Source organism: Mytilus galloprovincialis, chromosome 3 (genome assembly GCF_965363235.1).
Source record: "Mytilus galloprovincialis chromosome 3, xbMytGall1.hap1.1, whole genome shotgun sequence".
Taxonomy (NCBI): domain Eukaryota; kingdom Metazoa; phylum Mollusca; class Bivalvia; order Mytilida; family Mytilidae; genus Mytilus; species Mytilus galloprovincialis.
In genome coordinates, this window is record NC_134840.1 from 61746394 (window position 1) to 61813855 (window position 67462).

Sequence of the window (67462 nt, forward strand, 5' to 3'; positions counted from 1 at the left end):
CAAAGATCTTTTTGAGTACATAAATCTAAGACTCTCTCATCTTGCAATAGTATTAAAACATTGACTTTTCTGTACTGCTTATTCTAGAGCTGGCGTGAATCAGATGTGGATACTAAAGAATTCCAAAGATCTTTTTGAGTACATACAATCTAAGACTCTCTCTTCTTAAAATAGTATTAAAACATTTGGCTTTTCTGTGAAACTACCTATTCTAGAGCTTGCGTGAATCAGTTGTTGATACTAAAAAAAATCAAAAGATCTTTTTGAATAAATTCAATCTAAGACTCACTCATCTTGCAATAGTATTAAAACATTTGGCTTTTCTGTGAAACTGCCTATTCTAGAGCTGGCGTGAACCAGACGTGGATACTAAAAAAATCCAAAGATCTTTTTGAGTACATACAATCTAAGACTCTCTCATCTTGCAATAGTACAAAACATTTTACTTTTCTGTGAAACTGCCTATTCTAGAGCTGGCGTGAATCAGATGTGGATACTAAAAAATTCCAAAGATCTTTTAGAGTACATACAATCTAAGACTCTCTCATCTTAAAATAGTTTTAAAACATTTGGCTTTTCTGTGAAACTGCCTATTCTAGAGCTGGCGTGAACCAGACGTGGATACTAAAAAAATCCAAAGATCTTTTTGAGTACATAAATCTAAGACTCTCTCATCTTACAATAGTATTAAAACATTGACTTTTCTGTGAAACTGCCTATTCTAGAGCTGGCGTGAATCAGATGTGGATACTAAAAAATTCCAAAGATCTTTTAGAGTACATACAATCTAAGACTCTCTCATCTTAAAATAGTTTTAAAACATTTGACTTTTCTGTACTGCCTATTCTAGAGCTGGCGTGAATCAGATGTGGATACTAAAAAATTCAAAGATCTTTTTGAGTACATACAATCTAAGACTCTCTCATCTTAAAATAGTATTAAAACATTTGACTTTTCTGTGAAACTGCCTATTCTAGAGCTGGCGTGAACCAGATGTGGATACTAATAAAATCCAAAGATCTTTTTGAGTACATACAATCTAAGCCTCTCTCATCTTGCAATAGTATTAAAACATTTGACTTTTCTGTGAAACTGCCTATTCTAGAGCTGGCTTGAATCAGATGTGGATACTAAAAAATTCCAAAGATCTTTTTGAATACATACAATCCAAGACTCTCTCCTCTTGCAATAGTATTAAAACATTGACTTTTCTGTGAAACTACCTATTCTAGAGCTGGCGTGAATCAGATGTGGATACTAAAAAATTCCAAAGATCTTTTAGAGTACATACAATCTAAGACTCTATCATTTTGCAATAGTATTAAAACATTTGACTTTTTTACACTTTACACAATTATTCCCCATTCCAAACTAAAAGACAAATTGAATGAATTGGTGCATGTATAACTTTGTTTAATTAAAAAGAATGGCGAGTGTAGATACAAGTATCTTGTCTTAGAGAGGGACAAATCCTATTTTGTAAAGAATCACTCTGATTCAAACAAACAAAAATTTCTGAAACTGACAATATCAAGTTGCTTGATTTCTTGATTGACAACATATTTTTACGTTTGGAGGACCTGGTTTTTTAACAGACTGTCGGAATTCCAATAGGAACCAATTGTGTCCCTCTTCTTGCCAACTTTTTTCTTTAGTATTATGAGGCTGACTTCATAAAGGAAAAAAGATAAGAATTTAGCATCATCCTTTAACTTCACGTTCCACTATATAGATGATGTTCTCTCACTAAATAATACAAAATTTGGTGACTATGTTGAACGAATCTATCCAATCGAACTAGCGATAAATGATACTACAGATACAGTTAAGTCTACCTCATATCTTGACTTAAATCTAGAAACTGACAATGAGGGTCGGTTGAAAACAAAATGTTTACGACAAAAGAGATGATTTCAGCTTCCCAATTGTGAATTTTCCATTTCTATGTAGCAACATTTCAGCAGCGCCTGCATACGGAGTATGATACCTCCCAATTGATACGATATTCTCGGCCTGGTATTTCTTACCTTGATTTCCTTGATAGAGGATTGCTGCTCACAAGGAAGCTATTAAACCAAGAGTTCCAAATGGTGAAGTTGAAATCATCCCTTGGTAAATTTTACGGACGCCATCATGAGTTGGTTGACCGTTACGGAATAACCGTTTCACAGATGATATCGGATATGTTCCTTCTGTCGTAACTACAATAACCTTCCCTTTTCACGATTGTGACCTACCAAATTAGACTTTTTACCGGATTTTTAATAATATAAGCAACACGACGGGTGCAACATGTGAATCAGGAGCCTCTTACCCTTCCGGAGCACCTGAGATCACCCCCAGTTTTTGGTGGGGTTCGTTTTGCTTAGTCTTAGTGTTCTATGTTTTGACTTCTGTACTATTATGTGTCTGTTTGTCTTTTTATTTTTAGCCATGGTGTTGTTAGTTTATTTTCAATCCATGAGTTTGACTATGCCTCTGGTATCTTTCGTCCATCTTTTAAGATCAGTTAACAGAGACAAAGTATGTCAAAAACAGTGAACAGTTTAAGTGTTGAGTAACAGATAACAGAAATCCCATTTTCCTTAAACATTTAACAACATTGCAAATTTTAACAGAACAGATAACAGACAGTGGGATGAAAACAGTTAACAGTTGATTTTTTTCTCAAAAAACAGTTAACAACACCTTGAAAAAGGCCAAAACAGGTTAACATAAAAAGGTATTACCCCCCTAATTTTAGCATGAAATTATGATTTGATGACCTGCTTTTCGTATAATTGTATGCAAAGAATATATAGAGGGTCGTCATTTCATGGCTTCAGGTGGCTGATGATGTTGATGGAAGTTTTGAACATCCTTGACTGGCTGTACAGCCCTTGCACAGTCAGTCAGGTTAGCAAGAAAACGAGTCCCGTGACCTGATTTTTTTCTTTTTCTTATCTGAAAGCATATTAATAGAGCTATCTTCTCATATTTCATCTTAAAATTATGGTGTAGTTTTCGTTTTTTAAAGGTGGAAAATTGGGTTTTCCATGCATAATCTATACAAATTCTATCAATTTTGCACAACCTGTAGCGTGCAAATAAACCCTGTGACCCATTCTTTTTAACATTTTTTTTAATAAAGAATAATATTAAAACTACATTTTGACAAAATACAAAAATATTCTATGAATTTTAATTAAAGACACAGTCATACCCCATTTACCTTAACAAGAACTAGACAAGAGATTTAGTTAAAAATTGATGGATGTGAATAAATTGAATAAAAGACTTTTAATAAAAGCATACAGAATGACTTGCTTAAGTCTTATTTGTTGAACAAAATAAACAAATGCAGGGAAACACACAGTACTGAGCCATTCAGATTATTTCAAGCCAGAATATCCAATGCAACTGTGTACCAAACAAGAATGTGTCCAAAGTACACAGATGCCCCACTCGCGCTATCATTTTCATGCTCAATGGACCGTGAAATTGGGTATTAAAATTAAGAAGATCATATCCTAAGCAACATGTGTACTAAGTTTCAAGTTGATTGGACTTCAGCTTCATCAAAAACTACATTGACCAAAAACTTTAACCCGAAACTCGCACTTCCATTTTCTATGTTCAGTGGACCTTGAAATTGGGGTCAAAAGTCTAATTTGGTCTTAAAATTAGAAAGATCATATCATAAGCAACAAATGTACTTAGTTTCAAGTTGATTGGACTTCAGCTTCATCAAAAACTACCTTGACCAAAAACATTAACCTGAAGCGGGACAGACGAACGGACGCACAGACCAGAAAACATAATGCCGCTCTACTATCGTAGGTGGGGCATAAATTTAAGAGACAATCAGCACTAATCTGTACACAAGTGCTGCATCTTCCATAAACTGAACTAAAATATTTTACAAGTACTTATTGCATTAATCCATAATGAAAGCATAATTTTCATGTTTATATTTTATCACTATATGATTGCAGAATAATATATTATCCACATGCATTGTGGTGTATGCCATTTTACAGTTATTGGTTGTCTGAAAATGAGAGAGCTGTTCTCCTTCGGTCATTTTTTGACTATTGTCTCATTGGCAAGCATACAACATCTCTGAATTGTTATATTATTTTTCAGTTGTATATTCTCTGAAAATCTCAATTTTTCAGTTGATTAATTATTTGCATAAATTATAGATATATTGATCCAATATCCACCAATTTATAGTATGGATCACATTTCCAACCTATCATTGATTACGTGTTAGTGTGCATTGTGATGAGTTCTTTCAGAATTATATTCCAGGAAACTCTCTTCAGAGGTCGTCCTTATTGGTTTTTTTATTCTTTATCTGTTTATTATTGTACATTTTATTTATAATCCTACTTTTATCAAAGTATGGATAACTGATTTGTTTAATTGGATTAAGTTTAAAATACGTTTAAATATGCATTTTTCATTGTCAGTGCACCTTCCTTTGGTTTTAGTGTAACTGTCTAATTAATTTATATTGGGCGACATAGATTTATTTCAAGTGTTTCTTAACAATTTCTCCAATGCTCCTGTTTCTTTTGAATGCTTTTGTAGTTTTTTTTTTATGAAGGAGACTTTTAAGTCAAGCCATTAGTCTGATTTCATTTTAATGTAGCTGACATGTTTGTATAATTTTTTTCGTCAGAAGCAAAAGCTTTAAAAAGTGTTTTCATGCAAGCAGAGGAAATGGCCTATATTCAAACAGTACAATTAATAGAATTTTTTTTTATTAAACAATAAAATATCACAGTTTAGTTATCACAGCTATATCTGAGGTAATATTCTTACAATATAACCAGCATATTTTTGTTTATAACAAAGTTAAGTGAGCCTGTATTACTCATCAGACTAAAAACCAAACTTACTCATATATGCCTATATTAAAGTTTGGAAAATTCTAAATTAAGAGAAAAACTAAGTTTCAAGTTGATATGACAATGAATGGTTGAATATACTTTTCACCAAAACTTGGGACAGAAGGATTGAAAGCCCAGACCAGAAAACTTAATAATGCCCCTTAATCATCATAGGTGGGGCATAATATTTGTTAGAAAGTGTATATATTTCTATAATATTTACTATAAATGAAGGCATAAGATGTTTCTGTTAACATTTTACATGGTTAGTGTCATTTTAACTCTTTAAAAAATAGAAACTGTCATCTTAACTTATTATTGTCTAGCATTCATCTGTTATAACTATCCCAAAGATACAATGTTTCTGCAATCAAAAATATAAATAATTCTGAAAACAAAAGTGTTTCAGGTTAAATTTTGCTCATCAAAAAATATAGAAGTATTTTAATTTGTATTTTCTAAAGTTCTCAATCATTAATACACACATTCCTGATCACTCATTTTTACAAAATCAAAATGAATTAGAAATGCACAGTACCAATCACTACAAAACATTGATGAAAGACTCAAAACACATTAAAATATCAAATCTTATAGTAACTGCACATATGTAAGTTGTGAAAAATTATTTTTTAAATGGGCTTGTTAATAATATAAAAAAAAGGTTCCACAAAGAGTTGCTCTTCAAGTGCTCAATTTGATTTCTATACAGTTTTTCTTTATTTTATTGTTTCAACTGACATTTTAAAAGGGTTTTCATTGCTAACCTATTTTAATGATCAATCAAAAGTTTCTACTTGTAAGTTGTTGAGACTACAAATTTATCACAGCAACTTCATGAGGAAATTCCACGACCTACTAGTATAATCAAACCATACTTATAGCAAGGGTGCCGGTTTTTAATCATACATCCTAAGAATCATTACAAATTATTTAAGTCACTATTTTGTTTGAACTGTATCTGATTCAGTATGTGTACACTACAATATCACCACGAAGGAATATCAAGAAAATTCTGAATATGAATTTTATATTTCTGGAATTCAAGGTGAGTGTCTTGAAATTAGTAGAATGCAGAATTTTGCACCAATCATCCAAACCTCCCCTCCCATTTTTGAATTTACCTAAAAAGGGCCTTTAAACACTGATATATTCTATGTCTCATCGTTCACATAATATCTTAATAAATAAAGAAATGATCTTTTACAATACATTTACAGTTCGTTGGTTTTTTTTTCCATAGTTCCATAGTTTTAATAAAGAACACTTATTTATCAATATTCAAATTGCAAGTAAAAGGTTTTTTTGATAAGAATCTACATACACAGTTAGATTCGGCATATCAAAGAACCCCAATTATTAATTTTTTGATGAAATCAAACAAAGTTTAATTTTGGACCCTTTGGGCCCCTTATTCCTAAACTGTTGGGACCAAAACTCCCAAAATCAATCCCAACCTTCCTTTTATGGTAAAAAAACCTTGTGTTTAAATTTCATAGATTTCTATTTACTTATACTAAAGTTATGGTGCGAAAACCAAGAATAATGCTTATATGGGCCCTTTTTTGTCCCCTAATTCCTATACTGTTGGAACCAAAACTCCCAAAATCAATCCCAACCTTCCTTTTGTAGTCATAAACCTTGTGTCAAAATTTCATAGATTTCTATTTACTTAAACTAAAGTTATAGTTCGAAAACCAAGAAAATGCTTATTTGGGCCCCTTTTGGTCCCTAATTCCTAAACTGTTAGGATCAAAACTCCCAAAATCAATCCCAACCTTCCTTGTATGTTTATAAACCTTGTGTTTAAATTTCATACATTCCTATTTACTTAAACTAAAGTTATAGTGCGAAAATCAAAAGTATTCGGAACGACGACGACGACGACGTGACGCCAACGTGATACCAATATACGACCAAAAAATTTTCAATTTTTGTGGTTGTATAAAAATTGATCTTTACATAACTAAATTATAACAGCTAACAAGTCTACATTTTGGTCTCTTCTCATCTTGTGTCTGCAACATTTTCATCACTGCTGCAAATGCTTAGCAACCTTCCATAAATTTGGTCTTTTCTTTTCCTGAAATGATAAAATCTGGCACTGTTAACTTTTTAAATATTATTACAGATATAATGCTGCATCAATATCATAAAAAACAATTACAGAAAGTAATTGTAAAAACATTAAACAATTTAGCTATGTATGTAAGTGTTCAGGTCTTTTATTTTTGGTGTGATATATCCATCTATTATTTGTAAGAAACAAAATGAACAATATTTCACAACAGATTATATATACTGTGGATGCATTTACTTTTGTGGGTACTGTTTTTATTAGATTGAGAAAACTTTCATATTGTGTATTTTTGAATTCTTGGTTTTCCTGAAGTGAGCATATATTCCTATAGAACATTTGTAATATGTTGAATCTTTAAAATCTTGGTTTCCCTGTACTAACTAAATACCAACATTGATTAGTGTGTGCAGGCTTTTAAACTATGATCCTTTAATAATAAAGACAAACTACCACATAGGTAAGGACGTCCTTTATTACTGTCTATATTCTAAATAATGTCAAAACATATATATGCATTGAAGTATATCAATTATTATTTATCTTACAATTAAAATGATGTGGATAATTTTAACAGTCTTCACTGTTACCCCCTAGTCCTGATGCCTTAGACACTGTATTTGCAAAACAATAAGGAAAATGTCACTGGTCTTTATAGACTAGTAGAAGGAACAGATTTTTGTGCAAACTGTTATTTTAAGCTGAATCAGGATACCAGTATGTGAGCAGACCACCAGGTGTCAACCTGAACCTCAAGGAACAAATTCTTTCATGAGTATTTTAGAAAGAAACTATACATAATCAATGTAAAGGTATGTTTAAACAAACCTGATGTCTGTCTCCAAGCTGAATCAAAGGAACAACTGATGGTCTACCATGGGCACATTGGAATGGCAGTTTACATTTAGTCAATGACTTCAACAGTTCCTCACACTCATGTAACGTTAAAGGATCACCAAATTTAATGGCTCCTAAAATTATATTATTTTGAATCAATAAGCTGATTAGATACAAACCTGTCAAGCAAGCAACCCAATAACCACTTTTCCCAAAGAAAAAAATCCAAAGACACAGACCAAATGATGTACATCATCTTATAAACATATAAAATGTTCAATAAGCCATAAAGGAGAAGTTGCAATGACACGATGATTCATTAACTTAATACTTTGTTTGCAATGAAAGACTAGTAAAAAAAAGCAACTATTTGCATGTGAAAGTAATCCTGTAAGTTCATTCCAATGATGCCATACAACAATTGGTGTTGCCAAGATATTGCCAATGACACAGCAACTAAACGAGGCGAGCAAATGTAGAATTTTCTACTTTATTTACATTAAAGTAAAAAGGCATTTGATTTATTTCTAAAAAATAATGCCAGATCATATCCTGTCAAGTATTTACTGGTTTGATATAAAGAGAGAATTATACTTAATTTCTGATTTTTCTTTTGTTCAAGTTCTATCAATGAAAGAAAATTGTCTGTCTATTTCCAAAACTGAATAAAACAAAGCTACATTTTTTTTCTATAAAGAGATTACCATGACAAGCTTGTGAACAGAGTGCTTTATGTATAGTGTTTGGCATTCTTCCTCGTGAACCTCTGGTATCTTGTAAAACCTGAAACAGACAAATTTCTAATAATTATAACTATTAGAGTGGTGAAATAGCATTAATATACAAACTTTGGTTCTTAACATCATTTATGGAAAAAATTTCAAATACTTATTCCGAAAAACCCCAATTTAAATACTTGAATACAAGTATCTTCAAACTTTTTTCAAAGATTACCTAGTTTAAAGTGATAAAAGCATCAGGTTATATAATGAATGACTTACCTCAGCATATTCTTTTATTAAAACCTGCAAAATACATATAAATTAATAAATGTAAGGATATTAATAATAAAAACAAACAAAAAATATTCTACTCTATAAACAAGAAGCAGCAATATTTTTTAGTGCTAAAAAATAAAATCCCTATCTAAAATCTGATTCTGTTCAATTTCCAAATTAGTTACCTAAAATAGGCCACCAAAGACTATATCTTGTATTCATATTTTTTACTGAAGCTCTCAGTCAATAGTCTAAAAATAAAATCCCTATCTAAAATCTGATTCTGTTCAATTTCCAAATTAGTTACCTAAAATAGGCCACCAAAGACTATATCTTGTATCCATATTTTTTACTGAAGCTCTCAGTTAATAGTCTAAAATTTGTTTAAGGTAAAGTTTTAATAAAAACCAGATGCTCCGCAGGGCGCAGCTTTATACGACCCCAGAAGTTGAACCCTGAACGGTTGGGGCAAGTATGGACACAACATTCAAGCTGGATTTAGCTCTAAATTTGGATTGTGATTAAATAGTTGACACAGCATAGGTTTCTGACACGAATGAATGTGGTCTAATGGACTTAAAATTTTTGTTTTGCCTTTGAGCAATTCAATACTGTGCAATTGAAGATTTCTTGCTATTGCACAATACTGTGTAATGGAAAATTTCTTGCTATTGTACAATACTGTGCAATTGAAGATTTCTTGCTATTGCTGAATACTGTGCAATTTAAAATTTCTTGCTATTGCACAATACTTAATATAATAATTTTGGATCCTGATTTGGACCAATTTGAAAACTGGGCCCATAATCAAAAATCTAAGTACATGTTTAGATTCAGCATATCAAAGAAGCCCAAGAATTCAATTTTTGTTAAATTCAAACTTAGTTTAATTTTGGACCCTTTAGACTTTAATGTAGACCAATTTGAAAACGAAACCAAAAATGAAGAATCTACATACACAGTTAGATTTGGCATATCAAAGAACCCCAATTATTCAATTTTTGATGAAATCAAACAAAGTTTAATTTTGGACCCCGATTTGGACCAACTTGAAAACTGGGCCAATAATAAAAAATCTAAGTACATTTTTAGATTCAGCATATCAAAGAACCCCAAGGATTCAATTTTTGTTAAAATCAAACTAAGTGTAATTTTGGACCCTTTGGACCTTAATGTAGACCAATTTGAAAACGGGACCAAAAATTATGAATCTACATACACAGTTAGATTCGGCATATCAAAGAACCCCAATTATTCAATTTTTGATGAAATCAAACAAAGTTTAATTTTGGACCCTTTGGGCCCCTTATTCCTAAACTGTTGGGACCAAAACTCCCAAAATCAATCCCAACCTTCCTATTATGGTCATAAACCTTGTGTTGAAATTTCATAGATTTCTATTTACTTATACTAAAGTTATGGTGCAAAAACCAAGAAAAATGCTTATTTGGGCCCGTTTTTGGCCCCTTATTCCTTAACTGTTGGGACCAAAACTCCCAAAATCAATCCCAACCTTCCTTTTGTGGTTATAAACCTTGTGTTTAAATTTCATTGATTTCTATTTACTTATACTAAAGTTATTGTGCGAAAACCAAGAATAATGCTTATTTGGGCCCTTTTTTGGCCCCTAATTCCTAAACTGTTGGAAACAAAACTCCCAAAATCAATCCCAACCTTCCTTTTGTGGTTATAAACCTTGTGTCAAAATTTCATAGACTTCTATTTGCTTAAACTAAAGTTATAGTGCGAAAACCAAGAAAATGCTTATTTGGGCCCTTTTTGGCCCCTAATTCCCAAAATCTTGGGACCAAAACTCCCAAAATCAATCCCAACCTTCCTTTTGTGGTCATAAACCTTGTGTTAAAATTTCATAGATTTCTATTCACTTTTACTTAAGTTAGAGTGCGAAAACTAAAAGTATTCGGACGACAACGAGGACGACGACGACGCAAACGTGATACCAATATATGACCAAAAAATTTTCAATTTTTGCAGTCGTATAAAAATAATTGGAGGAAGAATACTTCACTTTATGATAGTTGTGATCAGTGTTAAGGATAAAATATGTAGTCTACTTGGTATGAGAAAGTATATATGGTACTTATCTAACAAAAGGAAAGCTTCAAAATTAGTTTTATTTTAGTTATTCAAACAGATTTAGTGTATTTTATCTGAAATCAATATCCGAGACCAGTGTATTTGTTACACTACATCTTTCTTTTATTAACAGAACATTTTCTATAATGAAACAAAATGAAGATATGGTCTTCAAACATAAAGCTACAATTCTAAACTAATAAAACTAACCTCTGCAGCTTTTATTGCTGATGTGTCTTTTCTGATCTTCCCACTGCTCTGATCTTTCTGTACAAAACATGAGGGAACTGTATGTAGCTTTATACTATCTCGGTTCTTCTTATCTGATGAAAATCTTATACCTATAAACCAAATAAACTTTTTAAATAAAATATTACAACTCAAAAGCAAAAAGAAGAAAAATATATAAGATACTTGTCATGCTCAACAATTGTAGACATTTTGTTTAAACAAAAACTTTATTTCTTGTATGTAAATAGTTTCACTATAAAAAACTTCTCTCACAGAATAAAAGATGACTATGAGACGTCATTGATTGAAATCAAAGCTGAGGGTGATACAAAATGAAACAACTCAGTGAAAGTTCTTATTCATGTGAACACATAGCTTAGGAAAACAATCAGGACTAAAAATCATACCTATTCTACTAAATTCTTCAGTAAAAGATGTGATTACTCTAATAACCTGTTCAGGAAAGGTCAGTTCTTCATCTGATACAAGTTCTGTATAACATATCGTCTTTTCACCATCCTGCACAACATAGGCCTCTACAAACATGTACAAAATTAAGATGTGTTATCGTCTTATGATAGATTTTCACATAGTGTATATTTGTCCAGTCAAACTAAGATTGAACCTCAAACTAATTGCAACAGAAAATGTTTTAGTTCTAATCTATAGCATTAAGCCCTTAATATACACAGGTAAAAGTCCCATTATATCTAACTTGAGGAAAACTCAAAATCAGCATTTCTAATTTCCTATGGAAATTAACATTGGAAGGGGAGATAACTCTGCAAAAATGAGTCTTTTTTTGGTCAGTTTTTGGTTGATTTTCTTGAAATTTATGTAAAGTATGATACTTTGATGGGGTAATAAGTTTGTATTTGACTAAATTATATAATCTTCTGCTCGTGAAATGTACAAAACCGAAGTGTTATGGGTAGTTTAATTTTTTAGTGCATTTTTCATTAAAGAAAATGCAAATTTGTGGCTTTGTGACCATTTTGAAAAAATAATGTGAAATTTGGTATTGTTTATATCGGTATATTATATTTTTTCAGCATCTTACTTGTCTAAGGAAACTTTAAACCACAAAAAGAAGAATACATGCTTAATTATTTTTATCAAATTTAAGATTCTTTACCTTGATATGTTGAAAAATTCAATAAATACATGCTTAATTAATTTTATTGAATTTGAGATTCTTTACCTTGACATGTTGAAAAATTCAATAAATTGTCAGCTATTGAATTACAAAATCTAGATTATAGCTTGATAAAAGATATGAAAACACCTTTAGAGTTGTTTGTTACACTCTAAAGACCGCTAAAAAAAACAAGAATCAAGACATTCTAATGAATAGAAGCGGTTAAGTTATAATTTTGTATCAATTTTTATTGATATTTCTGCATTTTTGCAAGAGTTATCTCCCTTTTCAATGCAAATCTCCATAGGAATTTTAAATGGTGATTTTCTTTAGTCTTCCTCAAGTAAGATTTTATGGGACTTTTTTCTGTATATATTTGGGGTATTATGTTAAAGATTAAAACTTTTAAATCTTCTGTTGCAATTACTTTCAGGTGAGGGTCAAATTAATGCTAGATTGACTGGACTATCTATTCATTCCCAAGTTAGGTGTTTAAAAAACAACCATCTTTAATGTCTAATGGTCAATAAATCATGTCTCCAAAGTAAAATATAATTTGCCAGTTTAATACTGTGGATTCATTTTTGTGTATTTCGATTTCGCAGACTGAGGAAATCTGGCATTTTTTAGGATACATAATTTCGTGGTTTTGTCAAAGTCTGCATACTAAGCAATAGAACATTTTTAAATTGTTGGAAATTTCCATTCATGTCTAACCTGTACCCACAAAATCCACTAAAATTGGTATCCAACGAATAAAAATGAATCCATAGTAGGTAATTAGTAGTTTTGATTCAACCATCAGTGTGTCCATTCACTTTACAAGAGATTCAAAAATACTCCCTGTTCATAAACTGGCTAATTATCAAGAGAACCAATAGATGGATCTCTGCCAAGTCTTGAAAAGCTTTCAACAAGAAATTCTACCCCACTTGTAAATAAAAGTATTGGAAAATGAAAAAGGAGATGTTGAAAAAAAAAAAAATGTTTATACTTTATAAGTAATCAGTCCAGCTGCTGATCTTATATGTATTCATACCCAACAAATAGTACTCAAGAAATGTGTAATGAAGATTTAAAATTTATTCAATGTATTGAAAATCTCAAATATTAAAAAAAAACAGGTAGAAAATGTCTGACTGAACACAAACAAATGCTAAAAAATTAACAACTAAATAACTGTTAAACAGCTGATCAATTATGAAGTCATTATGTTCAGTAGTTCCTGAGAAGTGTGAGTAAAATAATTATTGGAAGAACAGGCAAGATGGATTGCAATTTAGCCATAATTAAGTATTACTGTATAACTTTCTGAAACTGATTTTTACCTTTGGTGAAAGTTTCAAGTCGGACCCTTTCATGAGCTGCATGTTGATCAATCAAACACAGCATTTCTTTATCACTGGAGCTGCTTTCTGTAGATATAAACCATTTTAAATTAATTTATCAATAAGTTTAACTATCTGTTTTATAATATACAGTACATTTAGTCTTTTTTCTTACAAGGATCTTGATATTCTAAGTTATAAACTGATTATTTCAACTGACCAAACAAAACACTTTTAAGGTGGCTGGGGTGTCTTCCTCAATCTTGGATTTTGAAGTAGCAGATAATAATTGGTCAAGATCTTTAATGAAATGTGCAAATTTTGAGAGTAGTATGTAATTCATGTGAAAGAATTTTCATGTTAATGTTAATATTCATGAAAATTACATGTTTTATCATATTTACGACTGTATTTTCACAAAAACACAACAATTTTGTTTGATTCCATTTTTTTCAACTTTGATACATAAGGGGAGATAAATCAGTTAAAGTATTTTTTATAATAGAGAATTTCAAATTGTTTTCCTTGTTCTGCTTCTCTATATTCATGGTAAAATTTGCATGCAAACAAGGCATTGTAAAGATAATATTAAAACAATATGCTGTCATTTAAAAAAGTCTTACATTTTCTTCATTGCTCTTTACATGCATATGCTTTAATGTTATAACATACCTCCTATTTGCAATGAACATGCAATAAACTTGTTATCAACCTGTCCAAGTACCTGCAATACATGTTAAATTAGTATAACTGAGTTAAATTGTACATACTTAATAACTGTTTATGAGCTCAATACATATCTATCAAATACTTACTTACAACTGTGATTTAATTCAATATTTGATTTGATTAATTTCCATCAAATAAATTAATAATGATTAAATTTTATAACTAAATTAGATTTTAATATACATTTGGTTAATACAACATTTAAATAAAGTAAAACATTATATTTATATTGGTTCCCATACATCAAAGGCCTCATCAGTCATATTTGTCAGTCAGGATCAATTTTGGGACATTCATAACATAGACAAATGTTTTCCAGATCCTAGGTTATATAAACTTTCTTTATCTTTCATTTATATACATTTGTTTTCTTTTTGAAATCAGAGATTCAAGGTTTTTTGTTGAACAACAATTTGAAAACTTATTTGGGCAAATATCATGAAAAATAATAAATGTGTTTACAATTACGGTTGAAGAAAAAAGGTATTTATCCCTCTCTGTGGATTTTTCAGGTAAATTACATTTTCATGTTGAAGTGCATTGTTGTTTGAAATCTTAGGTTGTTTTTTTATTATCCAATTTTGTTATTTGAATATTTTCTTGGTTATAAGTTGTTACAAACATAATTATTATAAAAATTACAAATAAGAATGAATTCTAAAGATAAATAAATGTCACATAACATAAATTGGCAATTTTTAAGGAATTGGGACTCATAAAACTCTGTCTCTAAATAGTAATTTAGAAGTTATTTGATAATCAAACTAATTTACCTTAAAATTCTGTAACATATCCTTATCAAAGACATATGGATTCAATGCTTGATGAGCTTTGGTACTTGCTCTGGTCATGTGACTTATCTGTGTTGTTGGCATGCTCTGTAATATAGAATTAACAAAATAGAGAGGAAACAAAATAAAAACAGCCAGCTTATAAAATAAAAAGCAGTCTCAAGGGCTGGAAGCAACATTCTCCTCAGTAGGTTTATATACCCTAATATACTGGACTATTTAGGAAAGAGGAAGTCTCTGTATTAAATCAGATATAGGGCTTTTATGTGTTGAGATAGTCTCAGATCTCAGATTTGGATTTTTCTGCAGATTGTTCAGAAATGAAGTCTACAGCTTTTACAAAATAGGGAGATATCGATAACTCACTACATTTTCAAACTACTGACCCTGTTTTAAACCACTTCTGAAACTGCATAGCTCCCTTTTCAGATTTCGCAAGTGCTAAAACCAAAATAAATTATAAATTTTTCAAATCGAATACTCAAATGTGTTTGAAAAAATTTAGATCATCCTTCAATGTATCATCTGCATAAAAAAGATAAAATCAACATTTAATGGTACCAGTGAAGCTGAAAGTAAACTACCGCTTAAGAAATTCTAGGGTGCCCCTAAATAAAATTGTGTTCTAGTTTAGTGAAAATGGACACTTTATTTAACTTTTCAACCTTATGATTCAAGTGTCTCTGGTGAATCTTTTGTAGATGTAACTGGCATCTGGTGTACAATATTATAAGCCTGGTACCTTTGATCAGTTTGATTTTTAGTGTATATAAAGACAATGTAGAAGTGTTTAAAAAAACACATTCATGCTAAAAAAAAATTACCTTTGCTGGCATATTAAAAACAGGATTTTCCCATTCTTTAAACAGATCCTCTACTTTACGTGTTTCTGAAAAGAAAAGAAAAAACACGTGTTAAATTCACATATTTTTAAGTTGTATGACATCAATAGAAAAACTAAATTTAGTTCCTTCCCATGGGTTAAAACATTTGCAAAATAAAATCAACTGAAATGAATAAGAAGTCTTTGTTTTTCAAATAGCTGACAAATTATGAATTTTATAACAATAATGTGTGTTCAATGGACACCTTATCCTGATAGCATTATCACAATTCCTTGTTTATTGGTAAAAACCCTAATTTGCACAAATTATCAAATTTAACACACCATTATGAGCATGTGTACTTAGTTTCAAATTGATATGGGTAAACTATCTTTACCAAAAACTTAAACATTATACATGACAATCTTATGAACAGATAGGTGCACACATCTAAAAAAGGTGCAATCAATGGTAATCTTAGTAATTAAATCATTGAAGAGAACGTCAGAATTTTATGCAGTTTTAACCCTTTCCTCCATGGATTTTTTTTTTCACATACTTAATTTGCATAGGATTTTTGAAATAAAAAAAAATCATCAGGTTTAAAGTATTAATGCATTGTGAAAAACGAATATTTCATCAATGAAATTCAAGTCAGATATTCTCATGAATATCCTTTTCATATTGGTTACTGACTTTTTTAAGTCTGATGCAGACATTTTGTAGTCAAAGCTTTTCAACTGAGGTACTACACAGGCGTCAAAAGGCGTCATTATGGAGTTAAGGGGGTGGTGTCAAAAAGCGTCATTATGGAGGAAAGGGTTAAGTCGAAATATGTATGTTAACATCAAATTGGCATATATCTATACTTCGTAGAAATATTTTAGCTAAAAAGTAATTCCAATTCCAAAGTTAAGTTCACCATGTAAGTTTAATGTGTTAATAATAAATTAAACAATTTTATATACTATCACTTAATCAAAGCTTACCACCATTAATCTGATCTGTATTCTTCCACTTAATAGAACCTAGATCATCATCATCCTTAGATAAATGTTGATCCATCAAGCTCTTTAATGATTTACTGGATTTAGGAGATAAAGCTGGAATATTTCTTCCCGTATGAACAGGTGTGTATTGATTACCTGCAAAGAACATCATGACCATTTTTACAAGATCTTGTTTTCTTTCAAGATTTTCTCTCTCCCATTTATGTGTTTTTACTACTGTTAATTAATTTTCGTTGGATACCAAATTTCGTGGATACAGGTAAACAACAAATTCAAATGTCCAAAAAATTGCAAATTTTCTATAGATTTGTGTGCAGACTTTGACAAAATCTCGAAATCAAATATCCACCAAAATACAGTGATTCCTCAATCCACAAAATAACTTAATTCACAGTATATGATATTTTGGTTAATCCATGTACCTGTTTGATGTTGAATGCTGTCCTCTGGAGGTGTCCATTCTGTTGATTTAACACTGTGTCCACTTCTTGTATTGACATACAATTTAGTCCCTGAAAAAAAGAAACATGTTTCTTTTTTCTGCAATAAACATACATTTATGTAAACAAAATTAAATATTTGGAATATATTTATAAATAATGTGGAAACCTACTTGCTATTCATTGATAATATCATTAAGTTGACTGGAATATTTTTTTTTAAAAGAAAAACAACATTTCATTTATAAGCAGTAATTGTTAAATATAAAAAAAAACACCACTCGAGTCATTCTGAAGAATTGTCCTGAATTTACCAATTCAAAAGATCAAATAGTGACTAATGAACTAAAGAAAAGCATTATAGAAATTTCAGGTCCTGTTTTCTTGCTTTTCATGATCAGTATTACAGACCTCATTCCGGTCATTTAAAGCTATATTTTATATGAACCTACATTTATTCTACTTTAATCTAATCATACAAGTGAGAGGTAAGGCCAGCTATAAAACCATGTTCAATCTGCAATTTTCTACATAAGAAAATGTCTGTACCAAGTCAGGAACATGAAAGTTGTTGTCCATTCATTTGATGTGTTTGAGCTTTTGATATAGCCATTTGATTAAGGACTTTCTGTTTTGAATTTTACTTTTTATCATTTTTCCTGTAATCATTATATCACATGCTTACCAGAGACAGGATCTGTCATTTCTATCCAAGTTTTACAATCCAATTGTACATTTCTGAGTTCTGAATCACCATCAGGAGAAAAACAATCTTCAGTGGTGATAATTTTTCCTTTGGAACATGGTGTAGTAACTAAATTTGTTGAATCACTGTCATTTTTTGTTACTTGGGTTTGAACTTCTTTCAATTCACTGTCTCCTTCAGGAGAGAACAGTTCTGCATCTGATCTCACTGTTGATGATGGAGGCGATGAATGGCCTACTTGTCTTTCACCAATATCAACATCTTTACAGACATTATCTGTATCTGACACTTCTAGTAACTCATAAGTTTCTGACATACTAATACCATGAGAATCAGTTTCGTTGCAATGCTGGTTTGGAATTTGTTGGCTGTTTTTAGAATTAAAATCTAACATTTCATCAGAACTCTGAGCGACCCAATAAGTATTTGATGTGATAGAATTTGAATTAAATGAACTGTGTTTGGGTTTGTAGTTAGTACTTGTGGAGTTTGAACTTGACAATATTTCATTAGGTAAATCACAACTGTCTTCAAAATTTGTTGCTGAATATTCCTTAGAAATGTTATCATTGTCTAAGAAAGGGTTGTTTTCACTTTTAACACTGTCTAATGCAAACAATTTCTTTGGCATATAAATGGATGGCATTTCATGTTGATCTTCCATCAAATCTTCTGATTTTTCATTAAGTCTACTATCTACTGCCACAGTTATGTTTTTACTAAAAGTTTGATCTATTTTCATGAAGTAGTTACTTGAAGAAGAATTTGTCTGACTTTTTTGTTCTATTATTGCCTGAATTTTTTCAAAATGTGGTCCACTGTTGTTTTGAGAGTCTTCATCTGAGAGTGAAAATTCTTCTGTGTCTATTATAGGTGAAAATCCTTCTGATAAACATGGTGAAACTGATGTCTTTCTCTCAAAATGAGGAACAGATTTCTGGAAGTTAATGTCAATTCCAATCTCTTCATCATCAGATATTTCCATTTCTTTGTAATTGTTGTCAATGCCACTATCTTCTAACACAACAAATTCCTGCGTTTGTCTGTAGAAGGGTTGAGATTCATCCACATCAGGCATGGTTTCATTGCATACTAATGAACTGTCTATTTCATTATCATACGTTATTTTTGCTTTTTTACACATAAATTGCATATAAACATCAAATGGCACGTCATTTTTATCACAGATATATTGATTATCACATGTTTGAGGAACTGCCTGAGTTTCTGATTCTGTAACATCAAAATACGACAAAAAACTGAGATCTTGATTTTTGGAGGCAAATTTGGAAACTGAATATATTTCATTGGTTTTTCTATTTGTTTCATAAATATCCTGTTTTTCTACATCCAATTCAATTCCTTTCTTTACAATATCCCTGTCAAAGCACATTGACTCAAATCTGCTTTTATTTTTCAAAGAAATGTTAGTATCTGATAAATCATCTACACAGTTTGGTTTATGAATAGTTGCTATATGTGATGATGATGGTCTATGGATACTGTCTTGATTATGAGTGAAAGATGATATTTGTTTGACTGACTGTTGCGGTGATAAAGTTGTATAAAATAAATCAGCATCAGTGGATTTTTGCTTAGTTTCTGTGGTATAAACTCCTTGTTTGACAGTATCACCACAAGGTGTTAGTATAACTGGTGGAGATTGTGTCGTATTGTAACTTTGACTACCTTCTGATGGTAAAAATGAATGGACAGTTTGTATGAATCTATCAGAACTCATGAAAGACTTGGGTTTGCTCTTTTTCTCCTCTGTTATGGTTGTAAATTTTTCATATTCCCTTGATGGTGAACATTTATATGTCTCTTGTAAATTATTCATTGAATTACTTCTATTATTTGATTTTGAAATTATATTTTCAATTTCTGCAACACAGTTTTCAATGGACTCACATGCCTCTTCAATGTCAATTGGACTGGACTTTGAGAAATCTGTACTAGTTGATGGTTGAAGTTCATGTTGCATTTCATATTTTGTATTGGTATACTTCAAATAATTTGCCTGATCATTTAATCTATCATCTTCAACCCCTTCTCCATGAACAGGTTGGCAAAGGAATTTTTCATGAGGTTTCAAAGATGTCAAGTTAAAAACAGAAACTGATGCGTTGCTTTTGTCATCTTCAACCAAGTGTTCACTGTCATGAAGAGTTTGTTTAATATGTTTAATAGGTGAATTTTCCATCAAATGACAAGGAGCAGGTTCAGTGATAGTGACAATTCTTTCACTTTTGTCTTCACAATTACTTGACAAGGTTCTTGACATATCATTACCTTGTTGTGCATTATTTATTGGTTGGTTAGTAACTTGATCCATTTTTGTTGCCCGACTTTGTGACCTATATTTTCGTAGAGCTTGAAGAGAATGTTCAGATATCTGACCTTTCATACTACCAGGTTCTTTACTTCTAAGCTTCCTTAGTCCTTGAAGTGAAGAGGTGAAAACAGGTACATCAGTTTGTATTTCTCCAAACTCAGTACTACAATTGTCGCTTTTGAAGTCTGGGTTTTCTAAAGTATCAGCTGCAGTGTCTCTCTGTTGTTCTTTTAACTTTGTAAATTTCTTTTGTTTTTCTAGAATGCTCTTTGTTAATAAAGTACTATTTCCTGAACTTTTTCTTTTTCTGAGTTTAGATAAAGATGACACGTTAATTTTAGTTTCCCTTACTATAGGTGTATCAATACAAATAATGTTTTTCTTGACCGACATTTTGACTCTTTCTTGGGTTGGTATTGGATCTTCACTTAAATCACCATCACTGCAGCTATCTTTTCTTTTAGAAATTGTGTTGTCCTTACTGGTTTCTTTATCCAAACGTATGCTTCCATTTCTATTTGATTTTATTTCTGTAGTTGGATTCATAACAACAGGTCTGGGAGAACCTGGAGTTGTTACCTTCATTTGCTGATCTAAAGGAGTAAAAAGTTCATCCTTTTTTAACATATCAATGGTATCGTTTTTATCATTTGTATTTGATTCTTTTTCATCACTAGTTAAACCAGTGTCAGGACTTTCACTTAATGTACTAGATGATGATATGTCAGATATTACTTTTCTTTTCACAATTTTCGAAAACAATCCATTTCTATCTTTTGTACTTATTTCTGGTTTAAATTTCAGCCCAACAAAGTCTGTCTTCCATGTTTCTTCTTTTCCATTTTTGTCCTCGATAAAATCCTTAGGATCTTTCTTCACAAAATTTTCTGCAAGAATCCCTAAGTGAAGACTGTGCTTCTTTAGAAAATCAGTCACAGTTTTTTCTAAGCAATGTTGAAGCTTATCAAAGTTTTTGAATTCAACAAGGGTTTTGGCTGGTTCAAATGTTATGTCATATTCTTTGTAAGGACAGGTAACATTCAATACATAAATACCATGTTGATCAGTAGTCTTAGTTGGGCTTGTATTCATAATGTGACCCCTGAATTTGTCAGTCATTAGCTCAAGTTTTCTTCTCAATATCAATGACTTTGATAGTTGATGATTGACAACTTTATGTAATTTTGTTTTCAGAACATTTCTCCCATTTATGTAAATAAACTGATAATCCTTTTTATTGGCACCTTTTTTCCCTATGTAACCCTCTATAGCAAAATCAGCCTCTTTCCCATAAACCTCTGTCAGACTTTTGGATTTACCAGGTCCAAACAGATAAGTAAATGTATTCAAAATACTATTTGTTTTATGAGTTTGTAAAACCACATGACCAGACACGTCATTTCGCAATGACAATGAAATCAATGGTTTTATAAGAGCAATACTCTCAACTTTCTGACGAATCTTTTCCAGGTCCAAAGTTGGATTACAGCATTTCTTCCTGACTGGTAAGTTGTAGAACAGATCATGTACTGTAACAGTGGTCCCTGCACTTGATCTGGGAACAGTAGAATCAGAGATTGGCAGTGCTCTCCCTTGTTGGAATATTTTACAAAAAGTCTGAGTACTGGTTTGTGAGCGAGAGTTGATCTCTAATATACTAGTAATATCTCGCAGACTGGCCAAAGCTTCCCCTCTGTACCCAAAGTAATGTAAATTTTCTAAATCACTTACTTCATGGCATTTACTGGTCGAATACCTGAAAGGATTTTAAAACTTAATATAACCCCAAAAAAAAATCATTTTCTCATGTTCAAATCAAGCAGTAAATATATATATACATCTTAATGGAGCAAAATATTTGTTTACATTTCAATGAATACACGTGTATCTTAATAAAATTGTAACTTTAAACTTGCCACCCTACTTCAGTACTTGTTGTCTACAAGAAGAAAATCCAGGATATCAATCAACTTTATAACAGAATTTTAAAATCAGTCATCTGATGAATTCTATGAATATTTGCTGTCTTAAGTTGGGACCTTTCCACTGTTATCAATAATTTGCCAATGAAGAATATTTTTTCAGACTCCCATGATTATTTATTAAGTCTCATTTCCACACACATCAAATTTATGAATTTCAAAAATTTGCACTAAATTGTAGTGGTGAACACATTTTATCATGAAAATAGACTTATCATTCACTGTGTTCACTGATAAATGAAAATTTTAAATATTAATTTTAAAGAATGTGTAGTATACATCTACGAGACAGCAAACTAGTATCAAAAATATCTTTCACTAAAGAGGGTACCCCTGTACAGAAATTGCTAACAAAAGCACATAAGTTTCACATGTGAAGCACATGAGATGCAAGTAAGAATTGTATGCAAATCAGGTTGCTCATATGTGCAGTTTGGTAGTTCATATGTGCCCACAAAAATCTAACATAATGCTCACATGTGCAATTCAAACCTCAGGTGAGCTTTTATCATCCATGTTAGTTTTATGTTAGTTTTGTACTTTGAAAAGTTTTTCCATTCTTCTAACCATTCAAAACTAACCTACATCATTGCTCATATGAGCTTTTTCAAAATGACATGCCCAGTCATGTACTTCCTGTAAATTCAAATTCATGAAAAGCATGCAATAAATGAAGGTAGATGGATATGGAAAATGTTAAGTCCTATATTGTGCTATTTGAAGAAAGGCATTGTTGAAATCTGATAAAACCAGTGTGGCTGTGGTTAATTATTTGTAAGTTATCATTTCTATTTCATTATTTTCATTTTTGTGTCAGATTTTGAAATATATTACAATTTTAAGTCCTTTATGGGAATATATATACAGGTTGTTTCAAAATAAGTACTACATGTATAAAGATTTTTCCTTTTAAACTTTTTGAAATACAGTACTTATTAATCAAAGACATTCATTGTGTACTAAACTTGCAAGTCCCTCTATTAGTTTTATAATGTAATGTTATGTTTTTAGTCATGATCATGATTATTGTTTAAATAAAAAAAAAAAAAATGATATGAAAATCAATAATTAAAGAATAACTCTTTTAACATGATGTATCAGTTATTTTATTTTCAACTGAATTATTTAAGATTTTCATTTAAATTTGAAAAATATTCATTTTTTAAAGCAGCCATTTTGTTTTGGTCAACTATAATATTCACGTGTGCAACATGTTAGCAACTGCTCATATGAGCAATCTAATAAAATGCACATGTGAAACAAAAGCTCATATGAGCAGTTGCACGTGAGGTTTTTAACATGCAAATTAGGTTAGTTTCATATGTGCAATTTTTTTGCTCACAAAATGCTCACCTAATTTGCATGTTAAAAAACTCGTGTGCAATCATGTTAGTTTCTAACGTGAGCATCTTATGTGCAACTTATGTGCAACATGTTAGCACTTTTTGGTAAGGGGTAAAAATCTTATTTCAATTTTATCTATTCTTTTCTTCTTACATATATATTATGAGGTGGATGTCTCATTGATTGCACAACATCTATTTTTATTCATATACATGTATAAAAAAAATTATAATGCAGAATTCTTCCATATTTATGTATATAAGAGCTAGTATTGATGATTTATTTTTCTGAGATATCAATAATACTTTATAGTTTAATGAATTATTTAATATGATCACTACCTTTCACCAACAACCTGCAGATCATCTTGTTGTATTCCTTTACCATTATCTACCACTTGAATTTTAAAGCATGGTAGGTCTACTCTAATGGCCACACAAGTGGCACCTGCATCTAAAGCATTGACCACTAACTCCTCAACGCACTGGGCAACATTTGTAATTGCCACTCCTGTCCTCAGTAATGACCTAACATCAGCTGGTAAACTTGCTATTCTATCCCCCATACATCTACTGGAACAACTGAAAATATAGAAGAAGCAAATAATAAAAAACAAGAATGTGTCCCCAGTACACGGATGCCCCACTCGCACTATCATTTTCTATGTTCTGTGGACCGTGAAATTGGGGTCAGAACTCTAATTTGACATTAAAATTAGAAAGATCATATAATAAGGAACATATATACTAAGTTTCAAGTTGATTGGACTTCAACTTCATCAAAAACTACCTCGACCAAAAACTTTAACCTGAAGCCGGACGAACGAACGAACGAACGAACGGAGCCACAGACCAGAAAACATAATGCCCCTCTACTATCGTAGGTGGGGCATAAAAATGTTAATATTTTTAGCCTTAAGGATGTTTAGTAAAATATATTACCGGTAATTCCAATGGTTATTTTACCAGCAGCAGCAATGTTAGTGAATTTGTTATTTTGGAGGTTCTTTGTAAAGAGAATTTACAACATAAAACCATTTATACTGCACTCATTCTATTTGAGCAGTCAAAATGCGTTAACTGTATATTTCTATGTCATATACAGTCACTGATCCGATATCACTTTTCCTCATGAATATTTAAATAGAAGTTGCCAAAATAATATCTGATTATTCATACAACCTCTTCAACCTGTTCTTGTTTCCAATGCATACAACGATGCATGGAACGACTCAACCTTGTTTCTTTTGCAATTATTGGAAAAACATATTTCATTTAATAATATTTTTTTGTTTGCAACCTATAAATCATTATGTTTTATGCTTATGGTTGATATTTTAGTCCATACTCAAACAATTTCGTTCACCATTGAGTGTGGGTTTCAACAGGTAAATGTACATTTCATTGTGTTGCATATTTCTCCACAAGCATGATATGAGGCCTTTCTAAAGGGGATTTCCCCCAATATTTAAATCAAATAAATAACCTTAACGCATTAAACAACAATTAAAAATGTTTTCTTCTAGATTGCAGTATAAAGGCAATAATAGTGCATTGACTTGAAATATCAAGGATATAAGGATTCGGCCCGAAAAGGGAAATAGCTCGGCACAGCCTCGCATTTCCCTGTTTCTAAAGCCTCATCCTTATATCGTTGATATGTCAAGTCAATGCCCTATTATTGTCTACGTAGTGGCAGGACAAATAGCAACAAAGTCACCCAACAAAGATTTCAATCCAGTATTCCTGAACACTCGTTCTCTATTAGAATCACTAAAACCTTGAACAAGCTACCAGATAAATAACTAAAGCCCCTTCAATAAATACCTTCAAAAACCAACTAGACAAAATTAATATTGGTCTGACGAAGAGATGTATTAAAATGACTTATTACTATGGAGCAGAAATAAGAAGGAAAAAATAGTAATAGAAATAACTAAAATTTAGATCAAGTCTGGTGAAGAAAAACCTCAAAGAAACTAAATATTACAAGTAAGTAATCAATGTAGTTGAATTTATTTCTAAAATCAGTCAAAGTCTAATGCTTCACTAAGATTCAGATTCCTTATTAAGAGAACTTATAGAACATAAGTGTTCACCATTACAAATTATATGGTAATATACATAACAACATTTCAAAGTTTTAAATGTAGTATACCAGAGACATATATATAATAAATTAACAAGTTGTTGTGTTGTTGTAACAAATTCTCACTTCCTGTTATCTAAATTGTCCCATATACACTGATTTAAGACATGAACTATAAGCTTCTGTTTCAGTTCTTCCTGTCCAAGATGACACAAAAATTTTGCTTTTTGGATCAACGGTACTGACAGATGAGCAAAATAGTCATTTATTTAGTTTGGGGCAGAAATATATCATCAAAAGCAAACGTTTTAACCCTTGATGTTAATGCTGCACCATTCAATTTCACACTCAGTATACATTACAAAAATTCATATTTATTTTTGCATGTCTTTTTTCTTCTTCTCTACTGTATTTACCACCTTTATCATAATTATTATATTTATAACAGAGCATTCCAGGATTTATAGTGGCACACCCAGGCCCAGGGGCATGTTTTTTTTGCCGATCAATGCATTTGAATGGGGACATATGGTTGGAGACCCCCTTTCCCATGCATTGGGAACCCACCTTTTTCAAAATGACTGAATCCGCCTGTGATATTTATGTATCATTCAATAAGTGCATTATTTGAATATAAGGAGACAGATTTGTAAAAGCAAATTTGCTTGTTTCTGAATCTTTAATATTTATTTCATTTGTAGCACATCGTTTTGTGAAGAAATTTATCTGAATAAATCAAAATATAGTTTAAACTAAATTTATAATATGTATACATTTATTATATGTCTCTACAGGGTTTTCCATTCATTTTGGCCTAACAGGCCAAAATGAATAAGTAGGCGGTCACCGGAAAGAAGGGGGGGGTCAGGGGGTTTGCCCCCCCGAAATTTTTTTGAAATCTAGATTCAAAATCCTGGCATCTGGTGAATTTTAAGACAATATTTCATGCTTGTCAAATTGACATACTACCAGCAGAACTTTTTTCTTAAAAAATTTTGTCTGCACAATTTTAAGAGTTTGAATACTGCTATAATTTAAACGTTGACAAAATTGAGCATACTGTTCAAATTCTGTATTGGATACAGCAATTTTATTTATTAGAAATTTTAATTATAGATAGGATGCACACTTTCTGTCTGACAGCAAATTTGATTTGTAAATATTCCTTTATCGTAGGAAATTTTCCGTATTTGCTTGAAGTATTCAGGCATGTTGGATCATATCAAATCAGGAGACAAATAATGTATTCCATGTCTCCCAATTTAGGGACATCTCTAGATCTGGAGGCTGTCTCCCGATCGGGGAATATTGACTAGCTGTCGAATCTTCGATCCAGCGTAGTGCATTTGAACCAAATTGACAATTATGTCATCGATTCATTCGCGACTGTTAATAAAACACAACAGAACAAATTGAAAAATAATGCATGCAAACGTTATTGTTTTATCATAAAAATCCACACCTTTGTGTCGCTTAGTAGGGAAAAAATCTGTGATGGAACGTTTCATCGTCAACAGTTCAACAACAAATGAAAGTTTTTAACGACCTTGACATTGCATTGCATGACTTGCATATATACTCGATATCTCTCGGGATTTTTCTAATAAGTCTCTTTCGATGGATAACGGCCATGTGTCCGATAGAAATACAAACCGGAACTCTCAAACGTAAATAAAACCTCTAGATAATAATAAAGTTACGACGTATAGAATAGTCGTATAAGTAAAATCTGCACCTATTTTTTTTTGACTGATGACGATTGAACCGGCCAAATAACTGTTTGAAACGGTCAATTTGGCCGGCGGCCGGTTCTTATGGAAAACACTGCTCTAGATATACAACTTATCGCTATTTGGAAATCAGTCCAAGTTGACCCGAGAACATGCCCAGCTTGATCTATTGATGTCATACAACAATCACTTTTCCATTGTGGCGTCAGATATTTTGTATTATGATGTCAAAATTTAACAGGAACCTTTGTTTTGCCAGTAATGGCTGGCACAGGCACTTGTCTCAGATTTTTTTTTCTATATACCTTAATATAACACAGGGTACTTAACCTGCATTTTAAAAAAATGTCAGCCGGTGGCGAAATTCCATTATATGCCAATTTCTCGGTTGTCAACCCCAGTAAAACTTGTTAATTTGAAAATTTAAATTGATTTATCTTCACAATGGTGTATAACACGCCTACTTTTTTTGCATGGGACTGGGAGGGAGTTCACCAATGGCCTATGCTCCCCGGAGGAGCCAAGGGCCTAAGTTAAGTAAGTAAGTACTTTTGTTGTAGGAATCATCCGTAGCAATCCTAACCAAGTATGTCAATTGTTATTATTTCTTCTACCCACGATGGATTGGAAATAAAGGTCTCGCAGTAAAAGGTATCATGCCACTCTTTTTTATATATCTCGGTTTCCAATAGGTCAATTTTATGGGAAAGTCTAAAAGAGGGACGAAAGATACCAAAGGGACAGTCAAACTCATAAATCTAAAACAAACTGACAAATGATTCTTGGAGTTATCTGATCTTATTTCATTTCATATAAAAATACAAATATACAAATATTTTATTGGCACAAACACAATTACAATAATTGGCAATGGCCCATACAACTGGTATACAAATAGTAATAATGCATAGAATATCAATAGGCATATTTAGAACAATATCATCGAACGATATCAATATCATCAACAGTAAATGCGTAGAGTCAAAAGAGAGTCTGAATGACATTGACGAAATGGGAAAATGTGTCTTAAGTAAACTAGAGGCTCTGAAGAGCCTGTATCGCTCACCTGACTCTACTTGGGTTTTTAAAATCATATAAAACTAGAGGCTCTAAAGAGCCTGTGTCGCTCACCTTGGTCTATGTGAATATTAAACAAAAGAAGCAGATGGATTCATGACAAAATTGTGTTTTGGTGATGGTGATATGTTTGTACGTCTTACTTTACTGAACATTCTTGCTGCTTACAGTTATCTCTATCTATAATGAACTTGGCCCAGTAGTTTCACATGTTTCAGTGGAAAATGTTAGTGAAAATTTACAAATTTTATAAAAATTGTTAAAAATTGACTATAAAGGACAATAACTCCTTAGGGGGTCAATTGACCATTTCAGTCATGTTGACTTATTTGTAAATCTTACTTTGCTGTACATTATTGCTGTTTAAAGTTTATCTCTATCTATAATAATATTCAAGATAATAACCAAAAACAGTAAAATTTCCTTAAAATTACCAATTTAGGGGCAGCAACCCAACAACAGGTTGTCCAATTCATCTGAAAATTTCAGGGCAGATAGATTTTGACCTTATAAACAGTTTTACCATGTGTCAGATTTGCTCTAAATGCTTTGGTTTTTGAGTTATAAGCCAAAAACTGCATTTTACCCCTATGTTCTATTTTTAGCCATGGCGGCCATCTTGGTTGGATGGCTGGGTCACCGGACACATTTTTTAAACTAGATACCCCAATGATGATTGTGGCCAAGTTTGGTTTAATTTGGCCCAGTAGTTTTAGAGGAGAAGATTTTTCTAAAAGATTACTAAGATTTACGAAAAATGGTTAAAAATTGACTATAAAGGGCAATAACTCCTAAAGTGGTCAACTGACCATTTTGGTCATGTTGACTTATTTCTAGATCTTACTTTGCTGAACATTATTTCTGTATACAGTTTATCTCTATCTATAATAATATTCAAGATAATAACCAACCAGATGCTCCGCAGGGCGCAGCTTTATACGACCGCAGAGGTTGAACCCTGAACGGTTGGGGCAAGTATGGACACAACATTCAAGCTGGATTCAGCTCTAAATTTGGATTGTGATTAAATAGTTGACACAGCATAGGTTTCTGACACAGAATGAATGTGGTCTAATGAACTTAAAAAAAAAAGTTTGCCTTTGAGCAATTCACTATGCTGTTGAATATTAATCCTCTCAAAAAAATGTTTGAAGAAATTTTCTTTTTATTTATGAAATCTGAAATGAAAAAAATTGACCCTCCAACTTTTTTTTCACATCCCCCTTTCCCTTATTTCAAAACTGATCTCAATTCAAATTTCTAATGAAGTTTGCAACAATAACTACTCATTTAAATACATCATAAAATATTAAAATGTAAAAAAAAGTGCTTGTTATCACTGAATGGTAAAGATTGTTTTAATCTATCAGTTGGTAGTAAAAGTGAATATACATTGTATATTGTATAAAACAATGATTTAAGTTGATTCAACTACTATTCTGGACAAAGAAAGATAACTCCAATTGAAATCCAATTGGAATTTCTTGCTATTGCACAATATTGTGCAATTAGATATTTCTTGCTATTGTGCAATACTGTGCAATTGAAAATATTTGCTATTGCACAATACTGTGCAATTGAAGATTTCTTGCTATTGCACAATACTGTGCAATTGAAGATTTCTTGCTATTGCTGAATACTGTGCAATTGAAAATTTCTTGCTATTGCACAATACTTAATATAATAATTTTGGATCCCGATTTGGACCAACTTGAAAACTGGGCCCATAATCAAAAATCTAAGTACATGTTTAGATTCAGCATATCAAAGAGGCCCAAGAATTCAATTTTTGTTAAAATCAAACTTAGTTTAATTTTGGACCCTTTGGACGTTAATGTAAACCAATTTTAAAACGGGACCAAAAATTAAGAATCTACATACACAGTTAGATTTGGCATATCAAAGAACCCCAATTATTCAATTTTTGATGAAATCAAACAAAGTTTAATTTTGGACCCCGATTTGGACCAACTTGAAAACTGGGCCAATAATAAAAAATCTAAGTACATTTTTAGATTCAGCATATCAAAGAACCCCAAGGATTCAATTTTTGTTAAAATCAAACTAAGTTTAATTTTGGACCCTTTGGACCTTAATGTAGACCAATTTGAAAACGGGACCAAAAATTAAGGATCTACATACACAGTTAGATTCGGCATATCAAAGAACCCCAATTATTCAATTTTTGATAAAATCAAACAAAGTTTAAATCTGGACCCTTTGGGCCCTTTATTCCTAAACTATTGGGACCAAAACTCCCAAAATCAATACCAACCTTCCTTTTATGGTCATAAACCTTGTGTTTAAATTTCATAGATTTCTATTTACTTATACTAAAGTTATGGTGCGAAAACCAAGAAAAATGCTTATTTGGGTCCCTTTTTGGCCCCTAATTCCTAAACTGTTGGGACCTAAACTCCCAAAATCAATACCAACCTTCCTTTTGTGGTCATAAACATTGTGTTTAAATTTCATTGATTTCTATTTACTTAAACTAAAGTTATTGTGCGAAAACCAAGAATAATGCTTATTTGGGCCCTTTTTTGGCCCCTAATTCCTATACTGTTGGAACCAAAACTCCCAAAATCAATCCCAACCTTTCTTTTGTGGTCATAAACCTTATGTCAAAATTTCATAGATTTCTATTTACTTAAACTAAAGTTATAGTGCGAAAACCAAGAAAATGCTTATTTGGGCCCTTTTTGGCCCCTAATTCCTAAAATGTTGGGACTAAAACTCCCAAAATCAATCCCAACCTTCCTTTTGTGGTCATAAACCTTGTGTTAAAATTTCATAGATTTCTATTCACTTTTACTAAAGTTAGAGTGCGAAAACTAAAAGTATTCGGACGACGACGACGACGACGACGCCGACGCCGACGACGCAGATGACGACGCCAACGTGATAGCAATATACGACGAAAATTTTTCAAATTTTGCGGTCGTATAAAAACAGCAAAATTTCCTTAAAATTACCATTTCAGGGGCAGCAACCCAACAACGAAATGTGCGATTCATCTGAAAATTTCAGGGCAGATAGATCTTGACCTGATGAACAATATTATCCCATGTCAGATTTGCTCTAAATGCTTTCATTTTTGAGTTATAAGCCAAAAACTGCATTTTACCCCTATGTTCTATTTTTAGCCATGGCCGGGTCACCGGACACATTTTTTAAACTAGATACCCCAATGATGATTGTGGCCAAGTTTGGTTTAATTTGGCCCAGTAGTTTTAGAGGAGAAGATTTTTCTAAAAGATTACTAAGATTTACGAAAAATGGTTAAAAATTGACTATAAAGGGCAATAACTCCTAAAAGTGGTCAACTGACCATTTTGGTCATGTTGACTTATTTCTAGATCTTACTTTGCTGAACATTATTTCTGTTTACAGTTTATCTCTATCTATAATAATATTCAAGATAATAACCAAAAACAGCAAAATTTCCTTAAAATTACCATTTCAGGGGCAGCAACCCAACAACGAAATGTGCGATTCATCTGAAAATTTCAGGGCAGATAGATCTTGACCTGATGAACAATATTACCACTGTCAGATTTGCTCTAAATGCTTTCATTTTTGAGTTATAAGCCAAAAACTGCATTTTACCCCTATGTTCTATTTTTAGCCATGGCCGGGTCACCGGACACATTTTTTAAACTAGATACCCCAATGATGATTGTGGCCAAGTTTGGTTTAATTTGGCCCAGTAGTTTTAGAGGAGAAGATTTTTCTAAATGATTACTAAGATTTACGAAAAATGGTTAAAAATTGACTATAAAGGGCAATAACTCCTAAAAGTGGTCAACTGACCATTTTGGTCATGTTGACTTATTTCTAGATCTTACTTTGCTGAACATTATTTCTGTTTACAGTTTATCTCTATCTATAATAATATTCAAGATAATAACCAAAAACAGCAAAATTTCCTTAAAATTACCATTTCAGGGGCAGCAACCCAACAACGAAATGTGCGATTCATCTGAAAATTTCAGGGCAGATAGATCTTGACCTGATGAACAATATTACCCCTGTCAGATTTGCTCTATTTTTAGCCATGGCGGCCATCTTGGTTGGTTGGCCGGGTAACCGAACACATTTTTTTAAACTAGATACCCCAATGATGATTGTGACCAAGTTTGGTTAAATTTGGCCCAGTAGTTTCAGAGGAGAAGATTTTTGTAAAAGTTAACGACGCCGGACGACGCCGGACGACGCCGGACGCCAAGTGATGAGAAAAGCTCACTTGGCCCTTCGGGCCAGGTGAGCTAAAAAGATAAAATTTGGCTACAAAGTAACAACACTTGGCCACCACCTCATAATAGGAAAGGAACAAATGCAATTCAGTGGTTCTCTAGAAGAAGACTTTTGTATGCATTTCCCATAGGGTCCTATGTTAAACTATGTCCCCCGCTGGCAGCCATATTATTGGATGATGGATCGGCTACAAAGTAACAACACTTGGTCAACACCTCATATGAAACATTCATACTATGTTTGGTTTCATTCCATTTAGTGGTTCTCTAAAAGAAGTCATTTGTATGCATTTCCAATAGGGTCCTATGTTAAACTAAGTCCCCCGCTGGCAGCCATCTTGGATGATGGATCGGCTACAAAGTAACAACTCTTGGTCAGCACCTCATAAGGAACATTCATGCCATGTTTGGTTTCATTCCATTTAATGGTTATCTAGAAGAAGTTCAAAATTAAAAAGTTAACAACAACGACAATGGACAACGACGACGAACGCCAAGTGATATCAGAGAAAAGCTCACTTGGCCCTTTGTGCCAGGTTAGCTAAAAAGGAAACTTGTAACTTATTAGACATTCCATTAATAAAACTTGCTGGATTTTTTTTCACAGTATCTTATACAATTTTACTAACTGGGTGATGAGTTCTATTCAGACAAAAACAATTTTTATAATTAATTATTTCCTGCGACTTTTGTGTTTCCAATCCATCCTTGGTAGACAAAATAATTACGATTAAAATTCTTGGTTAGGGTTGCTAGGGAAGATTCCGACAATAAAGGTAGGCCTGTTATACACCATTGTGAAGATAAATCAATTTAGATTTAACATTTGTTTAAGTTTTAGTGGCTGTGGTGGCTGGTCATAAAAAGGTCTAATAGCTATAAGGTGTATATATAACCATAGTCCAAGATTACTCTGGCATCATCATGTACCAGCATTAATAGGAATCAATATTTTAGATCAGCTTATATTGGAACTTCAAGAACAACATGGGGCCAGATATTTACAGAACACAGCATTGACAACGCCATGGAACATGATATTTTGTTGCATATCAAAAAATTCAATGAGAAGAATTGTCCAAGAATTACAACCAAGTAATTAGTTTATGATGATGCCCTTTTTCATCCGGTTTCATATAATTTTTTAGAATAGGCCAGTTCCGGGGTACGGTTTTCAGATGAATCTGTCATGCGACTTTCATCACCACATGACAAAAATTTATTAATAGAAATTTCAAATACATGTTGAGCAAGTGAGTGAAAAAGTTTTATTACATACTGCACAAAATATTTGGGAAATTAAAATCTAAGAGGATGGTCACCTTCCCTCAGTCATATGGCCATCACGGTTATGTACTAACAGAACATTAATTATTTCTATACTACCCTAAAGAATGAAGATTAAATGAAAGTCCTGGAATCTCTTTCCTGGAAAGAGCAGGGATACAGGCGCGCCTTTTATCTGGTACATGACGTCATAAAGGTGTGTGAAATCGATCTTTTCCGGTGAAAGACATGATTCCAGAAATGACCTATTGTTAATATGTTTTTAATGAATAAAAATCAAATCTCAGATTATTAACTGTGCTTTGTATTTTTTCACATGTAATATCTTTTTCGCATTATCAATGTTTATGTAATTAGGTATTTCACTCGTTTTTAATAAGATTATTCTGTATTCTATTTCTGTAGTGGACTTAAATTCGTGTTTGCAACTGTGAACTAGGCCCTATTTCTTTTTTTTTTATATAAATAATTTCATTGTAAATGTAATATTAGTTGTTGACATGCCATTAAATGACCAGTGAATTGATTTTCATAAACGTGTTTAAATATAACTTTAGAGAAAGGAGACAGTTAGAAATTATTTACACACATTCAATAAATAGCATTAGGCAGCATATTTGAGTTCATTTATGCTGATTCAAATGTTTTGCTGTCTGCTAGAAAAACCGGAAGTAGTGCGTCTCTCGCTAACGAGATTATACTTTTATCAATAATTTCCATATATCTATATATGTTATCTTGGTCTTCTTTTATTTACAAAAAGGTATTTTTTAACATGTCATATAATATTCAATGCTTTTAAAGAAAAAAAATAAATACATTTGACCTTTGACATTGCAGTTGCCTAGGACTTGTAAACAATATGGCGACCACCATATGATCTCATTCTTGCAGATCATAGATTTCTGTGGTGTCACATAAAAAAAAAAAACGCAGGTGAGTATTATGACACCTCAAATTTATGACTAATCAATTGCTAATTTAATTTACCAACTGTATTAATTATGGTTCCTGTGTTCTATTTACAATGAAGTTCAGAACATCTTTTTCATTTTATTGTGTTATTCTATTTTTTTACACTACTCACTAGTAGTAGTATCCTGATTAAACTGCCGACTTTCATTAACACTAAGGGACCTGGACCATGCAGGGTTCCGCTAAACTATTCCTTGCTCTAAACATAACATCTTAACCATACCTATCCCTAAATCATAAACTCCTTATCATAAGTTAACCCTCTTTCTGCCAAAGGGACGTTTATGGCTTCTACACACAAATCTTGTTGATTGTGTTGAACGTAAAAGGTCCATTGTAAGGTCACAATACCCAGGGGCACTAACAACATTTAAAGACGGCTCCAAAAGGATGAATTTGGCAGGAATGAAGCAAACTGAATAAAATGCATTATAAGTATACTTAAAACGGTTGTCAAAAAATATACAGGATTATAAGCTTGTTAGTAATAAAATAAAAAATTATTTAACGTGTTTACTAATTATCTAGTTCTTCATTTTCTTGAAAAATGTTGCATACTTTCAAAAAATTTGTTAAACTATTTTTCATAAATCTTTCAATCAATTAAATTATCTCATATATAGTAATCACATTCCGAATAATTAGACAAATAAAAATCACCTATACTGCTCGACGTAGCAGTTGTTATATTATTTTCACTTTTTTAAAGACAACAAAGATAAAAAAAATACTTTATTTTATGGTTAAAAGTAATATTTTTAAATGATGCTGTATAAAAAAAAACATCGTTTATAATAATCTTTGAGAGCAGTAACCCTCATAGTGGGTCTCATTGTGGTCTAAGCATGATGCGGGATTGCTGATTTTTCGTAAGCGTGAAACGTGAAAGTCAAATTATTGTGTCGTGAAAATGGGAAATGAGGTCTTGCGGGACCCGGGAAATGACAAAAAAATGAGAATTGCTTACGCACATAGTGTAAGCAGGATACGGGAATCTAACAAAACAATAAGCGGGATCCAGGATTGGAACCCCCCAATGAGACCCCCTTCATAAAATTACATTTACAACGCTTCCCATAATTACGGCTACATTGAAGCGAGAAAAATTAGGGACGGCGGGAAAGCGATGTTTTACAGAGAGGCACAAGTTTTGCAACGTCACAGACAAGGATTGTCAAGATGCTTTTGGTGCGACAAAGCAAGAAAAAAACTCAGCAGCAAGAGGGTTAACCAGGGACTTTCTATTCTACATGTATATAGAAAGTCCCTGTCTAAACCTGACATTAAAGAATATATTATAGTGTCCACCAAGGATATGCATTTATAGTTAATCCTTGGCCTTTGGTCCACTACAGCAGAAGTCTCTGACTAAAGTAAATGGAGCTAAACAGGTCATATTCGTCCTGGGTACAGTAACATTATTGTTACATTTGTCATTAAATGGCTCCTTATCAATCCTACCCATTACTATTAGTGTCCAACATAACATTTTTTTCTATAAAAGTATCATAAGCTTTTGTAATTTATAATTTTCTATAAATTCCTGGTAAGCTGTTCAATCATTTTTGTCAGATTACTTTTGTTACAACCACCATAATGATGAAGAAAATGAAGATGCTAGTGAAGGTACATGTAGTGTGGATTCAGAGTCATCAACATGTCAAAAGACAATGAAAACAAAAGCTTCATTTTTAATCTGGGTATTTTAGGATTAAAATTGTGGATGGACTTGGATACCCTTAAACAAATATTCAGTATGGGTACTTTTCCTAATTAATATAAAATGTATGTAAAAAAGATATATCTTATAGTACACAATACAGAAGCCATTTAAAACTTCTTGTTCCACTGAATGAGAGACTAAGATATGAAAAATCATTGGCAATTTCTAGTTCAATGTTGTTACATTTTAACTGTAGACATACTAATGTGCACATGATGTTGTTATTTTTGTTTTCATATATTCATATGTACTAGATGAACAAATATATAACACAAAAATACAGTTGTTTTAATCTGTCAACATTTTTGTTATCTGCTAAAACAATCTCGCACCATGTTGGATCTCGTTTAATTTTCAAAGTGTAAACATTCTGATCTCTATCTATTAAATATAAGTTGAATTCAATTTATTGTCTTACTATAACAACACAATTTGTATAGATTAATTGTGAAGTGTTTTAAATGTTGTTTGTGTCACTTCATCACTAATTTAATTACACATAATTTTTGTTGTGATGTTTCAACATGATTGGAATATTTTGAAGGCTTAATTTGGAAGTATGAATATGAGTTATTTGACACTTAATCAAGCATCAAAAATCAGTTTGGTGATGAACATGCACATATTATAATTTTTAGAGTAATAAGATTTCAAAATGGCACTGTTGATGCCACTTGGACTAAACTATCCAAATGGATTAATTAATAGTAAGTCATTTTGTTTATAATTATTTAAAGAACCAGTGTATATTGACTCATATATAACTACCAAAATCACCTCAAGCTTTTGAAAACGATTTTTATATTATGACTCATAATTACTTAAGCAGTTTTATTCCTCATGACCAAACATTTTTAAAGTTGTTGAGTAAACATGTTTCAAAACATTACAGTTACTATTTTGATTCTTTTTTACTGAATGAAATGAGGACCAGGTATTTGTAATGATATGAATGATAAAAGTTAGCTATTCAACAACTGTCATATTGTTACATTGTTTGTCTATTTAAACTGAGAAAATATATATTTGCAGTGTGTTCTCATTTCGCCTGAACTGGAAATTCCAGGTAAAAATGGTATAAAATATACTAAGGCCAGATGGGAATTGAATTAAGGCGAAATGTGAATTTAGATGAAAATATTAAATAAACAAATTAAACCTCTGTGTTTTTATTGGAATTTAAACAACTAGATAAAAATATTAAATAAACAAATTAAACCTCTGTGTTTTTATTGCAATTTAAACAACATGCAATTAGGAAATTGTTTCTCTTGAATTATTATTTTTAATTAAAGTGACCATTTTTATGATTTTAAAAGTTGTGAAATCAGGAAAAATCTAAAATAAAACATTTTTAAGTAGGAAAGTTGCTTCTCTTGAAATATTGTTTTTTTCATATTTAATAAAAGTTGAAACTTTTTTTTTATTTTATGCAGTTAGAAAATCGAAATAATCTAGTTATCCTCAGAATTATCCTTTTACATTATGCAACACACAAAAAAGTTTAAAAGAACAAAAAAACATGTTTTCCAACAGACTTTTATAACAGAAACTCTAATAATAATAAGATTGAATTAAAAAAAACTGTGTTTATTGTATATTAAATTTGTAAGGATTCCGTTGAACCTGGCCTACTTTTGATGTTAATCGCAGCCTCATCAAAAATGAGAAAAAAATAAAGATATTCCTCTCTATACTAACTTTGATTGTCCAAGTTTAACCACAGAGGGAATGTAATGGTTCCTTGCAGAAAAACTAAGTCCATTTATAAGTAAAATACTATCATTATATTAATATTTATTTATATTTATGTAAACAAATCTTTTGCCTTAGGTATTAGTGCTTTTCTCTCAAGAGATTCTTTATTACATGTACATTATTAGTTTGCTAATTTAAAAAAAACATTGTAAAAACAATGAGCCACTGTAAAGTCTTAAAAGAATTATTCAAAAAGAGAGATATTGGAAAGACACACACACAAAAAAAACTGTGCTTTACATTTCCACCAATTGGCATTTCATTTGCGCCAATAAAATCTTTCATTTGCGCCACAAACAATATTTCATTTGCGCCAAAATAAAACCTTTCAATTGCGCCAAAAATCGACATTAAACCACACAAGAAATGTTAAAACCTTAATGAAACACAGTTCTGTTATAAATAAACGTGATCATAACACCTAATGTAAATAGTGAAAGAAAACAGTTTACACTGGAGTTATTCTATGAATTATACACTATTGTAAAGTTATACGTCTACCCTGACACCAAACTTGTGAGCAACGGCCCTGATGTATTCATGTCTGGAAAATTCCTCCTCTTCAGTGCATACCGTATTAATAAAAAGCATAGTCCGTTTTTCATGAACTGTAGTCCATTTCATGCAGTTGTTATACTGGCTTTGAAAGGTTTTATTTATTTGGGGTATCAATAAAGGGGGGGAGCAAGGGGTTTAACTGTTATGCTGTTATGGGGCAATTTAATTCTTTGTTATCTGTTATTTTGAAAATATATTTGCTGTTAGCTGTTATTGTCTTATTCTTTGTTAGCTGTTATTGGGCTTTTAGTTTTTTTGTTATCTGTTATTGTGATAATGTATTTGCTGTTAACTGTTATTGAAAACTGGAATGTTAGCATTTTTTTTTGACAGTCAATAGTCGGTATAAATTGAAGATCATTGGCCATTGGGGTCTACCACTACTAATATGTTTGTCCCGTATTCAGAGAAGGATTCCATTAACATATACCCATCACAGAAGTGAGGTCCAGGACAATTCAAGTATATCTTATGATTATCCTTTGTAATAAATTCCATTTTTTTTATGAATGTGTATTTAGAATTATCTTAATTTTTTGTATGAGAATAATGTTCCTTGTTTTCCGTACGAACATATTAAATTAAAACAATTCTTAATATGACAAAAAGGAAAACATATGGCCAGGAATATCTGACAAGGATCTCAATTAAGGACTAGGTCCTAACAACCACTTAACCTTTTATATAATATGGTACATAGACTCAGCTCTGTGATTCTTTTCAAAGCAGAACCAAATGCATTGTACAATGAAAGTTCCAACCATGTATTTGGGTCCGAAGCTGCACATAACTCATTACAAACAAAGATTTATTTCGTTTCAAGCCATTGTTTCCCTACTAAACTATGTATTCTACTTACTAGTACACTTGGTACAATCAAAAACCTCAGATGATAAAAAATTGTTCAAATTAGGCCTTTGAAAATAGTGGAATAAATTGCTTTTAGAGTGTCAAAATTCGTTCGAAGTACTTGATAAATTGCATGCTTATAATTGGTGCTTTTGATTTTTCTACCCTATATACCACTTTGCCTCAAAGTTTTATTAAGAAAAATTCACACACCTCATTAAATGGTCATTTAGAAAAAGTCAGAATATTCAAACTCTTTTAGGTCACTTTTTTTATTAGCAACAAAGGGAGCTTCAGTCAATATATATAAACAATACACCAACGTTTCATGAGAACTGCTGAAAACATTTTTGTGTTAATGTCTGAAAACTGGAAAATCACCCCTTTTTAATTAATAAAACCCGTTAACTCGGAAACGTAAAATCTAAAATTTATAAAAATTGAAAGTTACCTCATGTTTATAGATATAAACAATTCACCAAAATGCCTTGCTTTGTGAAAGCATTTTTGAGATATTATCAGAAAACTGAAAAAAAACACCAATTTTATTGAATAAAAACCCATTACCCAGAAACTTAAAATCTAAAATTTATAAAAAAAAAAAAAAAAAAAAAAAAAAACGGGAGCTCACGTCAATAGATATAACCAATTTCCCAAAGTTTAATGCAAATGGTTAAAGAGTTTTTGAGTTAATGTCCGACATGTTGACAACAGACGGACAACAGTATACCATAATACGTTCCGTAAACGAGCGTATAAAAAATATTATAATATATTGAGTAGTAATTTAAACACATTCTAGATACATAAATTAATACTAAAAACATAGTCATAAAAAATGGAATGCATTACAAAGGATTATATCCGTAATAAGAAATACTGATTTGTCAAAGACCGAATTATTTTAATATTTCATTTACTGTTATCTGTTTTTGTCCATTTTAATTCCTTGTTATCTGTTATGAGCCAAATCAATTTGCTGTTTTGCTGTTATTGGGACCCCCCTTGCCCCCCGCAATAAACTTCGGGTTTCTAAAAAAGTGTGGTCATGAAATATTACACGCTTAATTATCCTGTTTTATGTCTAAATTGAAAATGTCCATCTTGACACCTCGAACATGTGACACTATATATAATTATAAACCTTAGTGATTCTGTGTCTCAGCTTCAGAAATGAGTGTGACATTGAACTCATCCCATTAATCAGAGAAGTACTGTAGAGACGATCAGAGACAAACCTTTTAGACCAATGAATATTTAACGCTTTCGTTATTGCTTACCTAAATTACATGTAAAATGGCGCAAATGAAGTTTTTATTTTTTGGCGCAAATGAAATCTCGGGGGGGCCACTTCCTATGTAATGACTGGTAGGGATGAGCCGCTGGAATAGGTCACTATTTTATGCTTCATGATATATGAAAAGGGTGAGAAATTCAGATTAAATATATCAATAGGTTGATATTATCACTTGCTGGATTATATCATAAGTATCTGAAACTAATCAAATGTTCGTATTTATTTTCGATGCGGTTAAACCACAGTCGTAAATGCATCAGCTATTTGTCAAACCAATTAAACTCTATTTATTCAATGTGGTATTTCCACTGAGGTTAGTTATAGATGCAATAAATCCAATCATTTTGACATTTCCACCTAATTAACATTGAAAGGTTTGTATACATGAAACATTTAAAGAAATTCCATAGCATAGTGTCAGCGTCCTTCAAGAGGGAACGGCAAATCAGTTTTTAATTAATGTTAAACTCAGTAAAAGTGATACTATCTGAAGTATTACTACATTTATCTGACAAAACATATGTTATTGTCTTTTGAAATTGAAATTTCTTCATAATTAAAGATATAAAAGGGGCAAATAGCACTGGCAAATAGAGGAGTGAAGAATTTATTGGAAAAGCAAGGTGTGATTATTGCGACTGCGTTGCTTCTAAACAAGAACGTAAAATGAGCGGGACCGCAAAAATTTTTGTAAATACCCACAAAACACAAAAACGTTCAGGAAATGTTCCAGGAACGTTTCTGTTTCGTTGTGAGAACGTTGTGATTTAACATTGTAGGAACGTAAAAGTGTGGACTACCAGTTACGTTGTAAGAACGTTATGATATAACGTTATGAAAAACCAACCTGGAACCTAAATAGAACCTTGTGTAACCAAACTGGAACCTTGATAGAACCTTGTATAACCAATCTGGAACCTTCATAGAACCTTGTGTAACCAATCAGAAACCTTTATAGAACCTTGTGTAACCAATCTGGAACCTAAATATAATCATTTGCTACCAATCTGGAACCCAAATTTAGCCTAGTCCAAGACAACATTTGTATGTTGGCACAACAATAGCCCAACTTCTACATTCATTGGCTCAACGTTGTTTTCATCTACATCTTCCTGAACATGCATGAACATTTTGCCACTGGACGTTTTAGCAAACAACAATCAATTAATTTTTCTCTTCAGGAATAGTACCCATAATTGAATGAATTAAATCAACACATCCATGTTACCTATTTTTCTTAAATAATGAATACAAAGATATGAATACAAATACATAATTTATTTTAGCTAGACAAAGAGCAAATTCTTAAAAGTTTTTATTTTATGTTTCTACACGTTACAACATCAGATCTAGAATGAAAATTATAAAGTATATTCATGATGTTTCATTTCTGTAAATGTAGTTCACTTTTGACATCAGGTTCATACAGTTATTTCCAAGTTCTATAATTTCACTTCATCATGTTCATACAATTACTTCCTAGTTCTGTAATTCACTTCATCAGATTCATACAATTATTTCCTTGTTCTGTAATTCACTTCATCAGGTTCATACAGTTATTTCCTAGTTCTATAATTTCACTTCATCAGGTTCATACAGTTATTATCTAGTTCTGTAAATCACTTCATCAGGTTCATTCAGTTATTTCCTAGTTGTATAATTTCACTTCATAAGCTTCATACAATTACTTCCTAGTTCTGTAATTTCACTTCATCAGATTCATACAATTATTTCCTTGTTCTGTAATTTCACTTCATCAGGTTCATACAGTTATTTCCTAGTTCTGTAATTTCACTTCATTAGGTTCGTACAGTTATTTCCTAGTTCTGTAATTTCACTTCATTCGGTAATTCATACAATTATTTCCTAGTTTTGTAAGTCACTTCATCATGTTCATACACTTACTTCCTGAATATGTCTTTTGTTTAATTCTTATCCAGTGTAGCAAATCTTCCTTAAAAATTATTTTACTGTCCCTGTAATAAAGAAATGAACAAATGAGTGCTCAATGTATACTTCTTGTGAATATAATAAATCCTAAAAGACTCTTGTTTAAAACTAGACTATACAAGGCGATGCAATAGGGATAAGGCACTCATACCATATCTTCCAACATCTATTTAGATTGTTAGACTTTACTGTGCTATCTAAGTTTAGCCGGAAAATTGAGGGTAGATATGGGTACAGGAAACAGATCCATGTAAAAAATGTTCTAACTAAATGATTAATTCTAGTGAAAAAAATACAAAGTCAAATCTAAATACAACAGCATTATCGGTATTATAATATTTAACATTTTAATTATGCATATATATTTCCAAATTTCGAATCCGATGTGGCATTAAGGATTGCTATTATGTTACTAACTTAAAGTAATTTATTGTGCATTTTGTCCAATTCTTTTAAATTTGTATGACCTAAAAATAATTAAATAACATTCTGAAATAGTATGTAACAAGGAAAATTCAAAAATACACGTTTCCATTGATAAGGGTTATAAATGCAATGTTCACATTTAACAAAGATTTCATAAATAAATTAAGTTTTATTTGTGGTAAAAAAACGTATTATTTGTCATTCATAATCATATACGTATATCAGAATGTTTAAAGTAACAATCAACTTACATGTTTCTTTCTCTTTAGATGATGCGATTTTCTCTTTTGTTTTCTTTGTTATCACTGCTTTCTTACAAATACACGACAGGAAATAGTCTCAAAAGTGACTATCCCATTACACTTAGATTTCCTATAACCTTAATTACCATAGCAACTATAAATTTGTCTAACATCTGGTCATCATCATTCTATAGGTCAACCTTATCAGATTATGCTTGATTAACATAATGGCTGTATCAAATATCATTATGTATATAATTGCTAATTATGTTTATAGAGAACACAAATTAAAGTTGAATGAAAAAAGTTATAATAAATGATGAGAATAATGAATTTTTAATTAATCGAGCAATCTATATGTTTAAGGAATAAAAAGTTATTTTGTTCTTAATACAGTGTCGGTTTTTTAGTTTTAAAAACTATCAGAATTCAATTTCTGGAACAAAATAAAGGTTTGATTAACATGCAAGACGGCAAGCATCTTACTTGCATTTTTGCTACTAATTTGATATTTTTTTAAAAGATTATTTTTTCAAAAAAAAAAGAGGAACATTATTCGAACGTTTTAAGAATGTTAGTAAAGTAACGTTAAAAAGTAACTAATATTAAACGTTTCTACAACGTATTATTTGTAACATAACCAAACTGAAACTTCCACACAACGTTAAAACAAAACGTTCCTAGAACGTTGCATTGTAACGTTTCATGTTAACGTTCTCACAACGTTCGTGTAACGTTAAGGTCCGAAATAACCTTACAGGAACCAATCCACAACGTTCTTTGAACGTTATGTGTTTAGTGGGTACTAATGTACAAGAAGATGAAAAATATCCAAATATATCTATAGGTCTGTTTTTTTGTTCATTAATATATGACAAGGTATATATTTTTGATAAACAAAATATATGAAAAGGGTGGGGTACTTGATGTCTCAGCTGCTCACCCCTACCAAAAAAAGTTTGAAGTGGCCCCCCCGAGAATGAAATATAACCTTGTGGCGCAAATGAAAGATTGTAATTTTCAAAAATTGGCGCAAATGCAATGCGCCAAAAAAACCCATCTTTTAAAAAGTATTTCAAGACTGATTTTGACATTAAAATAACACATATCAAACATAATTGCAATACAAACAAAGAATAAGTTAATTCCATTGTTTACACAAGTTCCCATTTCGCCTTAGTTAATTCTTTTAACCTGAAAATTTGTACTAAGGCAAACTGAGATTAATTTTATATAATAATTTTGACAGCTAAGGCGAAATGAGAATAAGCAATATTTGTTTGACATAGATCTTGCCATTTATTAATATATTTTGAAGTCCATTATACATTGTTCAAGACTTATCGAAAATACAAGAGGACAGAAGAGTTTCGTTTTATCGATTCAAATTTATTGTCCCACTATTCAAAAAAAAAATTATAATGTTTACAAATTAGTTCAGGGAATTAGGGATGACAAATGTACTAAACTTTAAGGCAACACTACAGACACTGAAAAGTATGAGTTATCTTTATAAGACCTTTTTGGGCACAAAGTATGAAGAAAACTGGTTCATCAGATATTCTCGTTGATACAAGTATTATTAGTTGAATAGACAAAGTTGTATTATGATTATTAAGTAAGAAACTAAACTTGACATAGAAATATCGAATTGTCTCTCTAAATACACCGAAAATCTTCCCAATCGTGTCTTTGTATAGGCATCATCATGTATTATATTTATGAAATGAAATTTATGATGAACGCTTCCAAGTTCCGTTACAAGACACAGCCCTAAGGAACCAAAAATCGTTTTTAAACAGTAGATGAATTCAACTTTTTGTAGATAAACAAATAAAATAAGGTACTGATCTGTTGTTTAATATTGAAATGTTCACAAGAGAGGGATCATCAATGATATTCTCAATATTTATACAAAAAACATTTTAACCCGATCATTGTGGCATATGCATTCATTCCCAAAATTAAAAAAAAAGATACACAAAGGAGCAATACCAAATTCTATGTTCAATCAAGTCGTGATGGAGTCCTCTAAATTTTCGAAGAGGACACTCTCAGTGTCGTAAGAAACCCTTGATCCTCCAGCATCATACGTAAATCCCTGACAGGAAACACAAACCAATTATGATAAATAACATTGAAGCAACTGACAACTATATGAAGTCCAAATGTAAAATCGAGCAAATTTGTTGTTCCCACCGAATCCCAGTTTAAAATGTGAACTCACCATACAAGGCTACCGGTAGATTTAAAGCAAAAGTTGTATTCACCCACTTTCAATTTGATTTATGCAATTAACATTATTATAATTCTTCCTATTGGCGGATCCAGGGAGGGGGGGGTCCGGGGGTTATAACCCCCCTCTTTTTTGCCGATCAATGCATTTGAATGGGGACATATAGTTGGACTCCCCCTTTTGTCCTGGGTTGGGAACCCCCTTTTTTAAATGGCTGGATCCGCCCCTGCTTCCTTTGTAGATATATATTCATTTAGGATTTTCTCTTTCTACGAATAAAGAATCAAATTAGAGCAAAGAGTAACAATCGGATCACATTATAAGCCTAAGAAAGTTGACCTCTGTTAAAAATCGCGTCACCAAGACTTAGTGTCAATACAAAATACAATAATATTTCTTCTTTTGAAATCTGTTTTCAAAGGTAAGATTTATCCTTTCCTGAAGCAATTCTTTTACATCTCTATTAGCCTTACTTTTTTATGAAACACAATTGAACCAATACGTTTAAATCATAAACTTTAATTACTCTCTAAGGCAGCAACCATTTGATTTTATGGGGGGGGGGGGGGGGGGCTATGGTTTTTTTTGGAAAAAAAAGTTTGTTTCCAGTTTTTGGAGAAAAAAATAATTTGTTTTTGATTCTGAGAAAAAAAAAAATGTTTGTTTCACCCTCAGCTGCCACTATATGTAATGCTAAAATTGAAAGAAAAAAAATTGTTTTCGACTTGTCGCGAAAAAAATTTGTCCAGAAAAAAAACCATAGCCCCCCCCCCTCAGAAAATCAAATGGTTGCTGCCTAAGAGGTTATAATTAGGAAGTGTTATGCGGAGAAAAGTTGTGCTCTAAATTTTAAATATATTGCCTCCGATATTTTTCTACAGTTGTTCGTATACTAGCAGTCTCACAATGGATGTGTACTTTCGCGACAGTTCTCCACTTATAAAGATATTTTTCGCTCGTATTCACTGTAATATATTATTGATTATGTCAAAGTTATATGATTCGCTACGGTGGAGTTGACAAGTACGTCGAAAAAAAAACGTCACTCAGTCATTTTGAAATTCAGATAAATACAGTAAGTTACACATGTGTAGGCTAAGAATGACGCCTTCAAAGTATTGAGCTAGGACGTATTGACTTCTTTATCACAATTCCACCCAACAGAAAACTATACTCTATTACACTCTAAAAAAAAACGGGCGTATTTATTTTTTGTGGGGGGGGGGGGGGTGAGGGGGATTGCATGTGAATCCCATATCTGACCGGAAGGTCTGTTCCGCCGAACTGATATACTGAATATTTTTTTCAAAGCTCGACTGCAACCGGCCTGCTGGGTGTGGCCTATTGTTGGGTGAAACATTTCAATACATTTTCCTCTGAAATATCTGGAATGACCCCTCATCCCAATGCTCACTGTTCCATCAATTTAGTTGGTAGTTAAAAGACGTATTCAATGTTCATTTACGCCCTCATAAAACTGCAATATTAAAGCAAAGTTATATTTATAAGGAGTTTGGGAAAAGTATCATCGATTTTCATGCAATCTAAAGACCTCAAAGCAACGTACATGTGTGGTTGCTCTCTTATGCTTTACATTGATTGTTGCTTCCTTCTATGTGTTTAGTATGTAGTAATGAGGTAACCATGAACCTGATGTTTTTTACTAGTAAATGTAGCAAAACAACACGAAGTTATCTAACCAAGGCAACAGTTACATTTGACCATTAGTAGTAAGACGGCGATCTTCTTCAGATAACATGAGAATTGCATATATGCCCACAACGGAGCGTGCTGAAGTGATTTACGAAGTAGTAGCCAACATGAGGATTCCCAATTAAGGCAAAACGAGGATTTTATCCTTTATAGCAAGGCAACACGATGTTATCTTATAAAGACAACATGAGTATTTTATATTAGATAGACAATATGATGATCTCGGACACAACATGCTGATTTTTAAACTAGAGTTAGGCCCACAAGAGAATCTCTAATGATGACAATGCGCATTTTATATCTAGTGGTAGGCACACAAGACAATCCCCAATGAAAGCAACGTGATAAGTTTATAATTTGAAGTACTAGTAAGGCAATACATTACACGGATATCTAATAAAGGCAACATGCTGATGATTTTATTATTGGAAGAAAGACAACTCGAGAATATCATATAAGGGTAATGCTTCCCTTCATTCTTCTATTGTTATTTTATTGGATTGTTTTTATGTTTACATTAAATATAAGATTATTTACTACCGATTACCCGTACTGTATATATAGCAACTGGATTATGCACATATTTAATCGCCAATAATATAAATCACGGGATTTCATGTATATAAGTAACAGTGCACTTTATAAGTGACACATAAGATTTAGACTAATCCATGTATTGGCAAATTTTATTGATCAAATCTACAGTGTCCGAAACTGAGGTAAGACGAACACATTCTTATGTTGTACTGTTATTATAGTGTTATACCACTGTCCCATGTTTAGGGGGAGGGGGTCCCGATAACATGTTTAACCCCGCCACATTATTTATGTATGTGCCTGTCCCAAGTCAGGAGCCTGTAATTCAGTGGTTGTCGTTTGTTTATGTGTTACATATTTGTTTTTCGTTCATTTTTATTTATATAAATAAGGCCGTTAGTTTTCTCGTTTGAATTGTTTTACATTGTCTTATCGGTGTCTTTTATAGCCGACTATGCGGTATGGTCCTTGCTCATTGTTGAAGACCGTACGGTGACCTATAGTTGTTAATGTCTGTGTCATTTTGGTCTCTTGTGGACAGTTGTCTCATTGGCAATCACACCACATCTTTTTTTTTTATACAACTTGGCTCCGCGATCTTTCGGATTTTGAAAAAAAAATAACTGCATTCTATAAGGGCATTTGGGAAACAATTTTAAAAGTGCAAATTAGAATTATACACATTTTTTTACGTGAAATTTGTTAAATTAGTCAAAATATATGGTTGTTAATCAATGTATAGCACTTTGGTATATAAAAACAGTATCTCTTTAAATAAAGATTTCGAAACTAATTTTCTTTAAATTTATCAGCGCTATTTTAAAGGTTTTTTTTCTGTAAAATTAAACTTAAAAGTAAATGCAACCAATGTTGTGAGATCAGAAAATATATGGCTTGACCCCTGAACCCTGTATCCGTCTCTAATGTTCTCAATCAAGTAGTGATCAACATTAGCACCACTTCTTGTAGGAAACTGAGCTGACAAAGCATATGTGTTTGTGTTTCTTTTTAAATCTCTAAATAAAGATATGTATAATTATATTAGTCATAGTAAAACAAGGTATTATACAGCTGTTGCAAGGGTTCCTGTATGGAACCGTGATGGCTTTACCGTACTTAACCAGTAACGTTTTTGAAAGCAGACCAGCATGTTTTTTTAGAACCACCCACTATAGCGAAGACGTTCAATGAACAAAAATTCTAAGCTCAACACAAATATATTGAATCTGAATACTAAAATATTCCAGTCGAAAAACAGTGACCTGTTACCTGTAAATTTGAAATCTGATTTGATAATTAAGAACTGCTCTTTTTAGATAATTTAGTTTTCCACTATTACGACAAAGTTCCGCTAAATAATTTTTTATTACACTGAAACCCAGATAAATCCGAATAAAATATAAATAATCTCCTTACATTTTTAATGATTGAAATGCTATTACATTTATGTCAATGTGATATAATATGACAGTTCTCTGTAGCATCGTGATAAGCATAATTATATTACAACACTGCTCTAATGAAGAAAAAAGACTTGTAACGCTAATTTTAGATTAGGTATGAATATAAATCAATACATCTGTAGTTCTTCATAAGAACATCCATTTTATTTAAATATGGAATGGTTGCTTTGTTTTGTTATTAGTTATTAGCATGGACCACACCAATAGATCTAGAGGTAAATCGTCGTTTCACACATATTGTAGGTTCGCTACGTTACACATATATAAAAAAAAAACTGGTTACAATCTTAATTAAATTCATCCTGAATGGCCGTTAAAGTGGCATCTCGACTAAACATGGAACCTTTCGTGTGAATAAATAGAAGATTGTATGAATAATGTATGTGGAATGGTGCCAGTTTTTATTAGATCTTTAACGAATTTCCTTATCAGATACCTACAGTTACTTACATTTATTACTTTGTAGAAAAATCAATATATCTGAACGGAAATAATTTTTATGTCGATCCTTGGAGGAAAATAGTTAAACATGGTTAATGGTATTGAGCATGCATTATTCACACTACGTCACTATGGTAACATGTAAATATTCCGTAAATTTAATGTCATAAAAATTGGAACTTAGTACAAAGTTGATTAAACCTATCCCTTTTCTTAGCTACAGTTTCAGTGATTGCTTCTGTATTAATTAAGAGTATTGTTGGAATGGTTGCACTTAGGAAATTTCAATAAGAGCAAAATGATGGATTATCGGTCCACAAAAAGTTACAATTTTGATTTGAACCAATTTTATTTTGCAGAAACTTTATTAAACAACAAAGCACAGATGAGTAGATCAGTCGTAGAACGTCCTCCTGCTTACAGAGGTCCGTCAAAAATACCAAAATTTGCCCATGCTCGACAACCATTGCCGGGCATCGAGATGGAAAATGTGAATAATAGTGCCAAAAGGCCGTCAAAACTCATGCAACTTAAGACGGATTATCACGATAGAATTATGCGAGAGAAAGAAGAGAAAATGGTCAGATTGTACGAAGACAATCAGAAAAGAACTTTAGAACGGGTGAATTCGAAAGGAGTGGTAAGAGATTTCTTCCGTGAACGCCACGAAATTGAAAGAGGAAACGGCATCGCAACTCAAATTCCAACTATTAATCAACATTTCAAACAAAAACGAAGTGAACAGAAATACGGGGAAACAGATTTCTTTGAAAAAAGAAAAGTATCTAATGAAGTAAAACGAGGTGGATACGGCTATCGTAATGCCATGGGCCGGGATAAAGCTAATCCTCTAGCACCAATCGACCGAAACAATGCATCACCGCCGATTACCAGGAAACCTCAAATACATGGCAGACCTTGGACAAAAGAGGACAAAAAACCCAAAGCCAACGACGAATCTGTCCCAAAAAGTGCTCCAGCTCCCTATGGGATTTACTCTGGGGTCGAATTGTACGGTCCCATTACTCAGTCACCCAGTGACGATACACCGCCACCCAATTTATCACAACTGAAAAAGTTACAGAAACAGAAGATAAAAACAAACAGATCAAATATGTCACCTTCAACACAAAGATCTAAAATGACTGACTTCCAGAAATGGCAAGTGGAACAAGATGAATCGAGAAACGAAAGACTGAAAAAAAACAGTCGTATGCAAAACGATAGCGATGAAGAAAACATCCATGAAGGCGATGATGATGAAATTTTGTCCAAGCAACAAGAACTAATGGAAAAGATTCAGAGACAGAAAGATGAATTAGAGAGAATGAGAAGAGAAAGAGAGCAAGAAGAAGAAATGGTGAGTAGAAAAATTGCTAAGTAGAAATCGTGGCTTCAAATCAAGACTAGATCTAAAATTGAAGATACTGCATAAAGATTCGTTAAGCTTATTTCATAGAAAATATGTAACCTTAAGAACTTTCAAAATTTCAAAACGTTTTCAAAATTGCAAACGCATATGTAATGTTGGTAACTCTGTTTGAAAGTGTAGGAAACAGATTACCATAGCATTGTAAAAGTTTGCTTTGTTCATATTTTAGTTTTCATAATATTAGAAGATGTAATATTTGCAGTATTCCGTGCATTTATTACAACAAAAGGCATTTTAGAATCAAGGAAAACATTAAAAACTGACCACTAATTTATTAATCTTCTTTTAAACTTGTTATTTAGGAGAAAAAAGAAATGGAAAAAAGAAAACGCAAAGAAGAGGAAAGAAGAAAGAAAGCAAAGGAAGATGCCGAACGCAAGAGAAAGGAAGACGAAGAACAAAGAAGACGTGAAGAAGATGAAATAACGACACAAGCGCGTAAAAGACGTGAGGAGGAAGCACAAAGAAGACTTGAAGCAGAATCAAGAATGATGACTAATAGAACAAACCGGACACATAAAAGCGATGTTAGCTATCGTGATACATACAGAGACAATATGGATGACGACTTTGTTCGGTCTGACAGTAGACATAGAGTGGCACCTACTCCCCCAAAACATCCAAAGCCAGTTAAAGTGAAACGGCCTTCAGGAAATCCCAAAAGTACTCAGCCTCACTATGAACGAGAATCCACCCCTCCTAAAGACTTTAAAGTTGACATCAGTATGTATGCTGATGCTGCTAACGTTGACGGTGCATATGAAAGTTCTAGAGTCAAGCTTGTTCCATGTTCTAAATGTGGACGAAAGTTTGCTGCTGACAGAGTTGAAAGACATATGAACTCTTGTGACAATTTAACTAAGAAAAGAAAGATTCTTGATCCAACAAAATTACGAACAGCTGGAACAGATATGGAAAAATATGTCAAGAATCCTAAATTGAGATCAAAGACACCACCTGTAAGTATATGCCAACATGTATTGTTATTTCTGAAAGGGGTCAACTTTATTGTCTTAGAATTCCCCTGCATGATCTGCATCATATAAACTGCTTTTTTTGGTAAGATACGAGCATTTTTTTTAAGCATATATTTTCCATCTAAATTAAGAAAAAGTATAGGAAAAAGTTAATGTACTCAGTTAACTTTTGAAATGAGCTAAAAAGACCTGAATCAGTTTTGCTTGCTTCAAACAATTGAAAAAGTCTGCAATTCATTTGTGGTGATTATTTTGTGCCATGTCTCCTTTATATAAACAAGAGGTTTCCCCACACAGGCTTTTATACAAGACATTTTGAATATGTATATATTTCTTTTACTTTCATTTTCAGTATAATAGCAGGGTAGGTTGCGTGTTTGGTGTTTATTTTGTGTAATAATGACAACTGCAGATGTATTTGTTGCTTAATGTAATGTACAAAAATGTAACAGTAATCTTTTTTATTTATATACATAATGGCATGGCATATGTTTGTTACATATATGTTTTGAGAAATAAGCCCTTATACATAGACATATGTTTTGTAATGCAAGCCCCCATACATGGGTATATGTCCCTTATTTAAATAGACATGTTTTATCGAAACACATGAATTATATTGGTAAACATTTAAAACACTGACTAGTCAGGTGTTTACGTAAGGGCAATAAAAGCTGGGACAATTTCTTTAAAAAAACATTACTACTGAAATATATATTCAGTTATCCTTAGTGAACATTTTCAAAGCAAATATAACATGGTAAAGGAACAAAAATATGTGTTATAACTAGTAGCTAACATTTTTTTAATCGATTGGTCTATGTCAATAACAAATAAATAGAGTAATTTTAATCCATGTTGCGCCGTCTGATTTCTCGATGCTCGATGCGCTTATCTGTTTAAACGATCATTACTGGAAAATTAATGCTCATAATTCAAAAGTTGTTGCAATAATCGATTGCAAATAAATACGTGTCTGTGCTATTTGGTTGACGGTTATCTCGGGACCAAGAGTAATTCAGTAGTGGTATCGACCAAGTTGTTGCAAATAACAGCGAAATGTATCGAATTTGCTTTTGGTGCATATTTCTTAATGGAACAATTTGTCTTGTGGTAGCGTGCTCTATTCGAGGACTAGATTCTTCGAACCCCGTCTGTGTCACACCAAAACATTTAAAAATTGGTATTTACTTCAAGCATGTGGTATTGGCAGAGACTGGTGTGCTCAGGGTCAGAATAATGTCTGAATAGTATGATGTATCTTCCAGTGGACTGTTACCGTGTTACTGCTAGTTTGTTACAAATCCATTTCCCTGTGTCGGTCAAGTACCTATGATAAAGCAGGGTATATTCGTGGCCGTCCACCTGGTATATTTGCTAGGGTGTTAAAAGCCACTAATCGATCAATAACACGTTTTTAATGCTTACCAAATAATTAAATTTTTGTCAATATTTATGTTACGTGTCAATATAAACAAAGACTTACTGGTGTATACTATTTTATAATAAATAAATTTGGTGTATTTACTGTCTTCTCATTGGTTAAAAGAATTAGGTTTATTTTCAATGTTATCAATTTTTATGGCGACACGCCCACTCTAACGTTGTGTATTCATACGCAAACATCTGTGTACATTGTTATCCTTATTAATATATATATCTTTGAGCCTTATTTTTGATAAAAAATTATTTATAATGAATGGCAATAATTTATTTTGAATTTATTGAACCATAAAATTAATTTTTGACTCTTCACATTAAACATAATCCGCTTCGCGGATTATTCAATGTGAAGAGTCAAAAATTAATTTTATGGTTCAATAAATTCAAAATAAATAACAGCCATTCATTAAATAACACTGAGTTATCTGCGCACGTGATTTTTGTTGTGCCAAGAAAGCGACAAAGAGCATTAAACGACTATACTTATAATACATAGGGGCCTGGATCTAGTTGAGTAACAGAACTAAGCAGTTTTAATTACAAATACATAAGTAAGGGGAATCTTGCTTGACACAAAAGTTTAATTAAAATAGAATTAAGATATTCTCGAAGACCCGATTAGCCCACTTTTCTAAAATTAATAATAAAATATTGGCACCATTTGGGCATAACTATTGCAAAATGAAAACATATTTATGAAACGTTCTTAAATTTAAATTTGATTCTTTGGCAGGGTTTTAACTTTAGCTGTTCAGACATGACCGTACTGCACATGGCCTTTGTAAGAGATAATACCTTCGTTACTCCTCATGCAATAAGTTCCAGTACTGTGAAGGTATAAATATAGTAGATGATAAGAAACTGGAAAGAACATTCATATTCAAGAAGGAAACAGATAAACAACAAGGTTTTGAGAAGTGAAGGATGAAAATTTTGGCTGTCATTTTTTTTCTCTCACATATATTAATTACTGATTTGATATTTTTATTATATTAATTTATATTTCAGAAAAAGAAGAAAGACTGGAGGAAACAACACGAAAGTTTTATCGAGAATCTAAGATATGCTAAGAAGGTTTCAGAGATGGAGAAAACTGGACAAGATATGTCAAGTCTACCCCCGCCTCCGGTCACCGAGAACCCGGACTATGTGCAATGTCCCAGTTGTAAACGATCCTTTAACCCAACCACTGCCGAAAGACATATTCCACGTTGTAAGGGAGCCCCTAGAAAAAAATAATCCATTGATAAAAAAATTGGAATAATGATGAGAAAACGTGCTGGTGCCATTTGATTCAAACCACTGTATCGATTTCATGTATACGTTTGTCATTAAATGAAGATATTAAATGATTAGAGTGTATATCACAGAGTTTTGAAAAGAACAAATTAATTTGCTTCGATTTATATTATATGATTATTTTATACAAAAATCACTTTAGTTCATAAATGCAAACGTTTTTTTTTATTGTAAGCAATTTAATCAAAGAGTTTAATGAATAATAACTCATAATAATGTGTTCAAGAAATTAAAGCATTGTTAGATCAGTAGGTAGTATTAATCTTCATCTGAAGAAAGACAATAGACAAAAATGCAATACTTGGAAAGATCTGTTTACTAATACATTAAGAAGATTAATTTACTGACTTTAAGTATATTGTTTTTGTTTTTGAATTACTTGAGTTATTCTGTTATGTTTATCGAATTTGTTGCAATCGAAATGGGTTAAGTTTTTACCTAAAGCTTATACTAATGAAGCATTATTTAGTCTGTTTTGAAAGTGTGGTATAGTTAACAGGAACCCACAATAATACACCGGTTTTGTATAAAAAATCTGATAAAAGAAGTTTGAATTTACATCATTTTGGTTGCAACCGATTTGACTATATTTGTTTATATATTTTGTTTTAAGATTGAGAAGTTAATCATATAAAGTTAAATCATTTGCATCATTTATTTCTTTAGTTTAGAATTACAGTTGATAAAGTTATAAACTCCATTTACTACTTTTCTAAAACTGAAAAATGTTAAATCACCTAAACCATTGCCTTTCAGGTCTGTAATGTTTTTTTTCTTCCAAATTTTGAAACAGTTATTTACTCAGAATGTGCATTCATAATTGTGCTGGATTAAGCTTTAGAAGGTTATAATAAATGCTATATGATTTTGCCAATCTTAGCCATTACTAACATTTTTCATTTCTGTCTAGTAGTTTGTAACAGGCTTGACTTTTGAGCTAACATTAATCAACTAACACATGGTTAAGGTATACTGTTTGTTAGATATGTTATACGGTAGGTAGTCTGCTTTCATTGGTGCTTTATTCTCATGGATTATTTTAAATCATGTTTGTTTTATAGTATTATGTTGAACTTATTAATTTATATCTGAAATTTTATGCCTCGAACTTTTACTGTAAGAAATACTTTAACGAGATTTTAAAATTGTTTTATGTACTTTCTTTGTTTTAGTCATTTATTTTAAGTGAGCACACATGTCCATGATTATATATGAGTTTGGATGAGATATCTTTATTTCCATATATTCTGGAAATTCTAGACCATATTTCTCTCTTCATTTTTTTTGTCGAGCATGCAACTTTTGTTGCAGAAAGCTTGACATAGGGATAGTGATCCGGCGTCGGCTAGCTCACTTCTTTAAAGCTTAATATTTTAGAAGGTGGAAGAACTGGATGCTTTATACTTTGTATATAGATGCCTCATGTTACGAAGTTTCCGTCAGTCACATGTCTAATGTCCTTGACCTCAGTTTCATGGTTCAGTGACCACTTGAAAAAAAAGTTCAGATTTTTTGTAATGTTAAATTCTCTCTTATTATAAATAATAGTATAATTATATTTAGTATGTGCTTATCTTGCAAGGTCCTCATGCCCGTCAGACAGTTTTCACTTGACCTCGACCTCATTTCATGGATCAGTGAACAAGGTTAAGTTTTGGTGGTCAAGTGCATATCTCGGATACTATAAGCAATAGGTCTAGTATATTCGGTGTATGGAAGGACTGTAAGGTGTACATATCCTACTGGCAAGTGTCATCTGACCTTGACCTCATTTTCATGGTTCAGTGGTTAAAGTTAAGTTTTTGTGTTTTGGTCTGTTTTTCTCATACTTTATGCAATAGGTGTACTATATTTGTTGCATGGAATTATTGTAAGATGTACATGTCTAGCGGGCAGATGTCATTTGACCTTGACCTCATTTTCATGGTTCAGTGGTCAAAGTTAAGTTTTTGAGTTTTGGTTTATCTAATAATATATGCCATAGGTCAACTTTATTTGGTGTATGGAAATATTTTATTATCTATATGTCAGTTGCGTAGGTTTTATTTGACCTTGACCTCATTTTCATTGTTAAGTTTTTGTGTCTTTTTTTTCTTAAACTATAAGCAATTAGGTCAACTATATTTGTTGTATGGAAGAATTGTTAGCTCTACATGTCTGCCTTGCATTGTTTATCTGACCTTGACCTCATTTTCATGGGTTAAATTGTCTTGGTTAATGTTAAATTTTATGTGACAGTTGTAATAAAGCTTTATATTTAGGACTATCAACATAATATCAATGATTAGTAAAGAAGGCGAGACATTTCAGTGTGTGCACTCTTGTTTACCATTATTCACCATTCTTTATTTTTTATTCTATTCTTTATTTAAAGCACATTTTTCTCTTTCATAATTTTTTACTTACGATTCTATACATATACAGACTTTCATAAAAGTAAGAGTCTTGAAAGTTGCCTTGTCGAGTAAACGAGATACATTCTATGTCAAATAAAGGCAACAGTAGTACTAGTATACCAGTGTTCAAGAGTCAAATGGATTGAGAGAAAACAAATCCGGGTTACAAACTTAAACAAAGGAAAACTTATCAACTTTAAGGGCAAAACAACAATTCAACAGAAATACTAAGGTGCAACAAAACACAAACGACAATGCAACACACACAGAAACGAACTATAAGATAACAACTGCCATTTTACTAACTTGGTACAGGACATTCTAACAAAAAATGGTAAACGAAGATTTTATTTGATCAGTAACTTTATATTGAAGTTCATTGGTTTTAATCAAGCTAAGAATGTAACTTTAATTTCCTAAATTCCTAAATTCCTAAAAAAAGTTTAACAAACAACCTGGACAATTAATACCAATAGACAAAAGCAGCACGATGAAAATCTCTGCTTGAGTCAGATTTGCTCAAAATAAAAGCATAACATCCCAATCAAGGGTAAAATTTAGATCTTCACAATCTTTACAAATCAACAAATAAAGTATATGTTCCAATTGTCTAAGGAACTATTCACATATTATGAGTACATTGTCATATTAATGCCAATCCATTAAACAATCCGTATACTCGTAAATTATTTATGACGCTTGGGTATATTTATATCTAAGTGTTGTTCTATAACAGTTATCACTCGAAAAACTTATCTAAGTCGATCTATATGAAATCATTACGATTTCATTAGCTGTGCGAAAAAGCTTTAAAAATATCGCAAAAGTTTAAGCGAAAAACATTTGCTTACAACGTAGTGAAAAGTAAAAATTGGCATAACATGTTTAACCCCGCCACATTATTTATGTATTACCTGTCCCAAGTCAGGAGCCTGTAATCCAGTGGTTGTCGTTTGTGTATGTGTTACATATTTGTTTTTCGTTTATTTTTTTACATAAATAAGGCCGTTAGTTTTCTCGTTTGAATTGTTTTACATTGTCTTATCTTATCGGGGCCTTTTATAGCTTACTATGCGGTATGGGTTTTGCTCATTGTTGAAGGCCGTACGGTGACCTATAGTTGTTAATGTCTGTGTCGTATTGGTCTTTTGTGGATAGTTTTCTCATTGGCAATCATACCACATCTTCTTTTTTATATACTCTGTAAGTTCGTAGTTAAACAGAGGTAAAGTTATACTTTTTTAGCTTGATTAAAACCAATGAATTTCAACATCAATTTAATGATCAAATGGAATCCTTGTGTGCACAAATGCGTTTTTAAAAATCTGAAACACGTAATTTTGCTAAGGACTAGGTTCAGTGGGACCCTACTTTTGCCCAAAAATATAGCAGTTTTGCAAAATTGTGAAAATGTAATCTTATAGATATTTATTTGAAAGTAGAATGTTTCTGCTACACAATACAATGCATATGTATCGGGTATACTAACATCATTAAGTAATGCTAAATTACTGAAATCTTTTAGCATTTTAGTTAAATTTTAGACGGTTTCCGTCTTAAATGAAAGTGGCCACATTCTTGTTTATTCATAACATTGTAATGTAAGTTGCATTTAATGATAATACATAACATATATAAAGGTTGAGGATGAACACGGATGAGGCCACTTTCATTTTTGACAAAAAACATCTGAAAAGTGACGTTTTTTTGCATGTTTGATAGATTTTTCAATTTTAGCTTGAATCGGAGAGTTTTTAAAAATTTAATCCGTTAAAATCTGTCACATAAACTAACTGAATCAATTGAAATCGACACTTAAGTGTTTAAAACGTGTTCAAAATCTTTCGTTAGATGAACCTGAAATTTGAGGCCAAAATCGGCCCTAACCGGACCTACTCCTTTGAATCGCTTTACTGATTAAACCTAAGCCTGCAACTGAAACACAGTTTAAAAAGGTAAAGATGGTTTACTCAAAAGTAAAATGACATATGATGATAGTAGTACTAGTAGAAATATCTTTTGAGGACAATATCTTTTTATCACTATACCACTAGATCAATAATACTTCTTACTAACAGATTCTCTAGAGGGATAACTACATAAGCTTAAAAGGTTGATATTTTCTCAACTGTTCATAATAGACAACTACATAAGATTTCTATTTAGATGGTGTTCTAAATTAACTATTTCAAATGTATTACAAGTTCCATGTTTTATTGCTATTTTGTATCACTAAGACCTACAAACCAAAGATATAACAAAGCCAACGGATATGGACCTGGCATTGAGAACTATTACTTGCATAACACACACTGTTATACTAATTAGTTTTCATTTTACAACCGGTAATCATTTCTTCTCTCGCAGCCTTTTTCTAAAGAACTAAATTATTTATGCTATGTTACAAATTCTGTGGGAGTGTTTGATATACTTTGTTTGTAAAATTATCCCTGTGTTGTCGTTAAATATTCCCTATGTTATATTGTTTTATCCGATATATTTTTACGACTTAGTATACAAGAACGTAAAAGCTATACTTCCACAGGATATAGTTATTAGATAGTAATGGATAGGCGAAAGATGACAAAAGGGATATTCAAATAGGTACCAGGATTATAATTTATTACGCCAGACGCGCGTTTCGTCTACATAAGACTCATCAGTGACGCTCATATCAAAATAGTTGTAAAGCCAAACAAGTACAAAGTTGAACAGCATTGAGGACCCAAAAAGTTGTGCCAAATACGGCTAAGGTAATCTATTCCTGGGATGAGAAAATCCTTAGTTTTTCAAAAAACTTATAAAAATGATAACATAATTGATATTCATGTCAACACCGAAGTGCTGACTACTGGGCTGGTGATACCCTCGGGGACGAAACGTCCACCATCAGTGGCATCGACCCAGTTGTGTAAATTGTTACCAAAGGTACCAGGATATAATTTATTACGCCAGACTCGCGTTTCGTCTACATAAGACTCATCAGTGACGCTCATATCAAAATAGTTGTAAAGCCAAACAAGTACAAAGTTGAAGAGCATTGAGGACCCAAAAGTTGTGCCAAATACGACTAAGGTAATCTATTCCTGGGATAAGAAAATCCTTAGCTTTTCAAAAAAAAAACAGAAATCAAAGACAAACTGAAGAAACCAAAACCGACAAAGAGACAACACTCTACAAGACATACTAAACAAAACTAAATTCTGAGCAGCACGAACCTAACCAAAACAAGGGCGTGATCTCAGATGTTACAGAGGGGTACCCAGAACATACTCCACATGCAAAACCCGTCGTGTTACTCCAATAAAATACATTATATAGTTATTGTAACAACAACCAAAACGAACTAAGGTTAATTTAAAAAGGGTTAGTCTATAAAAACTGACAAAATCGAACATAATCAATGATCTGAACAAGTCAAAAACAACTACCATTTTCCTGACTTGGTACAGGTATTTCTCGAAGAAAATGCTTGTTAAAACCAGGTTTTAAAGCTAGCTAAACCTCCAACTTGTATGGCAGCTATATACCGATCCGTTATATTAGGTTAGCAGGCATTGATAAAGCGGATTGGTAATTGACTCTTAATTGAAACATACATGATATTTCACATCGGAAATACTTATTTCTTGTAGCTCTTACAATAATTTAATTACTAGTATAACAATTCACTGAAGCGACCAGGCAATTAATCAGGCACAACAAACGCACATTTAATCTTAAAAGACTCGTGTAAAATATATGCAAAACTTGGGAAAAAACCAGAACCTTAATGAATTTAAATCAGGATTTTATCATACGAATTTATATAACTCATTATATACGTTAGACAAACAGCCAGCATTATCCTTTAACTTCACTTTCCGCTATTTAGATGAGGTCTTTTCACTAAATGATTCAAAGTTTGGTGACTATGTTGACTTGAAATTAAGGAAACAACATAAACAATTACGTCTTCATCATATCTCGAATTTCATCATGCAAATAAGGGTCGCTTGACAATAGAAAAGAGGATGACAGCTTTCCAATTGTAAACCTTCCGTTTCTATTGCCTGCATATGGAGTTTATATATCCAAGTTGAAACGATGTTCTAGGGGTTGCATTTCCCATCATGGTAATCTTGATGGACATTTGCTGCTCAAAAGAAATCTTTTTAAGCTAGAGTTCTAAGTGTCGAAGATGAAATCATCCCTTCGTCAATTTAATAGACATAACATGAGTTGGGTTTGCCGTTAAGGAATATCTATTTTACGGATACGTTTCAATCGCCGTATCTAGAATCCCGTTCTCCTCTTAATCGAATGTGATCTACTGAATACGATTTTTTCCAGGTTTGTACTAACATGAGCCTTACGACGGGTGACACATGATGAGCAAAATCTGCCTGCCCTTTCGGCGCACTTTATATCATCCCATTTTTTTGTGGGGTTTGTGTTGTTCAGCCTTTCGTTTTCTATGTTGTGCTTTCTATACAGTTGTTTGTCTTTTGGTATTTTTCATTTTCTGTCATGGCGTTTTCAGTTTTTTTATGAATCTATGCGAGTGAATTTTTGTATCTTTCGTAATGTTAATATTGCGTATTAATCTACGGAGTCACAGTAAGATATCAAGAATTCGTTCTGAGACTGTTTCTGCAATAAGTAGATCTCTTGTCTTCAACCGTTTTGGCACTCTTCAAGATTATGGTTGACTGAGATGGTCTTGCTCAGCCAGACCGTATTTTAATCTTCAAAACTTCTCCACTTTCAACATGGCTTTTTTAACTGTTTTTAACAAACCATTTTAATCAAAATTTTAGAAGAAAGACCAGTTGAATTTCAAAAAATCAAATGCTTTCCTGATGACATGAATGCTGGCATCTTATCTACACTTAGAAGTAGCATGACTAGAACTGTTGTACTTTGACTAATCTGGTCCTACAGTATTTTCAACTATGTCTACTGCCTCTTGCCAAACTCATACTGTCTAGCCACAGCTTTGTATCAATCAATAATTTTTTAGAGCGTTGATCTTTTATCAAAATTTTCGTGCATCTCCTTGATTTTAATGTTCGTGTTATGATATCGTCTTTATCTTAACTTTGATACATGCAGCCTATATTTCTTTAACCATGTTTGAGAACACCGATCTGTCCTGCCTTTTTATTTTTCAGTCTATTCGGTTCTGCCTATTTTCTTAGGTTATCCTGACCTTTTTACAACAATTGTCATCCTGCCTTTTTTTCAAATTTCATCCTAGTCTCCCATAAAAATTAAATGTTAGCTCCCTTAAGAAGAGACAAATCAAGGTAAACAACACAAACTGAGGACATCTTATGGACTCAGAAAAAAAACAGACAAGGAGCGTCTATGTGAGACATAAATAAAGGCAAAAGGCAACAGTAGTATACCGCTGTTCGAGAGTCATAATTCAATTGAGAGAAAAATCCCTGTTACGAATTAAAACCGAAGGAAACACATCAACTATAAGACGAAAGCAACGACACAACAGAAACACTAAAGTGAACGACAATGCAACACACACAGATACGAAATATAAAAGTGATCTCTGAGAATGTTTTCACAGAAAATGTATATTTAAAAGTGTGCGTTATGCTGTGAAGAAGTAGATATAGGAAGATGTGGTGTGAGTGCCAGTGAGACAACTCTCCATCCAAATAACAATTTAAAAAAGTAAACCATTATAGGTCAATGTACGGCCTTCAACACAAGTGTCCATTCAATCGGACATAATTTCTTCATAATATAACCTCATTGGTTGATATCTTTGGCGGAAGTACTTGTGATACGTCCTCATTCCTTCAATATCGAAGCTATGGGAAGGTCGTGCTCCACGTGTTGTCGGCAAAGTAACTATATTCTTTAACTTTTACTTACATTTGCCTTGGTGACAATATAGCCTTGGTGGATTTAAGACTTTGGTGGTCATTTATATATGCCTTGGTGGCAATAAACCTAGGTGGTCATTTATATATGACTTGGTGGCAATAGACCTAGGTGGTCATTTTTATAATATTTTACATTTGCCTTGGTGGCAACATTAGATTAAAAATACTAGCCTTGTTGGCTTTAAGACATTGGTGGCCATTTATATTCGCCTTGGTGGTTTCCTGATAGAACTAGATGATAATGTTTGACCTTGGTGGCAAAATGTTTTGGGATTTATACCTGGGGTAGTTATTATCAACCCAGGTGGTCAAATATTTGTTATGCAGTGCACCGGCTAAACGCAGGGTGATGAACGAAGAAGAAGGAATATGACATTGCTTGATGATTCATCGTCAATGAGTTCGAACAACCTAAAAGGAAAGGATTTTTTCTGTTCAGAATCTGGTGAGAACAAATCGCAATTCAAGTAATGTTTTGATTTCAAAAAAATAGGAAAATAATTATATAAAAAAAATGAATGGTAAAATATGGATATAACACTAAATTTGTTTATCTGTATTGAGAAAGACAGAAGATACGGCACGGTACTAAAAAAATAAATCTGTCAATGTTCCTGATTAGAAAGTAAAGAGCGTGGTTGATTCAACAACAGTAAAGAAAGAGACAAGCCAGCATAGTTTGCACTTGGAGGTGAAGTCCCTTTGCTTACAACAAGCTTTCCACATGCTGATCATGAAGATGTTATTCAAATAATGACAATGTTCATTTTAATATGAGTTCATTGCCTTAACGCTACTTTTAATTTTTAAAAGTTTGTATGTGGTCAAATTAATGAAAATTTATTGAAAATGGAACTATTTATAAAGAACTGTGTACATGTATCTTGGAATGTTTAGTAGCGTTGTAAAGTAATTAAGGAATACTATTTAATAAAAGTGTTGAAGATATTTTTGTTTTGAGTATTGGGAATACTATTACTTCGGGGAAAGCTTTGCTAGTGGTGTAATTTGAGATTGGCCTGCAAATATTCTGTATGGACTATAGAGCTTTCTATGCCCATAACTTAACATGAACTGGATGCAAGATTATATCAATGACTGAGGATATGTGTACATCGACATATCGTACCGATTAACCAAATCATCAATATGGCGACCGTAAAACTTGTTCAGTGTCAATTTCAGTCACTACTTATTAAAGGTTTGTTAGAGCACTTTAAGAAGCACATTCCTCTTAAAGAAACAGATATGTGAACGCCATAGGATAGAGCAGAATGAATGTTATGAAGTCGATAAATATCTATAAGAAGGTTTTGTATGAATCTGCTTCATAAGATTGCAAATAGACACGTAAAAGACAAAAGGTAAGGAATGCTACAGTGCCAAGACACGAAATTTTAAACCATCCAGACACCAAGATCACTCGTTTACGTTAGCATACGTAGGCGCTCATCACGTTAATAAAACACACTTGAAAATAGTAGTTTTTAAGTGCACCATCACGAGATCAAGATAATCGTGATTGGAGAGTCAAGCGCTGATACATTACAAACATTGTCATCTATGCACCATATGCAGACGCTGAATGCATTTTGCTACATAAAAATAGAAATTTCCCAATTTTGAAACCTGAAATCATCTTTTTTGTCTTAAAGTTTTTTTCACAACCAACCCTCATTGTAAATTTCTAAATGTAATCCAAGCTATGAGACTTAATTGTATGTAATACATCCTCTGTTTCAAGTTCGATGAGATAGATGCGTTCAACATGAACATGGCCATTTTAAAACTAAATCTCTCGTAAATGTGACTGAATGGATGTGATAATTTCGTCATTCTGCCAAGCTATTGATGATTCCATTTATGCTGACAAAAACAGCGATACTCTTCTGTTGTCTCTATTTTGTGAACTGATTGTGCCGAATTGTTATTGCACTCATGTAAAGAAGATTTAACCCAAAACCTTCTCAACGCCAAAAATAAAATTAAACGTCATGAAAACATCTTTTCTGTTTTCTTTCAGATATATTGAAGATGTCCTGTTCCAGTGACATTGAGATTTGGGATACTACCAAGACTAGAATGTCTAATTTGTATCTTGATCTTTTCTTTGATATTGTCACAGATGGACGACTTCGAACTAGAGTATATGGCAAAAAGTAAAATCACTAAAATACTGTACTTAGGAGAAAATCTAATCGGAAAGTCCATAATCACATGGCAAAATCAAATAACAAAACACATAAAAAACAAATGGACAAGAACTGTCATATTCTTGACTTGGTACAGACATTTTCAAAATGTAGAAAATGGTGGATTAAACCTAGTTTTATAGGGCTAACCCTCTCACTTTGATGACAGTCTCATCAAGTTCTGTTATATTTACGATGATGCGTGAACTAAACAGACATAATAAATAAAATAGTCAAAATATGGATACAGCAGTCATCATCGTGTAACAATTTTAAAAGGGACAATTTAACAGAACACAAATTTGATCGTTTCAATTTTTAATTTCTCAGCAGTATGATGCCATCTGTACCGCCATGTGTGATTTCATATCTCAACTGTATCAACAGAGCTACGAGGACCGACTAAAATCAACACCTCATTGGTGTTACCGTCACCATCACGAATTGGTTGACTGTTGCGATATATACGGTATGTGTCTCAACTCACTAATGATACTAGAATGTTTTCGTAGCCTCAGTTCTTTAGATTTAACAGTGATCATCTAAGCTGTACTGATAGTAACTTTGTGACTTCAAAATTGGATTCGAATTGTGATGACACATGCATGGTAGATGCTTCTTACAATGTCGACGCACTCGATCTCGCTCGTTTTGAAGTTCATGTAATTACCTTAATGTTTGTTTTCGATTTATGCGATTTGAACATTGATAAATTAATTAATATTGCCTTAATGTGTACCCATTTTCTTGGATCATGTTAAGTTTATACGATAGTTTTAGTAAAGCTATATCAATTTAGAACTATCAACATAATATCAATGGTTAGTCAAGATTGCGAGACATTTCACCTTATGCATTCTTGTAACTATAGTATCCTTTTCCAAACTGAGTCATTTTGATGAAGTGTGCATGGATGTACATTGAGATGATGCATGCAAAACAGGAGACTTCTATCCTGTTCACAATTAAGCCAGGTCTTGCGGTCATAAAACTTTCGAGCACAATTTTTGTACTCAGACTCAAGAATCAACCAATCAAAATACTGATTTTGTGTTTTGAGCACTTGTTTTGTAATGCTCCATGCTCTTCAACTTTGTACTTGTTTGGCTTTATAACCATTTTGAAATGAGCGTCACTGATAAGTCTTATGTAGACGAAACGCGCGTCTGGCGTACTAAATTATAAACCTGGTACTTTGATAACTATTTATACCACTGAGTCGATGCCACTGCTGGTGGACGATTCGTCCCCGAGGGTATCACCAGCCCAGTAGTCAGCACTTCGGTGTTGACATGAATATCAATTATGTGGTTATTTTTATAAATTTCCTGTTCACAAAAATTTTAATTTTTCGAAAAACTAAGGATTTTCTTGTCCCAGGAATAGATTACCTTAGCCGTATTTGGCACAACTTTTCGGAATTTTGGATCCTCAATGCTCTTCAACTTTGTACTTGTTTGGCTTTATAACCATTTTGAAATGAGC

At 32.2% G+C, this 67462-nt stretch overlaps 2 protein-coding genes across 4 annotated transcripts; one reads left to right on the forward strand and one right to left on the reverse strand.

Moving 5' to 3' along the window:
- Positions 1 to 4750: 4750 nt before the first annotated feature.
- Positions 4751 to 34860, reverse strand: LOC143068560 (DNA mismatch repair protein Mlh3-like). Its single transcript, XM_076242717.1, has 15 exons — positions 34772 to 34860; positions 24086 to 24325; positions 18063 to 22174; positions 17360 to 17449; positions 16917 to 17072; positions 15928 to 15992; positions 15086 to 15190; positions 14256 to 14307; positions 13584 to 13670; positions 11525 to 11653; positions 11097 to 11227; positions 8793 to 8816; positions 8496 to 8574; positions 7783 to 7925; positions 4751 to 6960 (listed from the first exon to the last, which is right to left on the reverse strand). The coding sequence occupies exons 2-15, from the start codon at positions 24307 to 24309 to the stop codon at positions 6910 to 6912; spliced, it is 5448 nt and encodes a 1815-aa protein (XP_076098832.1). The 5' UTR covers positions 24310 to 24325; positions 34772 to 34860; the 3' UTR covers positions 4751 to 6909.
- A 168-nt stretch (positions 34861 to 35028) lies between these two features.
- Positions 35029 to 56659, forward strand: LOC143068561 (uncharacterized). 3 transcript variants are annotated; one of them, XM_076242720.1, is made up of 4 exons: positions 35029 to 35118; positions 50710 to 51710; positions 52085 to 52741; positions 55211 to 56659. In XM_076242720.1, the coding sequence occupies exons 2-4, from the start codon at positions 50736 to 50738 to the stop codon at positions 55439 to 55441; spliced, it is 1863 nt and encodes a 620-aa protein (XP_076098835.1). In that variant the 5' UTR covers positions 35029 to 35118; positions 50710 to 50735; the 3' UTR covers positions 55442 to 56659. The 3 variants fall into 3 exon arrangements, with proteins under 3 accessions (XP_076098835.1, XP_076098833.1, XP_076098834.1); XM_076242718.1 differs by lacking the exon at positions 35029 to 35118 and adding an exon at positions 37431 to 37587; XM_076242719.1 differs by lacking the exon at positions 35029 to 35118 and adding an exon at positions 50085 to 50124.
- Positions 56660 to 67462: the final 10803 nt, after the last annotated feature.

Bases quoted from the DNA above. Each gene is read 5' to 3' on its own strand.
- LOC143068560 (XM_076242717.1), bottom strand. From the start codon at position 24,309: ATGGGGGATAGAATAGCAAGTTTACCAGCTGATGTTAGGTCATTACTG. The intron at 22,175-24,085 runs GTAGTGATCATA...AAATCCTTTCAG, and splicing joins CTGCAGGTTGTTGGTGAAAG to GTATTCGACCAGTAAATGCC. The intron at 6,961-7,782 runs GTTTGTTTAAAC...TTATCATTTCAG, and splicing joins AGCTTGGAGACAGACATCAG to GAAAAGAAAAGACCAAATTT.
- LOC143068561 (XM_076242718.1), top strand. From the start codon at position 37,536: ATGGCACTGTTGATGCCACTTGGACTAAACTATCCAAATGGATTAATT. The intron at 37,588-50,709 runs GTAAGTCATTTT...TTTATTTTGCAG, and splicing joins TCCAAATGGATTAATTAATA to AAACTTTATTAAACAACAAA. The intron at 52,742-55,210 runs GTAAGTATATGC...TTTATATTTCAG, and splicing joins TGAGATCAAAGACACCACCT to AAAAAGAAGAAAGACTGGAG.